Genomic DNA, 71490 nt, shown 5'->3' with positions numbered 1-71490 from the left:
CATCTCATCGAAGTGTACATTCCAACTCCGAGATGCTTACTCTAGTCCTTAGAAGGACTGCTGGAGCTTTGCATACTTGTTAGCGTCTTTCAGGATTGTCAAAACCTTTTGGTTGTATCACATACAACCTTTCCTTACGAAAACTGGTAAGGAAACTCGTTTTGACATCCATCTGCCAGATTTCATAAATGCAGCTAATGCTAAGATTCCGACGGACTTAAGCATCGCTACGGATGAGAAAATCTCATCGTAGTCAACTCCTTGAACTTGTGAAAAACTCTTCGCCACAAGTCGAGCTTCATAGACGGTGACATTACCGTCCACGTCCGTCTTCTTCTTAAAGATCCATTTATCTCAATGGCTTGCCGATCATCAGGCAAGTCCACCAAAGTCCATGCTTTGTTCTGATACATGGATCCTATCTCGGATTTCATGGCTTCTAACCATTTGTCGGAATATGGGCCCACCATCGCTTCTCCATAGCTCGTAGGTTCATTGTTGTCTAGCGACATGACCTTCAAGACAGGATTACTTACCACTCTGAAGTAGTACGCATCCTTGTCACCCTACGAGGTACGGTAGTGACTTGATCCGAAACTTCATGATCACTATCATAAGGTTCTACTTCAATTGGTGTAGGTGCCATAGGAACAACTTCATGTGCCCTGCTACATACTAGTTGAAGTGACGGTTCAATAACCTCATCAAGTCTCCACCATCCTCCCACTAAATTATTTCGAGAGAAACTTTTCCTCGAGAAAGGACCCATTTCTAGAAACAATATCTTTTGCTTCCGGATCTGAATTAGGAGGTATACCCAACTATTTTGGGTGTCCTATGAAGATGCATTTTATCCGCTTTGGGTTCGAGCTTATCAACCTGAAACTTTTCACATAAGCGTCGCAGCCCCAAACTTTTAAGAAACGACAACTTAGGTTTCTCCAAACCATAGTTCAAACGGTGGCATGTCAATGGAAGTACGTGGTGCCCTATTAAAGTGAGTGCGGTTGTCTCTAATGCCTAACCCATGAACGATAGTGGTAATTTGATAAGAGACATCATGGTACGCACCATATATATCCAATAGGGTGCAACTATGATGTTCGGACACACCATCACACTATGGTGTTCCAGGCGGTACTAATTGTGAAACAATTTCCACAATGTCTTAATTGCGTGCCAAAGCTCATAACTCAGATACTCATCTCTATGATCATATCATAGACATTTTATCCTCTTGTCATGATGACCTTCAACTTCACTATGAAATTACTTGAACCATTCAATAATTCAGACTTGTGTTTCATCAAGTAAATATACTCAGTATCTACTCAAATCATCCGTGAAGTAAGAACATAACGATATCCACTGCGTGCCTCAGCACTCATTGGACTGCACACATCAAAATGTATTACTTCCAACAAGTTGCTTTTTTGTTCCATTTTACTAAAAACGAGGCTTTCAGTCATCTTGCCCATGTGGTATGATTTCCATGTCTCAAGTGATTCAAAATCAAGTGAGTCCAAATGATCCATCTGCATGGAGTTTCTTCATGCGTACATACCAATAGACATGGTTCGCATGTCTCAAACTTTTCAAAAACGAGTGAGTCCAAAGATCCATCAACATGGAGCTTCTTCATGCGTTTTACACCAATATGACTTACATGGCAGTGCCACAAGTAGGTGGTACTATCATTACTATCTTATATCTTTTGGCATGAACATGTGTATCATTATGATCGAGATTCAATAAACCATTCATTTTAGGTGCAAGACCATTGAAGGTATTATTCAAATAAACAGAGTAACCATTATTCTCCTTAAATGAATAACCATATCACGATAGACATAATCCAATCATGTCTATGCTCAACGCAAACACCAAATAACAATTATTTAGGTTTAACACCAATCTCGATGGTAGAGGGAGCATGCGATGCTTGATCACATCAACCTTGGAAACACTTCCAACACATATCGTGAGCTCACCTTTAGCTAGTCTCCATTTATTCCGTAGCTTTTATTTCGAGTTACTAACACTTAGCAACCGAACCGGTATCTAATACCCTGGTGCTACTAGGAGTACTAGTAAAGTACACATTAACATGATGTATATCCAATATACTTTAGTCGACCTTGCCTGCCTTCTTATCTACCAAGTATCTAGAGTGGTTCTGCTTTAGTGTCCGTTCCTCTCATTACAGAAGCACTTAGTCTCGGGTTTGGGTTCAACCTTGGGTTTTCACTAGAGCAGCAACTGCTTTGCCGTTTCATGAAGCATCCCTTCTTGCCCTTGCCCTTCTTGAAACTAGTGGTTTTACTAACCATCAACAATTGATGCTCCTACTTGACTTCTACTTTCGCGGTGTCAAACATCACGAATACTGCAAGGATCATCATATCTATCCCTGATATGTTATAGTTCATCATGAAGCTCTAGCAGCTTGGTGGAAATGACTTTGGAGAAACATCACTATCTCATCTGGAAGATTAACTCCCACTCGAATCAAGTGATTGTTGTACCCAGACAATCTGAGTACAAGCTCAACGATTGAGCTTTTCTCCCTTAGTTTGCAGGCTAAGAATCTCGTCGGAGGTCTTATACCTCTTGATGTGGGCACGAGCCTGAAATCCCAATTTCAGCCCTCGAAACATCTCATATATTCTGCTACGTTTCGAAATCGGCTTTGTGGCCTCAACTCTATACCGATTAACTGAACTATCATGTAGTTATCAAAATGTGTATGTCAGATGTTCGCAACATCCACAGATGTTCGCAACATCCACAGATGACGTTCGAGGTTCAGCACACCGAGCGGTGCATTAAGAACATAAGCCTTCTACGAAGCAACAAGGACAATCCTTAGTTTACGGACCCATTCCGCATAATTGCTACTATCAACTTTCAACTAAATTTTCTCTAGGAACATATCTAAAATAGTAGAACTAAAGCGCGAGCTACGACATAATTTGCAAGAATCTTTTGACTATGTTCAGGATAATTAAGTTCATCTTATGAACTCCCACTCAGATAGACATCCCTCTAGTCATCTAAGTGATTACATGATCCGAATCAACTAGACCGTGTCCGATCATCACGTGAGACGGACTAGTCATCATCGGTGAACATCTTCATGTTGATCGTATCTACCATACGACTCATGCTCGACCTTTCGGTCTCTTGTGTTCCGAGGCCATGTCTGTACATGCTAGGCTTGTCAAGTTAACCTAAGTGTTTCGCGTGTGTAAATCTGGCTTACACCCATTGTATGTGAACGTTAGAATCTATCACACCCGATCATCACGTGGTGCTTCGAAACGACGAACTTTCGCAACGGTGCACAGTTAGGGGGAACACTTTCTTGAAATTTTAATGAGGGATCATCTTATTTACTACCGTCGTTCTAAGCAAATAAGATGTATAAACATGATAAACATCACATGCAATCAAATAGTGACATGATATGGCCAATATCATTTTGCTCCTTTTGATCTCCATCTTCGGGGCTCCATGATCATCATCATCACCGGCATGACACCATGATCTCCATCATCGTGTCTCCATGAGGTTGTCTCGCCAACTATTACTTCTACTACTACGGCTAATGGTTTAACAATAAAGTAAAGTAATTACATGGCGTTGTTCAATGACACGCAGGTCATACAATAAATAAAGACAACTCCTATGGCTCCTGCCGGTTGTCATACTCATCGACATGCAAGTCGTGATTCCTATTACAAGAACATGATCAATCTCATACATAACATATCATTCATCACATTCTTTTTGGCCATATCACATCACATAGCATACCCTGCAAAAACAAGTTAGACGTCCTCTAATTGTTGTTTGCATGTTTTACGTGGCTGCTATGGGTTTCTAGCAAGAACGTTTCTTACCTACACAAAAACCACAACGTGATATGTCAATTGCTATTTACCCTTCATAAGGACCCTTTTCATCGAATCCGATCCGACTAAAGTGGGAGAGACTGGCACCCGCTAGCCACCTTATGCAACATGTGCATCTTAGTCGGTGGAACCTGTCTCACGTAAGTGTACGTGTAAGGTCGGTCCGGGCCGCTTCATCCCACAATACCGTCGAAACAAGATTGGGCTAGTAACGGTAAGCATATTGAACAAAATCAACGCCCACAACTACTTTGTGTTCTACCTGTGCATAGAATCTACGCAATAGACCTAGCTCATGATGCCACTGTTGGGGAACGTAGCAGAAATTCAAAATTTTCCTACGAATCACCAAGATCTATCTATGGAGAAACTAGCAACAGAGAGAGGAGAGTGCATCTACATACCCTTGTAGATTGCTAAGTGGAAGCATTCAAGAGAACAGGGTTGAAGGAGTCGTACTCGTCGTGATCCAAATCACCAGAGATCCTAGTGTCGAACGGACGGCACCTCCGCGTTCAACACACGTACAGCCCGGTGACGTCTCCCATGCCTTGATCCAGCAAGGAGAGAGGGAGATGTCGGTGTCAAAACCGGCGGATCTCGGGTAGGGGGTCCCAAACTGTGCGTCTAGGTGGATGGTAACGGGAGACAAGGGACACGATGTTTTACCCAGGTTCGGTTCCTCTTGATGGAGGTAAAACCCTACGTCCTGCTTGATTGATATTGATATTGTAGATGTTTACAAGAGTGGATCTACCACGAGATCAAGGAGGCTAAACCCTAGAAGCTAGCCTATGGTATGATTGTAATGGTTGTTGTTGTGTCCTACGGACTAGAGCCATCCGGTTTATATAGACACCGGAGAGGGCTAGGGTTACATAGAGTCGGTTACAATGGTAGGAGATCTACGTATCCGTATCGACAAGCTTGCCTTCCAAGCCAAGGAAAGTCCCATCCGGACACGGGACGAAGTCTTCAATCTTGTATCTTCATAGTCTTGGAGTCCGGTCGATGATGATAGTCCGGCCGATGATAGTTCGGCTGATGATGGTAGTCCGGCTATCCGGACACCCCCTAATCCAGGACTCCCTCAGTAGCCCCTGAACCAGGCTTCAATGACGATAAGTTCGGCGCGTATATTGCTTGGCATTGCAAGGCGGGTTCCTCCTCCGAATGATAGAAGATTGTGAACACCAGGATAGTGTCCGGCTCTGCAAAATAAATTCCACATTCCACCGTTGAGAGAATAATATATACACAAGTTCAATCTGCTGACGTTTTTTGCTGCATGATGTCACGCCACTACCAAGCCATTACTTGAATCGTTTTTTACTCTACCATCTCAGTGCATTTAGCGAAGCGGTTTCCTTGGCACGTCTTGTCGAAGCAGAGATCGTGTTCCCCCTTAATCCGGGATTCTCATCAATACGGACGTGGGTAACCCAACCGCGCCATTGATGGTGATGCTTGGGGGATAAGCGAGTTTTACCAGGCCGGTGGGGGACGCGTAGACTTCGCCCTCCCATATAAGGGATAAGGATTCACCTTTTCACCTACGCCTTCTTCCTCCTTTGCTTATCCATCTCTGCGCACTCGAGCTCCAGCGCCCAAGCCCGCACATCTCGTCTCAACCTTCCCCAGTTATGTCCGGAGCGGGAGGCAAGTGGATGACCTCCTCCGTTACGGAGGAGCACATCGAAAGACTGCGCAGCGCCGGCTACCTGTCCGGCGACATCGCGCACTGGCTGCCCGACGAGGGGCAGGTCATCCCCACCCCCAGGCCCCATGAGAGGGTCGTTTTTCTTCCCCACTTCCTCCGCGGACTGGGTTTTCCACTTCACCCCTTTGTCCGGGGGCTCATGTTCTACTACGGCCTGGATTTCCATGATCTGGTGCCGAACTTCATCCTCAACATCTCGGCGTTTACCGTCGTGTGCGAGGCCTTCCTCTGCATCCAGCGGCTTGTGGCTCAAGACCTTCAATGTCAAGCCGAAGGTAGTGAAGGGAACTCAAGCGGAGTGCAGAGGCGCCATGTTGGGCAAGATGCCCAACGTCCTTTGGTTCGAAGGGGCCTTCGTGGAATCCGTCAAGGGGTGGCAATCGGGGTGGTTCTATATCACCGAGCCGTGCGACCCTAAGTGGGCGGCGGCCCCCGAGTTCAGATCTGGTATCCCCACGCAGCTCACCTCCTGGAAAGAGAAGGGCTTGCTGTGGGGTAGTTCGGAGGAGCTGACGGTACTCCAAGCTTGTATCCAGAAGCTGGTGAAGAAGCTCAGGCCGGTTAACGTGGTCCAAGTCATGCTCGTCCGCCGGATTCTCCCTTGCTAAGAGCGGGCATTCAAACTGTGGGAGTTCAATCCGGAACAGCACCAGGCGCTGAGCGGGCTCTTCGACACGACGTACGAAGGCGCCTGAAGGGTGCTGTTTAAGGGCGCCGAAGCCCCCGCATCCGCGACTGAAGATCGCGGATTTCGCCCGCAGCGCCAAGCCGACGAGGTAAGTGATTCTACCCCTTTACGGGACACTTGCTTTTCATAGTTTGACTCTATGCGGGTTTTAATTTCCCCTTTTCCTTTGACAGGACTGGATGAGGAAGGCGGAGCAGATTATCTGCCCGGCTCCCATGCCAGAAAACCCAGTAGACGCCCGTCTAGCGAGGCTGCTGGTTCCGGCACCGCACGTGGTGCCGAAAAAGAAGGCCAAGAAGGAGGCCATGGGTGCTCGAAAGAGTTCCCGCTTTCAGGTGTCCGACGACTCCGGGGCGGACTCCTCCCCCGAAAACGAGGAGGAGAAAGAGGACCTTCTCCCAGAGGAGGGAGAGAGGAAGAGGAAGGCTTCCCCAACAGGCGAGGCCGAAGGGTCCAAGAGGGGAAGGACTATTCCCCCGGACAGCTCCGCCACATCAATGTTGGCGAGGAAGAATGGCCTTCAAGGGCCAGGCCTCCGGCGAGATCGTAAGTATCTGGATTCCTGAATGATTTGTAATTTCTTTTTCTGTGTCACATAGTGTCATTCTGATGCCGCATGCTGCCTATAGTCCGGCCAATGATGATCTCCCCGCTTCATCGAGCGGGTCGTTGGCTCCGTCGGATGTAGATTCCATCCCGACTGCCTCCACCCCTCGCGACACCAAGGACGCCGAGGTGGGATCCCAAGAAGGGACCCATCAGGGGGAGGCTCCGGAGGCGCCACAAGGCAGCCTCCCGGACTTTGCGCCGGACTCCACATCAGAACCCGCAGTGGTTCCGGAGTCCGGCCGGCGGCCCCTTCGCACGAAGGGCAAGACCGTGACGCCGGCGGCTTCCGTCCAACCGGAGGCGCCGGACAATTTGTTGGAGGCGCTCCAGAGTGCTTCCATCGAGGAAGAACACCGCGCTATTATGAGTGTGGTGATTCAGAAGGTACAGCTCGCCAAGAGCGGGCTGACCGAAGCCTGCAGTAGCCTTCTATCAGGCTTTGAGTTAAGAAGTTAAAAATATGCAATGTAATACCGCATAGATAGTAGCCCCTGATGCTCGGTTCGGTGTTCGGAAAGAAAAGCCGGACTGAGGATCTGGAAAAAAAAGAAGATATACGCAGGGTTGCTAAAAAAATTATTTCAATATGGGTTGCAGGCTGTGCTGCTGACCTCTGCCGCACTGACTGCGGAGGTCGGTGCTTTGAAGCAGGAGCTCGAGCGGTCCGAGCAAGAGCTCGGCCGCGCCAAGAAGCAGCTCCAGGATAAAGAAGGTGAGTAACACCACTTTGAACTTGTACCTTACAGAAAAGGATTTAGGTTGCAACAAAAAATAACAAGGATAACATGGGTACTGCAGGGGCCACGAACGAGGTGGCGACCCTGAAGGAGGCCGTGTCTGCGGCCGAACGCAATGCGGCCGCGGAACGGGCAGAGCGAGAAAAGCAGGAGGCGCGGGTGGCGGTGGTTCAGCAAGAGCTCCAGGCTCTCATGGAAAAGCATGAGAGTTTGGAGCGTGACTCAAAGACTCGAGAGTCCGAGCTTGCCTCGGCTCTCGAAAGTGCCAAGACTGCCAAGGCCGATGCCCATAAGTCTCTTCAGGAGATTGAGTTGGTGAGCAAGATAGCGGCGGGTAAGGCATTTTTCATGCAAAGCAAGCATGTGAATGTAAATTACGTGTTACTTACCCGAAGTCGGAGCTCTCCAGGGGCGTTTGCAGATCTGCCTCGCAGCGTGTCTGATGCCGCCGCATTCTACCGAGCCGAGGAGGGGAGCTCAACGGAGAAGGTCTTCTGGTCTCAGTATGCTGAGGTCGGCCATCCGGTGCCCCCTAGCGACCAGCTGAAGCAGCTGGTCGAGCTCCACAAGGTGGCCGAGCAGGCCATGAAGGGCCTCATAGTCCGGCTGTGGCCTGGAGAGGCCATGCCTGGGAGCTACTTCGGTCTCGTGCGATGGTTGGTGGATGCGTGCCCTTGGGTGGAGGTTATCAAGCGCTCCGCCTGTATTGAAGGTGCTCGTCGGGCCCTTGCCCGCGCAAAGGTGCATTGGGGCAAGCTGGATGCGGAGAAGCTAATCACTAACGCGCCACCAGCGGGCAAGGAATATCGTACGCCCGAGATGTACTATCAGACTGTCCTGAAGGGTGCCCGCAAAATTGCGGATGACTGCCCCAGGGATGTAATTATTGAGTAAATTCGCAATGTGTTATCCTGTGCGCTGAAAGCTTTGTTCATATGCGCTAAGCAACACTTGTTAATTTAAAATATTACCTTCTGTGCGGCCGTTTATTAAATCTGAGAGATGGCAAGTCGTTGGCTTCAGCCCCCATGCCACGAGTGTTGGGGTGTTCGGGATAAACTTGAGTGCTCTTGTTCCCATTTTTGGGTCCATCTAGGGAGGCGCTCAACACAACGAACAAGGCAACCGGACTTATAGTGCTTGAACACTCTCACTTAGCCATAGAATTCTATAATTTTAAATTTCGGCGAAGCCCCTAGTATTCGGAAGACCGAATTCGGGGCGCTATCCACGCCTTCGTCGGACATTATCCGGAACTTCGCTCGAAGCGGCGTAGGTCTTTAAGGACCCGAAAGGACCTCTCGAACAGCGACCAGTCTCTCGCCCTATCATGACGGTCAGTTTTAGCTTTCTCCACTAAGGCGTTAACCCGGCTCAACCGGGGCACAATCGCAGTGGTTCTCCCAGTGCTACCTTAGCCGATAGAACGGAATGTAAGGTGTCAAACATGGGAGCCGAGCAAACCCAACTATTGACCCAAGACATGATTCAGAGCTGATTCATATAATGCTATAAGTTCGGGGTGCCGCACTTGTGAAAGTGTTCGGACTTTATCACACCATAATGCGGGGAACATAAGCCCCTGGTGTATTTGGCCGTACCAAAATGTACGGATGCAACATGTCGTAAATGAACATATATATATATATAAGGTAATGCAATTATGGGCAAAAAGTGCTGCATTTTATTCGAGAAGAGCTGCTATGAGTGCGGAATGATACAAATAGTGCGGAAAGCAAGGGATTGAATGATTTAAAGGCGTCTCCCTCTAGGGGTAGGCCGCGGAATGGTGTATTTAACAAATTTAATGCTCGTAATGGAGACCACCTGAGTGTTCGTCGCGGCCTTTGTCCCTCCCTGGCTGTTGCATCATGAGTTCGGCAGGTTCGCCGCCGGACAAAGTTCTGTATAAAAAAGAGAGAAATAAAAGATAAAAAGAGCGACACACTTGGGAGCCCCTGGTGTGGTCGAACCGCACTCTGGGTCTGTTGTGGTTGTGCCTCTCCCCCTATGCCCACGGTATCTCCAGGGCGTAATTATGTACACGGAGAGTTTGTCTTACGATTGTGCGAGGGCTGGGGTTGAGGCCGCATTGCTACGCGTGCTCGGAACGTGCCAGGTGGTCTTGGTTGATGTTGCTCCGGGCGCGTTTGGCCGTGTCCGGTCGTTTAGCGGCCGGACTCGAAAATTGCCTTAAAAAGCTGCTCTGTACTTCTGCCGCGAGAGCCGCTGTATGTTCCTCCGTTCGAAGGGAGTGTTCCGTGTTTCCATTGACCGTTATGACTCCACGAGGTCCTGGCATCTTGAGTTTAAGGTATGCATAATGCGCCACCGCATTGAAAGCGTGATAGCCACTGCGGAACGGGACTATGTCAAAGATTAACTCCTCGCTTTGGAAATTATCCGGGGATCCGAAGACCACTTCCAGTGTAACTGAGCCTGTACAACTAGCCTCGACACCTGGTATGACGCCTTTGAAGGTTGTCTTTGTAGGTTTAATCCTTGAAGGGTCTATGCCCATCTTGCACACTGTATCCTGATAAAGCAGGTTCAGGCTACTGCCGCCGTCCATTAGGACTCTTGTGAGGTGAAATCCATCGACGATTGGGTCTAAAACCAATGCGGCGAATCCGCCATGGCGGATACTGGTCGGATGGTCTCTTCGATCGAAAGTGATCAGGCAAGAGGACCATGGGTTGAATTTTGGGGCGACTGGCTCCATCGCGTATACGTCCCTTAGTGCATGCTTCCGCTCCCTCTTGGGTATATGCGTTGCGTATATCATGTTTACCGTCCGAACTTGGGGGGGGGGGGGGATCCCTTTTGTCCTCTGTTGTTCGGCGCGATTAATTTGCTTGCCTGCTTGAATACCCAACAATCTCTGTTGGTGTGGTTAGCTGGCTTTTCGGGGGTTCCATGTATTTGACAGGAGCGGTCGAGTATTCGGTCCAAATTGGACGGGCCCGGAGTGGTTCTTTTGAATGGCTTCTTCCGTTGACCGGGCTTGGAGCCTTAGAATCCGGCGTTGACTACCGTATCCTCATTGTTGTCGCCGTTAATGCGGCGTTTGTTTTTATTTCGACGCAACCTGCCATTGCGGTCCTTGGTATCCGGACTGTCAGCGTTTTTGCTGAGGTTGTTGCTGCGAGCTAGCCAGCTATCCTCTCCCGCACAGAAGCGGGTCATGAGTGACGTGAGGGCTACCATGGATTTCGGCTTTTCCTGTCCTCGGTGCCGGGCCATCCACTCGTCGCGGATGTTATGTTTGAAGGCCGCAAGGGCCTCTGCATCCGGACAGTCGACAATTTGATTTTTCTTTGTTAAGAACCGTGTCCAGAATTGCCTGGTCGATTCGTCTGGCTGCTGGATTATGTGGCTTAGGTCATCTGCGTCCGGTGGTCGCACATACGTGCCCTGGAAGTTGTCGAGGAATGCGGCTTCCAGGTCTTCCCAGCATCCAATTGACTCTGCGGGCAGGCTGTTAAGCCAATGCCGAGCTGGTCCTTTAAGCTTGAGCTGGAGAAATTTGATGGTGTGAAGATCGTCGCCGCGGGCCATATGTATATGGAGGAGATAATCCTCAATCCAAACCGCGGGGTCTGTTGTGCCATCGTAGGATTCGATATTAATGGGTTTAAACCCTTCAGGGATTTGATGATCCATTACTTCGTCAGTGAAGCATAGTGGGTGTGCGGCGCCTCTGTATTTAGCAATATCGCGACGTAGCTCGAGAGAGCGTTGTCTGCTGTGTTCGGCCCGGCCGGAGTAGTTGTATCCGGCGCGACGATATTCGTCGTGGGTCTTGGGGCGCCCACGTGATCCATAGATAGATCTAGATTGTCTTGCCTTGTCCTCCAATATATCCCGCAAGTCCGGTGTGTTCCCCTGTGGCTTCATGCTTTTTGAGCGATGTCGGGGTACGGTTTTGGTGGAGGGCTTGCATGCCTCTCTGTCGCGGCCACGAGGTGGTCGGTCTGCCGTATTGTGCGCTGGTGATGCAGGTTTGTACACTTCCTCCTCTAGTCGGGGGAGCAACTTGCGTTTTGGGTAACTTTTGGAGGGGCGTTCGAGTTCATACTCTTCGGCCGCGAGGACCTCGGTCCATCTGTCGGTCAGTAGGTCTTGATCAGCTTGAAGCTGTTGTTGCTTTTTCTTTAGGCTGTTTGCCGTGGCCATTAGCCTGCGTCTGAAACGCTCTTGTTCGACGGGATCCTCAGGCACGACGAATTCGTCGTCGTCGAGGCTTGCCTCGTCTCCGGAGGGAGGTAAGTAATTATCATCCTCGACCTCTTTGTCTGCCGCCCTCTCGTGAGGGCTTGCTTCTGCCTCCTCCTGCGCTGGATCGTGCTGGAGGGGATTGTCTTTGGCACTTTCTGGGGTGTTATTATCTCCTGTGCCGGAATCTCTATTCTTGCTGTGGCGGGATTTAGAGCGGCGCCGCTGATGTCGGCGCTTGGGCTGTTTCTTTAAGGAATCGGCCTCCGTTGCTTCTTCGCCGTCCCCATCTTTTGGGGTGTCCACCATATATATGTCGTATGACGAGGTGGTCTTCCAGTGCCCTGTAGGCACTGGTTCTTCATATTCTCCGGCATCGTCGTCCATACCGTCGATGTCTTCGGAGTCGTAGTCGAGTACGTCGGTTAGGTCGTCGACGGTGGCTACGAAGTGGGTGGTGGGTGGGCTCTGAATTTCTTCGTCGTCCGCGTCCCAACCATCCTGGCCGTAGTTCGGTCAGGGCTCTCCGGATAGCGAGAGATGCTTCAGCGAATTTAAGATATCACCGAAGGGTGAGTGCTGAAAGATGTCTGCAGCGGTGAATTCCATGATCGGCGCCCAGTCAGATTCGACCGGCAGGGGCGCAGGAGGTTCGGAGTCCGGCAGAGAGTCCGGCACCTCGAAGTCATGAGCTTTATGCGGGACAAGGTAAGTGTTTGGCTCCATCGCCGTAGAAGTTGCAGCTCCCGAGGCAGTGTCCAGCCATCCGTCCTCGATCTAAGCGATCGGCTCCGGACTATGGGTCGGAGCAGATTCATGTGCGGCCTCCAAGGTGTTGTCCGGCGGCAGAGTTAGGTCGTGCCCATCGTGACAGCGTGGCACGCTCGACTGTGGCTCAGATCCATCGAAGATCAAGTCCCCGCGGATATCGGCCGTGAAGTTTAGGCTTCCAAACCTGACCTGACGGCCAGGGGCGTAGCTTTCGATCTGCTCCAGATGGCCAAGTGAGTTGGCCTGCAGTGCGAAGTCGCCGAATACAAAGATCTGTCCGGGGAGAAAAGTCTCACCCAGGACTGCGTCATTGTCGATTGAAGAGGCCATCAAGCCTATCGGTGATGACACAGAGGAACTCTCAATGAAAGCACCAATGTCGGTGTCAAAACCGGCGGATCTCGGGTAGGGGGTCCCGAACTGTGCGTCTAGGCGGATGGTAACAGGAGACAAGGGACACGATGTTTTACCCAGGTTTGGGCCCTCTTGATGGAGGTAAAACCCTACGTCCTGCTTGATTGATATTGATATTGTAGATGTTTACAAGAGTGGATCTACCACGATATCAAGGAGGCTAAACCCTAGAAGCTAGCCTATGGTATGATTGTAATGGTTGTTGTTGTGTCCTACGGACTAGAGCCATCCGGTTTATATAGACACCAGAGAGGGCTAGGGTTACATAGAGTCGGTTACAATGGTAGGAGATCTACGTATCCGTATCGCCAAGCTTGCCTTCCACGCCAAGGAAAGTCCCATCCGGACACGGGACGAAGTCTTCAATCTTGTATCTTCATAGTCTTGGAGTCCGGTCGATGATGATAGTCCGGCCGATGATAGTTCGACTGATGATGGTAGTCCGGCTATCCGGACACCCCCTAATCCAGGACTCCCTCAGAGAGGTTGGGGAAGACTCCATCTAGCAGCAGCACAACGGCGTGGTGGTGGTGGAGGAGCGTGGCAATCCTGCAGGGCTTCGCCAAGCACCGCGGGAGAGGAGGAGAAAGAGAGGCAGGCCTGCGCCAACAGGAGAAGAACTTCGTGTGTTGGGCTGCCCCTTTGCCTCCACTATATATAGGGGGAGAGGGAGGGCTGCGCCCCCACCTAGGGTTCCCCCCCTAGGGGTGGCGGCAGCCCCAATCCCCATCTGGGGTGGCGGCCAAGGGGGGGGAGAGGGGAAACTTGCCCCCCAAGTAAGGTGGATGCGCCCCCTCCCCAAACCCTAGGTGCCTTGGGCCCTTGTGGGGGCGCACCAGCCCACCTGGGGCTGGTCCCCTCCCACACTTGGCCCATGCTGCCCTCTGGGGCCGGTGGCCCCACTTGGTGGACCTCCGGGTGTTGGAAATATGCCCTAGAGGCAATAATAAATTAGTTATTATTATTATATTTCCATGTTCGTGATAATCGTTTATTATCCATGCTATAATTGTATTGATAGGAAACTCAGATACATGTGTGGGTACATAGACAACACCATGTCCCTAGTAAGCCTCTAGTTGACTAGCTCGTTGATCAATAGATGGTTACGGTTTCCTGACCATGGACATTGGATGTCGTTGATAACGGGATCACATCATTAGGAGAATAATCTGATGGACGAGACCCAATCCTAAGCCTAGCACAAAGATCGTGTAGTTCGTATGCTAAAGCTTTTCTAATGTCAAGTATCATTTCCTTAGACCATGAGATTGTGCAACTCCCGGATACCGTAGGAATGCTTTGGGTGTACCAAACGTCACAACGTAACTGGGTGGCTATAAAGGTGCACTACGGGTATCTCCGAAAGTGTCTGTTGGGTTGGCACAAATCGAGACTGGGATTTGTCACTCCGTGTGACGGAGAGGTATCTCTGGGCCCACTCGGTAGGACATCATCATAATGTGCACAATGTGACCAAGGGGTTGACCACGGGATGATGTGTTACGGAACGAGTAAAGAGACTTGCCGGTAACGAGATTGAACAAGGTATCGGGATACCGACGATCGAATCTCGGGCAAGTACAATACCGCTAGACAAAGGGAATTGTATACGGGATTGATTGAATCCTCGACATCATGGTTCATCCGATGAGATCATCGTGGAACATGTGGGAGCCAACATGGGTATCCAGATCCTGCTGTTGGTTATTGACCGGAGAGTCATCTCGGTCATGTCTGCATGGTTCCCGAACCCGTAGGGTCTACACACTTAAGGTTCGATCACGCTAGGGTTATAGGGAATAGATATACGTGGTTACCGAATGTTGTTTACGAAGTCCGGATGAGATCTCCGGACGTCACGAGGAGTCCCGGAATGGTCCGGAGGGGAAAGATTGATATATTGGAACGACAGGGTTTTGGAGTCCGGAAAGTGTTCTGGAGGTACCGGGTGAGTAACCAGCATGACGAAAGGTTTTTTCCGGTGAGCCCCGGCAAGTGTTGGGGGGGCTTTCAATGGGCCCAAGGGCGAGGGGGCAAACCAGCCACACTAGTGGCTGTGCACCCCCCACCTATTCGCAACTGTGACATGGGGGGTTTGGAGCGCCCCACTAGGGTTCCCACCTCCTGGTTGGGGGCCAAGTCACCCAAGAAGGGGAAGATCCCCTCCCTGGCCGTGCCCCCCTAGGGGAACCCTACGGGCGTCCCCTCTCCTTTCCCCTATATATAGTGGGGGGTTTTGCGGCTGCCATTAATAGATGAAGAACCTCTCCCTCTTGACGGCAGCCTACCCCTCTCCCTCCTCGTCTTGCGGTGCTTGGCGAGCCCTGCTGGAGTGCCACGCTCCTCCTCCACCACCACGCCGTTGTGCTGCTGCTGGACAGAGTCTTCCCCAACCTCTCCCTCTCTCCTTGCTGGTTCAAGGCGTGGGAGACGTCACCGGGCTGCACGTGTGTTGAACGCGGAGGTGACATCCGTTCGGCACAAAGATCTTCGCTGATTTGGATCACGATGAGTACGACTCCCTCAACCCCGTTCTCTTGAACGCTTCCGCTTAGCGATCTACAAGGGTATGTAGATGCACTCCTCTCTCTCGTTGCTAGTCTCTCCATAGATAGATCTTGGTGACTCGTAGGAAAATTTTGAATTTTTGCTACATTCCCCAACAGTGGTATCAGAGCTAGGTCTATTGCGTAGATTCTATGCACGAGTAGAACACAAAGTAGTTGTGGGCGTTGATTTTGTTCAATATGCTTACCGTTACTAGTCCAATCTTGTTTCGACGGAATTGTGGGATGAAGCGGCCCGGACAGACCTTACATGTACACTTACATGAGACAGGTTCCACCGACTGACATGCACTTGTTGCATAAGGTGGCTAGCGGGTCCCAGTCTCTCCCACTTTAGTCGGATCGGATTCGATGAAAAGGGTCCTTATGAAGGGTAAATAGCAATTGACATATCACGTTGTGGTTTTTGCGTAGGTAAGAAACGTTCTTGCTAGAAACCCATTGCAGCCACGTAAAACATGCAAACAACAATTAGAGGACGTCTAACTTGTTTTTGCAGGGTATGCTATGTGATGTGATATAGACAAAAAGAATGTGATGAATGATATGTGATGTATGAGATTAATCATGTTCTTGTAATAGGAATCACGACTTGCATGTCGATGAGTATGACAACCAGCAGGAGCCATAGGAGTTGTCTTTATTTATTGTATGACCTGCGTGTCACTGAATAACGCCATGTAATTACTTTACTTCATTGCTAAACCGTTAGCCATAGTGGTAGAAGTAATAGTTGGCGAGACAATTTCATGAAGACACGATGATGGAGATCATGATGATGGAGATCATGGTGTCATGCCGGTGACGATGATGATCATGGAGCCCCGAAGATGGAGATCAGAAGGGGCAAAATGATATTGGCCATATCATGTCACTTTTTGACTGCATGTGATGTTTATCATGTTTTACATCTTATTTGCTTAGAACGACGGTAGTAAATAAGATGATCCCTCATTAAAATTTCAAGAAAGTGTTCCCCCTAACTGTGCACCGTTGCAAAAGTTCGTTGTTTCGAAGCACCACGTGATGATCGGGTGTGATAGATTCTAACATTCACATACAACGGGTGTAAGCCAGATTTACACACGCGAAACACTTAGGTTGACTTGACGAGCCTAGCATGTACAGACATGGCCTCGGAACACAAGAGACCGAAAGGTCGAGCATGAGTCGTATGGTAGATACGATAAACATGAAGATGTTCACCGATGATGACTAGTCCATCTCACGTGATGATCTGACACAGCCTAGTTGACTCGGATCATGTAATCACTTAGATGACTAGAGGGATGTCTATCTGAGTGGGAGTTCATAAGATGAACTTAATTATCCTGAACATAGTCAAAAGGTTTTTGCAAATTATGTCATAGCTCGCGCTTTAGTTCTACTGTTTTAGATATGTTCCTAGAGAAAATTTAGTTGAAAGTTGATAGTAGCAATTATGCGGACTGGGTCCGTAAACTGAGGATTGTCCTCGTTGCTTCGTAGAAGGCTTATGTCCTTAATGCACCGCTCGGTGTGTTGAACCTCGAACGTCGTCTGTGGATGTTGCAAACATTTGACATACATGTTTTGATAACTACGTGATAGTTCAGTCAAACGGTTTAGAGTTGAGGCACCAAAGACGATTTCGAAACGTCGCGGAACATATGAGATGTTTCGAGGGCTGAAATTGGGATTTCAGGCTCGTGCCCACGTCAAGAGGTATAAGACCTCTGACGATTTTCTTAGCCTACAAACTAAGGAATAAAAGCTCAATCCTTGAGCTTGTGCTCAGATTGTCTGAGTACAACAATCACTTGAATCGAGTGGGAGTTGATCTTCCAGATGAGATAGTGATGTTTCTCCAAAGTCATTGCCACCAAGCTGCTATAGCTTCATGATGAACTATAACATATCAGGGATAGATATGATGATCCTTGAGATATTCGCGATGTTTGACACCGCGAAAGTAGAAATCAAGAAGGAGCATCAATTGTTGATGGTTAGAGAAACCACTAGTTTCAAGAAGGGCAAGGGCAAGATGGGATACTTCATGAAACGGCAAATCACCTGCTGCTCTAGTGAAGAAACCCAAGGTTGAACCCAAACCCGAGACTAAGTGCTTCTGTAATAAAGGGAACAGCCACTAGAGTAGAATTACCCTAGATACTTGGTAGATGAGAAGGCTGGCAAGGTCGATAGAAGTATATTGGATATACATTATGTTAATGTGTACTTTACTAGTACTCCTAGTAGCACCAGGGTATTAAGATACCGGTTCGGTTGCTAAGTGTTAGTAACTCAAATAAAAGAGCTACGGAATAAACGGAGACTAGATAAAGGTGAGCTGACGATATGTGTTGGAAATGTTTCCAAGGTTGATATTATCAAGCATCGCATGCTCCCTCTACCATCGAGATTGGTGTTAAACCTAAATATTTGTTATTTGGTGTTTGCGTTGAGCATAGACATGATTGGATTATGTCTATCGCAATACGATTATTCATTTAAGGAGAATAATGGTTACTCTATTTATTTGAATAATACCTTCAATGGTCTTGCACCTAAAATGAATGGTTTATTGAATCTCGATCATAGTGATACACATGTTCATGCCAAAAGATATAAGATAGTAATCATAGTACCACCTACTTGTTGCACTGCCATGTAAGTCATATTGGTATAAAGCGCATGAAGAAGCTCCATGTTGATGGATCTTTGGACTCACTCGTTTTTGAAAAGTTTGAGACATGCGAACCATGTCTATTGGTGTATATGCATGAAGAAACTCCATGCAAATGGCCCATTTGGACTCACTTGATTTTGAATCACTTGAGACATGCAAATCATACCACATGGGCAAGATGACTGAAAGCCTCGTTTTTCAGTAAAATGGAACAAGAAAGCAACTTGTTGGAACTAATACATTTTGATGTGTGCAGTCCAATGAGTGCTGAGGCACGCAGTGGATATCGTTATGTTCTTACTTCATGGATGATTTGAGTAGATACTGAGTATATTTACTTGATGAAACACAAGTCTAAATTATTGAATGGTTCAAGTAATTTCAGAGTGAAGTTGAAGATCATCGTGACAAGTGGATAAAATGTCTATGATATGATCATAGAGATGAGTATCTGAGTTACGAGCTTTGGCACGCAATTAAGACATTGTGGAAATTGTTTCACAATTAGTACCGCCTGGAACACCATAGTGTGATGGTGTGTCCGAACATCATAGTTGCACCCTATTGGATATGGTGCGTACCATGATGTCTCTTATCGAATTACCACTATCGTTCATGGGTTAGGCATTAGAGACAACCGTATTCACTTTAAATAGGGCACCATGTAATTCCGTTGAGATGACACCATTTGAACTATGGTTTGGAGAAACCTAAGTTGTCGTTTCTTAAAAGTTTGGGGCTGCGATGCTTATGTGAAAAAGTTTCAGGTTGATAAGCTCGAACCCAAAGCGGATAAAATGCATCTTCATAGGACACCCAAAACAGTTGGGTATACCTCCTAATTCAGATCCGAAAGCAATAGGGATTGTTTCTTGAATCAGGTCCTTTCTCGAGGAAAAGTTTGTCTCGAAAAATTGAGTGGGAGGATGGAGGAGACTTGATATGGTTACTGAACCGTCACTACAACTGGTGTGTAGCAGGGCACGGGAAGTTGTTCCTGTGGCACCTACACCAATTGAAGTGGAAGTTGATGATAGTGATCATGAAACTTCGGATCAAGTCACTACCGAACCTCGTAGGTCGACAAGGATGCGTACTGCTTCGGAGTGGTACGGTAATCATGTCTTGGAGGTCATGTTGCTAGACAACAATGAACCTACGAGTTATGGAGAAGCGATGGTGGGCCCGGATTCCGACAAATGGCTAGAGGCCATAAAATCCGAGAGAGGATCCATGTATGAAAACAAAGTGTGGACTTTGGAAGAACTACTTGATGGTCGTAAGGCTGTTGGGTACAGATGGATTTTAAAAGAAAGACGGACAATGATGGTAAGTATCACCATTAAGAAAGCTCGACTTGTCGCTAAGATGTTTTCCGACAAGTTCAAGGAGTTGACTACGATGAGACTTTCTCACTCGTAGCGATGCTAAGAGTCTGTTGGAATTATATTAGCAGTTACTGCATTATTTATGAAATCTTGCAGATAGGATGTCAAAACATAGTTTCCTCGACAATTTTCTTGAGGACAGGTTGTATGTGATACAACCAGAAGGTTTTGTCAATCCTGGAAGATGCTAACAAGCATGCAAAGCTCCAGCAATCCTTCTAAGGACTAGAGTAAGCATCTCGGAGTTGGAATATACGATTTTGGGTTTATACAAAGTTTAGGAGAAACTTGTATTTCCAAAGAAGTGAGTGGGAGAACTATAGCATTTCTGATGAGTATATGTTGTTGACATATTGTTGATCAGAAATGATGTAGAATTTCTGGAAAGCAAATAGGGTTGTTTGAAAGGTGTTTTTCAATAGAAAACCTGGATTAAGCTGCTTGAACATTGAGCATCAAGATCTATGAGGATAGATCAAAAACCGCTAAATGGTACTTTCAAATGAGCACATACCTTGACATGATCTTGGAGGTATTCAAGATGGATCAGTCAAAGGAGTTCTTGCCTAAGTTGTAAGGTATGAAGTTAAGACTTAAAGCTCTACCACGGCAGAAGAGAGAGAAGGGACGAAGGTCGTCCTCTATGCTTCAGACGTAGGCTCTATAGTATGCTGTGTTGTGTACCGCACCAGAAGTGTGCCTTGCCATGAGTCAGTCAAGGGGTACAAGAATGATCCAGGAATGGATCATTGGACAGCGGTCAAAATTTTCCTTGGAGTAAATAAGGACATGTTTCTCTATTATGGAGGTGATAAAGAGTTCGGCGTAAAGGGTCACGTCGATGCAAGCTTTAACACCTATCCGAGTGACTCTGAGTAGCAAACCGGATACGTATAGTGGAGCAACCATTTGGAATAGCTCCAATTGGAGCGTGGAAGCAGCATTTACAATATGACCTAGAGATTTGCGAAGTACATACGGATCTGAATGTTACAGACCCGTTGACTAAAACCTCTCTCAAAAGCGAAACATGATCAAACCCCAGAACTCATTGGGTCTTAATCACATGATGATGTGAACTAGTTTAGTGACACTGGTAAACTCTTTGGATGTTGGTGTTGGAAATATGCCCTAGAGGCAATGATAAATTAGTTATTATTATTATATTTCCGTGTTCATGATAATCGTTTATTACCCATGCTATAATTGTATTGATAGGAAACTCAGATACATGTGTGGGTACATAAACAACACCATGTCCCTAGTAAGCCTCTAGTTGACTAGCTCGTTGATCAACAGATGGTCACGGTTTCCTGACCATGGACATTGGATGTCGTTGATAATGGGATCACATCATTAGGAGAATGATGTGATGGACAAGACCCAATCCTAAGCCTACCACAAAGATTGTAGTTCGTATGCTAAAGCTTTTCTAATGTCAAGTATCATTTCCTTAGACCATGAGATTGTGCAACTCATGGATGCCGTAGGAATGCTTTGGGTGTACCAAACGTCACAACGTAACTGGGTGGCTATAAAGGTGCACTACAGGTATCTCCGAAAGTGTCTGTTGGGTTGGCACGAATCGAGACTGGGATTTGTCACTCCGTGTAAACGGAGAGGTATCTCTGGGCCCACTCGGTAGGACATCATCATAATGTGCACAATGTGACCAAGGGGTTGATCACGGGATGATGTGTTACGGAACGAGTAAAGAGACTTGCTGGTAACGAGATTGAACAAGGTATCGGTATACCGACGATCGAATCTCGGGCAAGTACAATACCGTTAGACAAAGGGAATTGAATACGGGATCGATTGAGTCCTTGACATCGGGTTCATCCGATGAGATCATCGTGGAACATGTGGGAGCCAACATGGGTATCCAGATCCCGCTGTTGGTTATTGACCGGAGAACGTCTGGGTCATGTCTGCATGGTTCCCGAACCCGTAGGGTCTACACACTTAAGGTTCGATGACGCTATGGTTATAAAGGAAGTTTGTATGTGGTTACCGAATGTTGTTTGGAGTCCCGAATGAGATCCCAGACATCACGAGGAGTTCCGGAATGGTCCGGAGGTAAAGATTTATATATGGGAAGTCCTATTTTGGTCACCGGAAAAGTTTCGGGTTTTATCGGTAATGTACCGGGACCATCGGGAGGGTCCCGAGGGTCCACCAAGTGGGGCCACCCGCCCCGGAGGGCTGCATGGGCCAAGTGTGGGAGGGGACCAGCCCCAGGTGGGCTGGTGCGCCCCCCCCCCCCCACAAGGGCCCAAGGCGCCTAGGGTTTGGGGAGGGGGCGCCCCACCTTGCTTGGGGGGCAAGTTTCCCCCTCTCCACCCCTTGGCCGCCCCCTAGATGGGATCTAGGGCTGGCCGCCGCCCCCTAGGGGTGGAAACCTAGGTGGGGGCGCAGCCCCCTCTCCCCCTATATATAGTGGAGGCATAGGAGCAGCCCAAAACATGAGTTTCTTCTCCTATTAGCGCAGCCCTACCTCTCTTTCTCCTCATATCTCGCGGTGCTTGGCGAAGCCCTCCTGGACTACCACGCTCCTCCATCACCACCACGCCGTTGTGCTACTACTGGATGGAGTCTTCCTCAACCTCTCCCTCTCACCTTGCTGGATCAAGGCATGGGAGATGTCACCGGGTTGTACGTGTGTTGAACGCGGAGGTGCCGTCCGTTCGGCACTAGGATCTCCGGTGATTTGGATCACGACGAGTACGACTCCTTCAACCCCGTTCTCTTGAACGCTTCCGCTTAGAGATCTACAAGGGTATGTAGATTCACTCTCCTTCCCTTCGTTGCTGGTTTCTCCATAGATAGATCTTGGTGACACGTAGGAAAATTTTGAATTTCTGCTACGTTCGCCAACAGTGGCATCATGAGCTAGGTCTATTGTGTAGATTCTTTGCACGAGTAGAACACAAAGTAGTTGTGGGCGTTGATTTTGTTCAATATGCTTACCGTTACTAGTCCAATCTTGTTTCGACGGTATTGTGGGATGAAGCGGCCCGGACCGACCTTACACGTACACTTACGTGAGATAGGTTCCACCGACTGACATGCACGTGTTGCATAAGGTGGCTAGCGGGTGCCAGTCTCTCCCACTTTAGTCGGATCGGATTCGATGAAAAGGGTCCTTATGAAGGGTAAATAGCAATTGGCATATCACGTTGTGGTTTTACGTAGGTAAGAAACGTTCTTGCTAGAAACCCATAACAGCCACGTAAAACATGCAAACAACAATTAGAGGACGTCTAACTTGTTTTTGCAGGGTATGCTATGTGATGTGATATGGCCAAGAAGAATGTGATGAATGATATGTGATGTATGAGATTGATCATGTTCTTGTAATAGCAATCACGACTTGCATGTCGATGAGTATGACAACCGACAGGAGCCATAGGAGTTGTCTTTATTTATTGTATGACCTGCGTGTCATTGAACAACGCCATGTAATTACTTTACTTTATTGCTAACCGGTAGCCATAGTAGTAGAAGTAATAAGTTGGCGAGACAACTTCATGGAAACACAATGATGGAGATCATGATGATGGAGATCATGGTGTCATGCCGGTGATGATGATGATCATGGAGCCCCGAAGATGGAGATCAAAAGGAGAAATATGATACTGGCCATATCATGTTACTATTTGATTGCATGTGATGTTTATCATGTTTATGCATCTTATTTGCTTAGAACGACGGTAGTAAATAAGATGATCCCTCATTAAAATTTCAAGAAAGTGTTCCCCCTAACTGTGCACCGTTGCGAAAGTTCGTCGTTTCGAAGCACCACGTGATGATCGGGTGTGATAGATTCTTACGTTCACATACAACGGGTGTAAGCCAGATTTACACATGCGAAACACTTAGGTTGACTTGACGAGCCTAGCATGTACAGACATGGCCTCGGAACACAAGAGACTGAAAGGTCGAGCATGAGTCGTATAGTAGATACGATCAACATGAAGATGTTCACCGATGATGACTAGTCCATCTCACGTGATGATCGGACACGGCCTAGTTGACTCGGATCATGTAATCACTTAGATGACTAGAGGGATGTCTATCTGAGTGTGAGTTCATAAGATGAACTTAATTATCCTGAACATAGTCAAAAACCCTTTGCAAATTATGTCGTAAGCTCGCGCTTTAGTTCCACTGTTTAGATATGTTCCTAGAGAAAATTTAGTTGAAAGTTGATAGTAACAATTATGCAGACTGGGTCCATGAACCGAGGATTGTCCTCGTTGCTTCATAGAAGGCTTATGTCCTTAATGCACCGCTCGGTGTGCTGGACCTTGAACATAGTCTGTGGATGTTGCGAACATCTGACATACATGTTCTGATAACTACGTGATAGTTCGGTTAAATGGTTTCGAGTAGAGGCACCAAAGACGTTTTCGAAACGTCGCGGAACATATGAGATGTTTCGAGGGCTGAAATTGGGATTTCAGGCTCGTGCCCATGTCAAGAGGTATAAGACCTCCGACGATTTTCCTAGCCTACAAACTAAGGGAGAAAAGCTCAATCGTTGAGCTTGTGCTCAGATTGTCTGAGTGCAACAATCACTTGAATCGAGTGGGAGTTGATCTTCCAGATGAGATAGTGATGTTTCTCCAAAGTCATTGCCACCAAGCTGCTAGAGCTTCGTGATGAACTATAACATATCAGGGATAGATATGATGATCCTTGAGGTATTCGCGATGTTTGACACCGCGAAAGTAGAAATCAAGAAGGAGCATCAATTGTTGATGGTTGGTGAAACCACTAGTTTCAAGAAGGGCAAGGGCAAGGAGGGACACTTCATGAAACGGCAAATCAGTTGCTGCTCCAGTGAAGAAACCCAAGGTTGAACCCAAACCCGAGACTAAGTGCTTCTGTAATAAGGGGAACAGCCACTGGAGCAGAATTACCCTAGATACTTGGTAGATAAGAAAGGATGGCAAGGTCGATAGAAGTATATTGGATATACATTATGTTAATGTGTACTTTACTAGTACTCCTAGTAGCACCAGGGTATTAGATACCGGTTCGGTTGCTAAGTGTTAGTAACTTGAAATAAAAGAGCTAGAATAAACGGAGACTAGCTAAAGGTGAGCCGACGATATGTGTTGGAAGTGTTTCCAAGTTTGATGTGATCAAACATCGCACGCTCCCTCTACCATCAAGATTAGTATTAAACCTGAATAATTGTCATTTGGTGTTTGCGTTGAGCATAGACATGATTGGATTGTGTCTATCGCAATACGGTTATTCATTTAAGGAGAATAATGGTTACTCTATTTATTTGAATAATACCTTCAATGGTCTTGCACCTAAAGGAATGGTTTATTGAATCTCGATCGTAGTGATACACATTTTCATGCCAAAAGATATAAGATAGTAATGATAGTACCACTTACTTGTGGCACTGCCACGTAAGTCATATTGGGGTAAAACGCATGAAGAAGCTCCATGTTGATGGATCTTTGGACTCACTCGTTTTTGAAAAGTTTGAGACATGCGAACCATGTCTATTGGTGTATACGCATGAAGAAACTCCATGCAAATGGATCGTTTAGACTCACTTGATTTTGAATCACTTGAGATATGCAAATCATACCACATGGGCAAGATGACTGAAAAGCCTCGTTTCAGTGAGATGGAACAAGATAGCAACTTGTTGGAAGTAACACTTTTTGATGTGTGCAGTCCAACGAGTGCTGAGGCATGCAGTGAATATCGTTATGTTCTTACTTCACAGATTATTCGAGTAGATGTTGAGAATATTTACTTGATGAAACACAAGTCTGAATTATCTAATAGTTCAAGTAATTTCAGAGTGAAGTTGAAGATCATTGTGACAAGAGGATAAATTGTCTATGATATGATCATACAGATGAGTATCTGAGTTACGAGCTTTGGCACGCAATTAAGACATTGTGGAAATTGTTTCACAATTAATACCGCCTGGAACACCATAGTGTGATGGTGTGTCCGAACATCATAGTTGCACCCTATTGGATATGGTGCGTACCATGATGTCTCTTATCGAAGTACCACTATCGTTCATGGGTTAGGCATTAGAGACAACCGCACTCACTTTAATAGGGCACCATGTAATTCCGTTGAGATGACACCGTGAGAACTATGGTTTAGAGAAACCTAAGCTGTCGTTTCTTGAAAGTTTGGGGCTGCGATGCTTATGTGAAAAGTTTCATCATGATAAGCTCGAACCCAAAACGGATAAATGCATCTTCATAGGATACCCAAAATGGTTGGGTATACCTCCTAATTCAGATCCGAAAGCAATAGGGATTGTTTCTTAAATCGGGTCCTTTCTCGAGGAAAAGTTTGTCTCGAAAAGTTGAGTGGGAGGATGGTGGAGACTTGATGAGGTTATTGAACCGTCACTTCAACTAGTGTGTACCAGGGCACAGGAAGTTGTTCCTGTGGCACCTACATCGATTGAAGTGGAAGCTTATGATAGTGATCATGAATCTTCGGATCAAGTCACTACCGTACCTTGTAGGATGACAAGGATGCGTACTACTTCAGAATGTTACAGTAATCCTGTCTTGAAAGTCATGTTGCTAGACAACAATGAACCTACGAGCTGTGGAGAAGCGATGGTGGGCCCAAATTCCGACAAATGGTTAGAAGCCATGAAATCCGAGATAGGATCCATGTATCAGAACAAAGCATGGACTTTGGTGGACTTGCCCAATGATCGGCAAGCCATTGAGATAAATGGATATTTAAGAAGAAGACGGACGTGGATGGTAATGTCACCATCTATGAAGCTCGACTTGTGGCAAAGAGTTTTTCACAAGTTCAAGGAGTTGACTATGATGAGATTTTCTCATCCGTAGCGATGCTTAAAGTCCGTCGGAATCATGTTAGCACAAGCTGCATTTATGAAATCTAGCAGATGGATGTCAAAACGAGTTTCCTTACCAGTTTTCGGAAGGAAAGGTTGTATGTGATACAATCAGAAAGGTTTTGTCGATCCTAAGGATGCTAAAAGGTATGCTAGCTCCAGCGATCCTTCTAAGGACTGGAGTAAGCATCTCGGAGTTGGAATGTACGCTTTGATGAGATGATCAAAGATTTTGGGCTTATACAAAGTTTATGAGAAACTTGTATTTCCAAAGAAGTGAGTGAGAGCACTATAGAATTTCTGATGAGTATATGTTGTTCACATTTTTATGATCAGAAATGATGTAGAATTTTCTGTAAAGCATATGGGTTATTTGAAAAGTGTTTTTCAATGGAAAACTTGGATTAGGCTACTTGAACAATAAGCATCAAGATCTATAAGATAGATCAAAATGCTTAATAATACTTTCAAATGAGCACATACCTTGACATGATCTTGAAGGTGTTCAAGATGGATCAGTCAAAGAAGGAGTTATTGCCTGAGTTGTAAGGTATGAAGTTAAGAGTTAAAGCTCGACCACGGCAGAAGAGAGATAAAGGATGAAGGTTCCCTACGCTTCAGACATAGGCTCTATAGTATGTTATGCTGTGTACCGCACCGGAAGTGTGCCTTGCCATGAGTCAGTCAAGGGGTGCAAGAATGATCCAGGAACGGATCATTGGACAGCGGTCAAAATTATCCTTAGAGGAATAAGGAAATGTTTCTCGATTATGGAGGTGATAAAGAGTTCGGCGTAAAGGGTTACGTCGATGCAAGCTTTAACAGTTAAACGAATGACTCTGAGTAGCAAACCGGATACGTGTAGTGAAGCAACCATTTGGAATAGCTTCAAGTGGAGCGTGGAAGTAGCATTTACAATATGACATAGAGAATTGCGAAGTACATACGGATCTGAATGTTGCAGAATCGTTGACTAAAACCTCTCTCACAAGCAAAACATGATCAAACCCCAGAACACATTGAGACTTAATCACATGGTGATGTGAACTAGTTTAGACACTAGTAAACTCTTTCGATGTTGGTCACATGGCGATGTGACCTGTCTGTGTTAATCACATGGCGATGTGAACTAGATTATTGACTCTAGTGCAAGTGGGAGACTGTTGGAAATATGCCCTAGAGGCAATGATAAATTAGTTATTATTATTATATTTCTGTGTTCATGATAATCGTTTATTACCCATGCTATGATTGTATTGATAGGAAACTCAGATACATGTGTGGGTACATAAACAACACCATGTCCCTAGTAAGCCTCTAGTTAACTAGCTCGTTGATCAACAGATGGTCACGGTTTCCTGACTATGGACATTGGATGTCGTTGATAACGGGATCACATCATTAGGAGAATGATGTGATGGACAAGACCCAATCCTAAGCCTAGCACAAAGATCGTAGTTCGTATGCTAAAGCTTTTCTAATGTCAAGTATCATTTCCTTAGACCATGAGATTGTGCAACTCCCTGATGCCGTAGGAATGCTTTGGGTGTACCAAACATCACAACGTAACTGGGTGGCTATAAAGGTGCACTACAGGTATCTCCGAAAGTGTCTGTTGGGTTGGCACGAATCGAGACTGGGATTTGTCACTCCGTGTAAACGGAGAGGTATCTCTGGGCCCACTCGGTAGGACATCATCAAAATGTGCACAATGTGACCAAGGGGTTGATCACGGGATGATGTGTTACGGAACGAGTAAAGAGACTTGCTGGTAACGAGATTGAACAAGGTATCGGTATACCGACGATCGAATCTCGGGCAAGTACAATACCGTTAGACAAAGGGAATTGAATACGGGATCGATTGAGTCCTTGACATCGTGGTTCATCCAATGAGATCATCGTGGAACATGTGGGAGCCAACATGGGTATCCAGATCCCGCTGTTGGTTATTGACCGGAGAACGTCTAGGTCATGTCTGCATGGTTCCTGAACCCGTAGGGTCTACACACTTAAGGTTCGATGACGCTAGGGTTATAAAGGAAGTTTGTATGTGGTTACCGAATGTTGTTCGGAGTCCCGGATGAGATCCCGGACGTCACGAGGAGTTCCAGAATGGTCCGGAGGTAAAGATTTATATATTGGAAGTCCTGTTTTGGTCACCGGAAAAGTTTTGGGTTTTATCGGTAATATACCGGGACCACCGGGAGGGTCCCGGGGGTCCACCAAGTGGGGCCACAGGCCCCGGAGGGCTTCATGGGCCAAGTGTGGGAGGGGACCAGCCCCAGGTGGGCTGGTACGCCCCCCCCCCACAAGGGCCCAAGGCGCCTAGGGTTTGGGGAGGGGGCGCCCCACCTTGCTTGGGGGGCAAGTTTCCCCCTCTCCACCCCTTGGCCGCCCCCCTAGATGGGATCTAGGGCTGGCCGCCGCCCCCTAGGGGTGAAAACCTAGGTGGGGCGCAGCCCCCTCTCCCCCTATATATAGTGGAGGCATAGGAGCAGCCCAAAACATGAGTTTCTTCTCCTGTTGGCGCAGCCCTACCTCTCTTTCTCCTCATATCTCGCGGTGCTTGGCGAAGCCCTGTTGGACTACCACGCTCCTCCATCACCACCACGCTGTTGTGCTGCTGCTGGATGGAGTCTTCCTCAACCTCTCCCTCTCACCTTGCTGGATCAAGGCATGGGAGACGTCACCGGGTTGTACGTGTGTTGAACGCGGAGGTGCCGTCCGTTCGGCACTAGGATCTCCGGTGATTTGGATCACGACGAGTACGACTCCTTCAACCCCATTCTCTTGAACGCTTCCGCTTAGCGATCTACAAGGGTATGTAGATTCACTCTCCTTCCCTTCGTTGCTGGTTTCTCCATAGATAGATCTTGGTGACACGTAGGAAAATTTTGAATTTCTGCTACGTTCGCCAATAGTGGCATCATGAGCTAGGTCTATTGTGTAGATTCTTTGCACGAGTAGAACACAAAGTAGTTGTGGGCGTTGATTTTGTTCAATATGCTTACCGTTACTAGTCCAATCTTGTTTCGACGGTATTGTGGGATGAAGCGGCCCGGACCGACCTTACACGTACACTTACGTGAGATAGGTTCCACCGACTGACATGCACGTGTTGCATAAGGTGGCTAGCGGGTGCCAGTCTCTCCCACTTTAGTCGGATCGGATTCGATGAAAAGGGTCCTTATGAAGGGTAAATAGCAATTGGCATATCACGTTGTGGCTTTTGCGTAGGTAAGAAACGTTCTTGCTAGAAACCCATAGCAGCCACGTAAAACATGCAAACAACAATTAGAGGACGTCTAACTTGTTTTTGCAGGGTATGCTATGTGATGTGATATGGCCAAGAAGAATGTGATGAATGATATGTGATGTATGAGATTGATCATGTTCTTGTAATAGGAATCACGACTTGCATGTCGATGAGTATGACAACCGACAGGAGCCATAGGAGTTGTCTTTCCCTCCGGACCATACACTGCAAAAACAAGTTAGACGTCCTCTAATTGTTGTTGCATGTTTTACATGGCTGCTATGGGTTTCTAGCAAGAACGTTTCTTACCTACGCAAAAGCCACAACGTGATATGCCAATTGCTATTTACCCTTCATAAGGACCCTTTTATCGAATCCGATCCGACTAAAGTGGGAGAGACTGGCACCCGCTAGCCACCTTATGCAACAAGTGCATGTCAGTCGGTGGAACCTGTCTCACGTAAGTGTATGTGTAAGGTCGGTCCGAGCTGCTTCATCCCACAATACCGTCGAAACAAGATAGGACTAGTAACGGTAAGCATATTGAACAAAATCAATGCCCACAACAACTTGTGTTCTACTCGTGCATAGAATCTACACGATAGACCTAGCTCATGATGCCACTGTTGGGGAATGTAGCAGAAATTCAAAATTTTCTACGCGTCACCAAGATCAATCTATGGAGTAATCTAGCAACGAGGGGAAGGGAAGTGCATCTACATACCCTTGTAGATTGCTAAGCGGAAGCATTACAAGAACGCGGATGAAGGTGTCGTACTCGTAGTGATTCAGATCGCGGTTGATTCTGATCTAAGGGCCGAACAACGGCGCCTCCGCGTTCAACACACGTGCAACCCGATGACGTCTCCCGTGCCTTGATCCAGCAAGTGGAGAGGGAGAGGTTGGGGAAGACTCCGTCCAGCAGCAGCACGGCGGCGTGGTGGTGGTGGAGGAGCGTGGCACTCCAGCAGGGCTTCGCCAAGCACCGCAAGAGACGAGAAGGGAGAGGGGTAGGGCTGCGCCAAGAGGGAGATGTTCTCATGTGTATGGCAGCCCCAAACCCCCACTATATATAGGGGGAAGGGAGGGGCTGCGTCCCCACCTAGGTTTCCACCACTAGGGGTGGCTTCCAGCCCTAGATCCCATCTAGGGGGCGGCCAAGGTGGAGAGAGGGGGGCGCACCACTAGGTGGGCCTTAGGCCCATCTGAGCCTAGGGTTTCCCCCCGTCCCTTCTCTCTTCGCCTTGGGCCCTGGTAGGGGGGGCGCACCAGCCCACCTGGGGCTGGTCCCCTCCCACACTTGGCCCACGCAGCCCTCTAGGGCCAGTGGCCCCACCTAGTGGACCCCCAGGACCCTCCCGGTGGTCCCGGTACGTTACCGATAGCACCCGAAACTTTTCCGTTGACCAAAACAGGACTTTCCATATATAAATCTTTACCTCCGGACCATTCCGAAACTCCTCGTGACATCCGAGATCTCATCCAGGACTCCGAACAACATTCGGTAACCACGTATATCTATTCCCTATAACCCTAGTGTCATCGAACCTTAAGTGTGTAGACCCTACGGGTTCGGGAACCATGCAGACATGACCGAGACAACTCTCTGGCCAATAAACAACAGCGGGATCTGGATACCCATGTTGGCTCCCACATGTTCCACGATGATCTCATCAGATGAACCACGATGTCAAGGATTCAATCAATCCCGCATACAATTCCCTTTGTCTAGCGGTATAGTACTTGCCCGAGATTCGATCGTCGGTATCTGATACCTTGTTCAATCTCGTTACCGGCAAGTCTCTTTACTCGTTCCGTAACACATCATCCCACGATCAAATCCTTGATCACATTGTGCACATTATGATGATGTCTTACCGAGTGGGCCCAGAGATACCTCTCCGTCACACGGAGTGACAAATCCCAGCCTCGATTCGTGCCAACCCAACAGACACTTTCGGAGATACCCGTAGTGCACCTTTATAGCCACCCAGTTACGTTGTGATGTTTGGTACACCCAAAGCATTCCTACGCTATCCGGGAGTTGCACAATCTCATGGTCTAAGGAAAAGATACTTGACATTTAGAAAAGCTTTAGCATACGAACTACACGATCTTGTGCTAGGCTTAGGATTGGGTCTTGTCCATCACATCATTCTCCTAATGATGTGATCCAATTATCAATGACATCCAATGTCCATGGTCAGGAAACCATGACCATCTGTTGATCAACGAGCTAGTCAACTAGAGGCTCACTAGGGACATGTTGTGGTCTATGTATTCACACATGTATTGCGGTTTCTGGTCAATACAATTATAGCATGAATAATAGACAATTATCATGAACAAGGAAATACAATAATAACCATTTTATTATTGCCTCTAGGGCATATTTCCAACACTAGTGTAGCATAAAACTCTAAGTGGAAGTTCAACTTCACAGTCTCCACTAAGCACCGGTATATAAACAATGTTTTGGAACTAAATGATGAGATGTGCCAATGAGACTTTGTGGGGGATTGTTGGAATTTGCTATTAGGCCTTTGGCCCAAAGCCCAACTAAAATTCTGAAATTCTCTTGGCCCATTCATGCACACATGTGAGTGGAGTGAGTGAGGCTAAAGTTTAGTCCCACCTTATAAATTGAGAGAGAGTTGCACCTCTTTATAAGGTGAGCTCTTCTACCACTTGTATGAGCATGAGAAGAGGAGACCTACACGCACGATCCTCCTCCTCGCTCGCCTCGCCATGCCACGCCTCGTCACGACGCGCCGCGGGTTGCGGGATTGAGCCGAGGACAGAGCTATGCACGTTGTCTATATTTTTGCTGCTCAGGAAAAATTAATGAGTCATTAATTAATAATTAACGGACGCGTTAATTACTGAACCATTTCCGATTCTTTTGGATCGTGATGACTCAGACGTGGGGTTTACTCCCACGACCTACCCGGCCCGCACTATATAGTCAGGCAGACGTCTACCCTAGCCGCCGCCTCTTCGTATGGTTTCTCACCATCGTTCCAGATCATTGCACTGCCAAGCAAGTCTTCTCCATCCCTCCTTTCGGCGTGCACTGGGAGAAGGGACAGCAGGCCTCCGGAACCCCGCCTCTCTTGATCCTGTACGGGAGAGGGGCGATCAGGTTTTTGGGGAGCGCACTCATGCGACTACTGGCAGCGAATACTTCGCGAACGACGACTTCTTCCCCGACCTCTGCAACCTCATCCTCGACGACATGGGCGACAACGTCAATGCCGGCGGTGCTGCTCCCGCTGCATCGTATGTGATTCTATCTTTCCTGATCGAGATCATGGTAGGATTCATGTTTCTAGTATGTGCCCTAGATGTGATCTGTTCATCTGTTATGCTAGTTTGCATGATTAGTTCAATCCCTGCTACTGTAGTCATGATTTATCTTTTGTTTATTCAGATTAAATCTCGTAGCAATTTGCTCATATTTCCAACATGAGGAGTGTGGCTCTGGCAAGCATGATGTTAGCAAATTGGAGTGGGTTGACTTTATGTTGGTTGATGGTGGAAGAGGGCGCGGTCGTGGACGCGGCACTAGAAGAAATATTGGAAGGGGCAGAGGTTACATGGGAAGAGGGGATGGCTCTTTTGGTCCTGGGCGTGATAGAGGGGATGTAAACCCAGCCACCGAAAGGAGCAACATGACAAGCTGGCGTCAAATGCACTTTTCCACAGAGAAAATGCTGATCGAATGGAAACAGGGAAGGGAGAAGAATCTGAACATATGAATGAAGATGGCAGGAACGTTTTAGGGAAAAGAGTGGCAGTAGATTCGGCTGTTGCAGCGAGTGCGTCAACCTCAAATGCATTAGCTGTAGTTCCAGTTGTGCCTGGCAAAACACCAGGGGTGACGAAACTGGTGGGTCGTATCGAGGATGGACTTGTGGGAGCGGAGATTGAACCTATTGGAACACCGCAGAAGAATGCAAATAGGAAGAAATATAAAGGTCGGGATGGAGAGGCAGTGGACAGTTCGGATAATAGCAAAAGACTTGAATTATCGGCGTCCTCCAGTGAGGAGGATCGCCGGGCGCAATGAAAATCTTAGCCTGGAATTGTCGCGGGCTTGGGAATGCCCCGGCAATTCGTGCTTTGCTGGATGTCCAGCGAAGTTGTGACCCCGAGGTGATGTTTTTGTCGGAGACACACCGTGATACTTATCCGGCAGAATGTTTAAGGCGCAGGCTTAAGATGGACCAGAAATTGGTTTGTGTTAGTGATGGTAGAAAGGGTGGATTATTGCTCTTCTGGAAAAATTCGGTTAAAGTGCATAAGCTAGCTCTTGACCCTATGTTCATTGATGTAAGGATTAATTGAAGGAAATAATAATCTTAGTTGGCGTTTGACTGGGATGTATGGTGAGTTTAAGTGTGAGAATAAACACATAACTTGGACTCACATGAGACAATTGCATCAAAATAATAACTTGTCGTGGCTCCTTTTAGGTGACGTGAATGAAATACAATTTCTTCACGAAAAGGAGGGGGAAATCCAAGACCCATACAGTATATGCAAGCATTCCAAGAGGCTATTGATGACTGTGAACTGCATGATATTGGGTATACTGGAGAACCGTTTACATGGTTCAGAGGCAGAATAAGGGAGAGATTGGATAGAGAATTGGCAAATGATGGTTGGACTGCAATGTTTCCTAATGCTTTGATCCAGAACATGGAATATAATCATTCGGATCATAGGCACTGTGCTTAGATACAGACTACTTTGGCGTTTCGACAGGTGGACACAATGCAAAAGTGAAAAGATTTGAGGCACGGTGGTTGAGAGAAGAGACCTTTGATGCTACTGTTCGTGAGGCATGAGAGAAAGTAGAGGCAGACCCTACTGCCCACGGCATGTATGAGAAGCTAAGTAAAATGCATGAGCGATTTCATGATTGGGACCAGCGGGTCCTGAAGAAACCAAAAAAGAGGTTGAGGAGAGCTCAGAGAGAACTTGAGAAAGTAATGGTGGGGCCAATGAATGATGAGAACAAGGTGAAGAGGAAAGAACTAGCTGAGCTAATTGAGTATTTGCTTGAACTTGAGGAGATCCAGTCCAGGCAAAGGTCGCGCGCAACATGGCTCATGAGTGGGGATAGAAATACAACTTTTTTTCAGGCCTTTGCGTTTGCGAGGAGAAAAAGAAATTTCATTAAGAAACTAAAAAGTGATGGAGGCGATTGGATAGAAGGTATGGCTGAACTAAACCAACATGTGCAAAACAACTTCTCACATTTATTCACGTCTGAGGTGCAGCATACAGATCCAAGTGTGTTGGACAAAGTTCAACCGAAGGTGACAGATCAAATGAATACCTCCTTGATGGCTCCATATACGGCTGAAGATGTCAAAAAAGTCGTATTCAGTATAGGAGATTTGAAGGCTCCAGGACCTGATGGGCTTCATGCAATATTTTTCAAAAAGTATTGGCATATTCTTGGAGAGGAGATTACTCAGGAGGTATTGCTTGCTATTAATGCTCGTCATATCCCGGAAGAGTGGAACAGTACAACCATTGTTATGATTCCAAAGGTGGAGAACCCTGAGCTGGTAACTCAATTTAGACCCATCAGTTTATGTAATGTTTTATGTAAGATAATATCTAAGATGCTAGCCCTCCAGCTTAAGAGTATTCTACCTGACATAATTTCTCCCACGCAAAGTGCTTTTGTTCCTGGTAGGATGATAACAGATAACATTCTTATTGCGTATGAATGTGTGCACAAAATCAAGAATACAAGAGCTAGACGAACTGGGTTATGTGCAGTGAAGTTGGACATGCATAAGGTATATGACAGAGTCGAGTGGTCTTTCCTACATGATATGATGGTGAAGTTAGGGTTTCATGAACAATGGATTGAAATGATGATGGCATGTGTGAGTTCTGTTAAATACAGAGTAAGATTTAATTCACAGGAGACAGATGTCTTTGTTCCAGGTAGGAGTATCAGGCCGGGGATCCCCTACCCCCTACCTTTTTCTCTTATGTGCAGAGGGTCTTTCTAGTCTACTTCAGTTTGAAGAAGAAGCTGGTGGCATAGAGGGAATCAGAGTGTGCAGGAATGCACCATCAGTATCAAACCTTTTATCCGCTGATGATTCTTTGATTCTCATGAAAGCAGATGTGTTAAATGCAACTTCCTTACAGCATGTTCTAGAAGCCTATTGCCAAAGCTTGGGACAAATGGTGAGTCTGGCAAAGAGTAGCATTTTCTTCAGTCCTAACACACCTGCGGCCTCGAGGGCTGAGATCTGTCAGGAATTACATATTGATATTGAGGCCTTATCTGATAAATATCGTGGGCTTCCAGCAATGGTAGGAGCATATAGGAGTGATTGCTTTAGACACTTCTATGAAAGAATTAAGGAGAAACTTAAGGGATGGATGGAAAAACAGTTATCAATTGGAGGGAAGGAGATCTTGCTAAAATCTGTTACGCAGGCTATCCCAGTGTTTGCTATGTCTGTCTTCCGTCTACCTAAAGGCTTATGCAAAGAGATCACAGATCTAATATCACAGTTTTGGTGGGGGGATGATGAGGAACATAGAAGAATGCATTGGTATTCATGGTGGAAACTTTGTTATCCTAAATGTGAGGGTGGTATGGGGTTTTGAGATCTTTATTCTTTCAATCTGGCTATGCTCTCTAAACAGATTTGGAGATTGATAACCAACCATGATGCCTTATGTGCGAGAGTGTTGAAGGCAAAATACTTTCCAAATAATTCGTTGCTTCAAGCCACCTTAAAGAATGGAGCGTCGTTTACCTGGCAGAGCATCATGAAAGGGCTGGAAACTTTCAAATTGGGCCACATTTGGCGAATTGGTACAGGGGAGAATGTGCAAATTTGGTCTGATCCATGGATCCCAACGAGCCTGGATAGGCGAGTTGTGTCGCCGAGGGGGCAAACTCTGTTGACCAAGGTAAATGACCTCATTGGTCCAATGACGGGGAAGTGGGATGAGGAGTTAATTAGATCGATATTCAATCAAGTGGACACCACTAGAATTCTCCAAATCCCACTCAACTATGGTGCATTTGATGACTTTATAGCTTGGCACCCGGAACAGCGAGGGTATTTTCTGTGAAATCAGCTTACAGGATTAAGTGGATTCAAACTTTTCAGAGCCATGCAAACTTAATGCGTCGCTCAGGGGGTTTTACAACACCGGCAGTATGGAGATTGTTATGGAAGCAAAAAATTCCTCGTAAAATTCGGATTTTTGGATGGAGGGCATTACATGGAATAATCCCTTTAAAGTCGATACTCATTAACAGACATGTAGGAGGGAATGGAGCTTGTCCTATTTGCCACCAAGCCGCAGAAGATATCCGCCATCTAGTGTTTGAATGTGTCAATGCCAGAGAACTGTGGGAGCGACTCGGCATGACTAGCATTATTCAGGAAGCTTTGGGGGTTGGTCGATCGGGATCGGTAATCCTGGAGCACTTACTCCTTCAGCCAGAGATAAAGCTTGCGATCAAAACGAACCTATCAGTGAAGCAAGTCCTTTTGGTTGCATGCTGGTACTTGTGGTGGATACGACGTGAATTGACACATGATGGAAAGCCACCACCTGCTACGCGATGGCATACTTCGGTGTTGGCAATTGCAAATAATTTTCATGAAGCTTCTTTACCTAGATCGGGGATCAAGCAACATGGGTGGATGAAGCCAGATATTGGATTTGTGAAACTAAATGTTGATGCGGCATTCTATCCAGATGAAGGAAGAGGGGCGACCGCGGCTGTGATTAGGGATGGACAAGGTAACTTCCTTGTTGCACAATGCATCTACTTAGACTATGTTGCTGATGCAACGATGGCTGAAGCTATGGCAATGAGGGATGGGCTCATATTTGCTAAATCTTTGTGATTTCCTCGGGTGGAAGCTGAATCGGACTCACAAGTGGTGGTAAATTATTGTGACGGACAATCCATATGGTGGGATGCGGCAGCTGCAATCTTTGCGGAATGCCTGGATGTGTCTACTTCGATCAGGAAGGTCGTCTTTAAGCATTGTTCTCGAACGCTTAATAAAGCAGCGCATGTGCTTGCTCAATTTTCTTTTTGTAATAAGACTTCTGTTAGTTGGACTGCGGAGCCACCGAGCTGCCTAGTCCCGGTACTTGTGGATGATGTACTGCCTTTGATCAATTAATAAAGCAAGCTATGATGGCCTTCCCTAAAAAAAAACTCCGACACGCAAACTGGACACCGCATCCGTCTGCAAACACAAATGTGGGAGCAAGCCATTGGAAGCTAGCCGCATACTATCCGCCAGTCAAATAAATTTGAAATTCAAATCTGCCTGGTCAGAAAGCGTGCGCCAGATCTCACAACAACTTGCCCGATCAAAACCAAAAATAGGCAAGTATGATTTAGTTCTTACATGCCCGATCACAGAAAAATATCAGTCCGATAGTCCGTGTAAAAAATTCAATTTCCTACCTCGCTGGACCGGCAATTCGAGCCCGAAGCTCAATTCGTCGTCGCCACCCATGGCCGACGCCGGCTCACCCGCTTTAGGCATACGAACGAACAACATGCAGGCACCCATGCAGCTGCTCCACGCTCGGCGCACGCGTCCGTACAGGCTACGGTGACGAACACTCCAACAAAAACAACGGCGTTGGGTTGACGTCGACGATGAAGGGCAGTTGTCTGGCAATGGATGCCGGTGGCTGCCTCCCAGGAAGTTGGCGTAGTAGTAGTACTGTAATGGTCCGGCCATGGAGTCATCTGCATGGTCGACGAGGGTGGCGGGTCCCCGCAGCCTAGGCCCCAACCTTCACCACGTCCACCAGCACGCCACTGCCACAACCACCCCCTACGCCTCTGTGCGGCCTTTGCTTTGACATGGTGATTTTGCCGTGGCGCCGAGTTGATCTTCCGGGCAAACGTGATCCCCGGATCCTCCACCACCTCCGTCTTCGGCAGGGTCTCATACGTTAGCGGTGGGAAGGAATACGAGAGTGGACGAAAAAGGGCAAGGATTGAGTGGAGAGCGGCGGGATGGAAGAAGAGAGTGGAGGATTTTGCCGCGAAAACAGTGCGGCCAACTGCAAAAACGTTGGCTCCGTCATAGTTTTGGGTGGGCCTCGGTCGTCGGAGTCCTACGTGGCCCGTGTCCAAACGCCCACAAGCCCCCTAATTTAGTTCCGTTTTGCGAGAGAATTGCGGTCCCATACTGCTCCGTGGACTGATGGGGGTCGGTGTTGGATGGCTTGCGGGGTCTGAACGGGTACGAGAGATTTGAGAGTCGGCTTTGAAGATGCCCTTAGAGCATCTTCAGTAGCCCCCCTTTCCTCATTAAAATTGTGGTATTGGGGAATTGCGAAAAAAATAACTCCAATAGTTTGCTATTGGGGAGCCCAAGTAGATGAATTTTTTTTGTGAACTATTGAAGATGCTCTTCAATGAATATGAATACAATCAATTACTCCCTTCGTCTCATAATATAAGAGCGTTTTTTACAATGTCAAAAACGCTCTTATATTATGGGACGGAGGGCGTAGAAAAGTAGGCACGTAATTTATCCAAAGACATATCTTCCACTTCATTGTAGCGGTGAGAAGGATCAAAATCTCAAAAGATGGCCATGAATCATCGCTTATCGGTGTCTCTATAAAGTCCAAATACTCACTTCCACTTTTCTTTTTCCATTCCAGTATTTTCGTTTCAACGGGGACAGTATGTGAAGTGAAAAAAATCACTTCCTCTTTTCTTTTCCACTGGAAAGTGGCGTGGTTCGGAAGCCAAACCAGCCCCCAAAGCCCAAACCCATAAATACCCTCGCGTCAACCACCCGGACCCCCGTGACATCCACCGCTGGCCGCCTGGCCCTGTCGCAGCTGACGGCCACCCCAAGGGGCAAACCCGTCCATCCACCCACCCGCCCGCCGCGGGCCGGAGCCCCCTCCCTCCGGTTCGAACCGCCATGTCGCGGCTGGACGGCAACACCGACCTGGACGGCGTCGCCAGGCGCCTCAGCTTCTCCTCCGCCTCCCCGGGCCAGCTGCCGCCCCTCCCGCCCCGGACCAACCGGAGGCAGCCGGCTCTCCCGCCGATCGCGGAGGACCCAGGGGAGCAGCAGGCGTCGGCGTCGTCGACGACGCAGACGCCCCCGTCGTCGCAGGCGCCTCGCGCGACGACGCGCGGGAGGTTCACGGTCTACACGGAGGCACCGCAGTCCGCGCCCCACACGCAGGCGCCCCCCGCACCCCCCGCGGCGTCGACGTCACCGCTCGAGACGCAGCAGGCGACCCCCGCACCCCCCGCGGCGTCGACGTCGCCGCTCGAGACGCAGCAGGCGGTCGCGGCCGCGTTGGGCCGATTGGAGCAGCAACGCCAGGCCGGGCTGCAGCAGGCGTCGGTGGCGGCGCAGCAGCAGCAGGCATTCGTGGCCGCGTACGAGGGATGGGAGCGGGGGCGTCAAGCCGGGCCGCAGCAGCAGCCGTGGGCGGCGGCGTGGACGCAACTGGGGCAGGGTCGTTCACCGTGGCCGCATCAGGCGTGGGCGCAGCCGCAGCCGGAGCAGCAGCAGCAGCAGGTGAGGCTGTACACGGCGGAAGGGGAACCGGCGGGGTACGCGACCAAGTGGGAGGAGCTCCATCCGGTGTCCCAGCACCTTCTCCTGCAAATCGAGTAGGTTCCTGGCCATATCCCATCTCGTTCCCGTCTTTCTTGTCGAATTTGGTACCCGTGGTTCATCGGCTTCCGGCGCTGTGACGTTCTGGGGTTTCGGAAACATCTCGTGGTGGAGGATTCTGCAGGTATTGGGAGGGTCAGAGGAGTTACCCTCTTTGTTCAATTTGTGTATTTAATTGCGTCTCCCTTGATCGGTTTTGTGCTTTGCCTTGGGTTTAGAATGATTTGCCTCATTGCTCTCTGATCATCACCTGGTTCGTCTGTGATTTGGCAGGGACAAGATAAAGGATGAGAGGCGTGCGTGTGAGCAGTTGGAACAATGCAGGCGCCTCAGCGACCCGTCAGTCTCCAACAAGGGTTTTGAACTGGATGCTCGTCAGATTACCCAGGTTCGGTTTTATTCTGTGGGTGGTTTGTCCTTTAATTTGCAGAAAAGAGGAAGAAAGTAAATGCAGTACCATATATTATATATTAAGCACTGTCAAGTTATCTGCATTGCTCGTTTGGCTATTGCTTTGAGAGTGTCATTCTTCACGGATTGCCCGGTGCCAGCCAATATTAAGCGTCCTTGTGTATCTGAATTGACGCACGGTTGTGCTAGATAGTACTGCATTAGATGTTTATGTTTGATAATTGAGTTGTACTTTGCATACAAATCTATTGGCAGAGCCGTTCTTACTTCATTCAAAGGCTTGAAATGCTACCGTTGCAATGTTCTCCACAGGATATAGATATTTTTTCTGAGGTCAAGTAGGCACAGGGAAGTATTAGCATCAAATAGCTGGTGTGGCATGTTGTATGCATGGAGGGTACACCAGCAAGATGTCTATATGATGCAAAAGTGAAGATACATATCTTACTTGGAGAGTTATCTCTTCAGCTATGCTTTAAATTGGCGGGTTTCTGGGACTTAAACCTCAAATTGAAAAGACTCTCGGGACTACCAGGGCAACTTTTTGATATAATGCATGAACCCAACTTGCCGAAAAGCACCTTTAACTTGAACAAATGTTTTTGACAGGAGCAATTTTTTCTTCCTGTAACAGGAGATTGGGTTAATCTCCACCATCATCGACAGGGAGAAGGCTCCCATTCAGAGCTTAATGGCTGATATCAGAGAAATAATGTCGCATGTGGATTTTGCTATATGTGCATATGCAGAAGTGAGACGAAGGTTCGTCAGCGGAGGTGCTGAACTTGCATATTGTGCTGGATCTTCAAGCGCTCCTACTGATTTCAGCCGGCACTCGACAATGGCCCGAACCTTTCGTAACTGTTATGCTTCTGTATATCGGCCTTCTCTCTTTATGCAACACATTGTTGAAAGATTTGAGAAGCAGCTTGAAGAATGTTGCAAATCGATTGGAGAGCTAGAGCAGCTTGTTCAAACGAAGAATGATAAGACCCATCCAGCTTCTTTGAAATCTCTGCCAAAAGTTATGGCGAATGTGCAGGATTATCTTATCTATGTTGCTTCTAAGGTAATATACCTTTCACACAATATCCTTGTTTGGCAACTATAGTTTGATGCTTTCACAGAGAATGGAGCTTATCTGACATTTTTGTTTTGTCCAGGTGGAAAATCTTCATCAACATGCCGAAACATTAAGAACTCAATATCTTAATGATCTGCGAAACTGTGGTAACTGGAATGATCCATTTGTTGAAGCGGATAGAAAAGAGGCAGCGAAACAAGAAGCTGCTGCCAGAATAGTCCATCCAACATTGCCTGTAACTGTAAGTAAACCTTTTGTATAGCAGTTCTCACAAATAACATCTCATATAGTCAGGTTAGTAAACATTGAATTTTATGTAGCAGTTCTCAAAATTAACATATCACGTGCGTCATGTAACTTTGGTTCTCATCCTATCCTTGACTGGTCTTCCAATTTACATTTATTGTCATTCTCATGTGTAATTCACACAGAGTGGTAACACCCGAAGCAGGCGCCAGATGTGTAATTGAATCAGCTTCAGATCAGTCCTTTGTCATGTATGTCCTTTTGTCTCCATCCCTCTTCCCTCCTTTTTTGTTTTACAGCAGCTTGTGATTAACATGTTTAATGAGCAACTGTAGCGGAGTTGTCTGAATCTAGCTTCTAGGGGTAGACTTCTCTTCTAGATATGTAAAAATACCTGGTAATGATGTTGAAATCTGTAGGACTCTTGTCTTCTAAAAATCTGTAGGGCTCAATTTATAAGTAGATGGCTATGGCCACCTCAGTTTTACTTCTTTCTGTGGCAAAGCTAAAATTGCATCAGCAGTTTAGCCCATTTAAAGTTTAAAACACCGACATCGATTTCTGTAGATCAATCACCAATGAAACCTTTTTGAGTCTTCCAACAGCTCAGAATGTAATCGAACTTTTGAATTGACTGCAACCTCCGTCCTGAAAAGATTGTCTTAGATTTGTCTAGATACCTTTTCGGGACGGAGGGAGTATATTATAATCTTCTTTGACCAAAGCTGAATATTAATGTATTGACTGTGATAATCCATGTCATGTTTGAATTTGACACATAAATGATCTTATCGTGGAGCCTTGCACTTGAAGCGTTGATTAGCCGTTACGCGTTTAGGTTGTGAGCCGGGAATCGGGATACAAGATTCGTATCACAAAATAAAATGAAATTTCATGTGACTGTGAAATCTTCCATGCTATCTGATTATAAATTCCATCAGACATGGAACGTTGAAGGTGTTTTTGGTCAAACAAAATTTAGGAGTTGAAGGTGATTGCTGTCGAGGCTTCTCACTGAATGGTTTCGATTAGTACTCGGTGAACTTTTCCACACGGTAAGGACTTGGGTAAACTGTATTTGAAAAATGTCTAGGGCCACACTGTTTGCCGTCCACATGACTTTTGGCATGCATGATGCATTTGATGCTTCCGTTCTTTCTTCCCTTTTTTCCCACTTTTGCGGAATAAACTATTCTACCTTTCCGAGGTGGTATTTGCTTTTTTCTTTACTACTAGGAGCTCCAGCTTGTCAGGGTTTCCAAAGTGCTGAATTACATGCTTCTGTTGCTTTTCTTTTTTCAATTTTTGAACGGTACAGTGTCCGTTGCTTTGTTGAGAACAGCCATATAGTATGTTGCGACGGAGTCAGAGAAGGTTCTTACTCGGTTATGGCACGTTATCGTATTCCATTATCAAATTCTGGTGGTCTGCCCTCTTGCCTTGCCATTTCCTCATTCGTTGTATATGCAGTAATATTGCCTTGTTGGCCAGCGGGAACGTAAGCGCTGACGGCAGTTCATATGTCATACACCGCAAGGATAATCGGGACTTTTAGCTGTTTGACATTTTGCTACTTGACTAGTATTTCAGTATGTGGTCGTGTGTGAACCAGAGCCATACTTGTCATTGACCCAACCTTGCCCAACGACCATCTCTGAATTTTTCTACAGTATTAATAATAACTAACCAGCCTACAGCGCCATCACGACGGGTGGATTTCAGTCTGAATTTATCTAGTACTACTATATATCTGTTGTTCAATTTGTCTATTGCAAACCCTGGTGGCGTGTTGTGGCTCAAGACGGGTGGGTGGATCTAACAACTGTGTTGCTTGAATCGGCCTTGTAGGTTGTTGCTCGTGGGCGGCAATGGATGGCGTGCGTGATCGGTGACCTCGACTGCGACCGGGGAAGGAAGCTGCGGAGAAGCAACCAGTTGGGAACGAACGAGCGGTCAACTTTAGCTTGCTTGGCCTGGCTTTTAGGAGGAGGGGAGGAGACGGTGGCACTTGGTGTATTCTAGTGCGAATATGTGCGCTTCAGGTCGTTGTCCCAGTTGAGATGTGGCACGATTCAGTCGGGTCGTACTGGTTCCCTCCCGGCTAGTGGCTGCTGCGACAGGAGGCATCCCGATTTGCTACGTTCTTTGATTCCCAGCCTGGGATTCTCTGTTTTTCCTTTTGGCATCTATACCTAGTTTTTTTTGGGGGGGGGGGGGGGGGTTAGAAATTCTTCATCCAAATTACGAATCAGTACAAAGTAGTTGACTCTTACAAGCACACTGAAACGCAAACACAAAGGACCATGAACACCTAGAGTACCTTAAGACAACCATAACACAAGAAGATCTCCGGAGCCCTGTGTCATCATCCCTGAATCTTGAGAGAAGACCCCTGCAGCAGAAGAATCTGCAACCAGTCGCAAAAAGGTCATCATCTTCAACCACGGTATAATTGCCGCCACACTGCTCCCTCCTTTCTTGACACCATCGCTGAGAGGGCATGGACATCAATCCAACACACCTGCAACAGTCGTCGCCATTTTTGGCTTTGAGTACCGCGAAAAGGGTCCCTTCCGAAAGGAAGAGAACTCGAGTCATCCGACCGGTCCAGCACCGCGGCCGGGCCATCTGCCCGGACAAAGCAGGATCTCCCACCAGCATCAGCGCAGAGGAAGGAGAAGAACAACAGCAACAAATCATACCAATAAGGAAGAAGAAAAGTCTTCGTCTCCCTGCATCCATCGCCCATCTGAGGATCCAAACGGCCAGTGCCAATGGACCTCCAACCACCATAGCCCGCGACCTCGACAAGATCCGGGGATCCCCAACACCGCTGGCTCCTAGACGAAGGCAAAAGCCTCGCCTGGCCGTGAACGAAGCCCGGAGAAACTTATTCCAACGCGACACCACCGCAACGGCCTCGGCAGCGTCTCCCTCAACCCTAACCCTACCACACGCCCACCTAAAGAACAGACCCGGGGTTCCCCCTCCCTCCCGCCACCGGAGCGGCCGACGGAGAGAGAGGGAACCGGCGAACCATGTGCACAGGTGTGTTAGTGGATCGTAGATGTGATTACTATGATCAGATGGGTAGATAGGGATAAAAGTTGCGCAGAAACTGTACAGGAGTTGACGGGGAGCAGCAAACTCCCTCAAAATATTGCTTACGATGTGTGGATATAACAGTTACAGAAGAAAAAAAAGTGGATATAACAATTCGGTTACCATCTGTTTTTGCGCCTCGTTTGAATTGATCATGGGTTGTGAAAACTGTATTCTCCGTGTCACTCGTGCCGGAAAATTCGATTTATTGTTTTTCGTCTCTTCAGCACAGTGACTGTAAAAAAAACTTTGTGAAGAGAGAAATAATCAGAAGAGTCACAATCGCACGTGGAGTAACAACCAAATACAACACGGGTAAAAACGAGATGGCCCAAATAACAGGAGATTCACCGCTTCTTTTCAAAATATTTTCGAAACTTATCCGGCCATCGCACTCCGGCCAAGTTGGGGCCAGGGCCAACCGCAATCGGAAAAAGATCTCCAAAATCCTGGCGGCCCGCACGCTGCCACGCATCCCAACAGAGCATAAAGAAGCCGCCGCTCACCCTCCCTCCACCTTCCATCTCCCACTTCTCCGCCCCCCTCGCCCCCTCCGCCGTTGACCTCGTCGGCCACCGCCGCCGACGAGGCCTCCTATCGCCCAAGACCTATCCCCTAGGCACCGGCCCCTTCATCAATCTGAAGGCCCCCTCCTCGCCCCGGCGAGCCGTGTCAGCATCCGACTCCGCCGATCCTTCCGAACCCTAGATCCCCTGGGCACCCGATCGCGCGCCCCTTCCGGAGGGGCGCCGTCCCGATCGCCCCGGAGGAAATGCTCCGCCGCGCCCCGTGAGATCCGGCCGCCAAGACTCGACCTTTTCGGCCCGCGAGGCGGCGTGACGCCGCGCGATGGCGATCCGCATGACCGTCTCCTACTCCGGCTACGTGGCGCAGAGCCTAGCCTCCACCTTCGGCCTGCGCTGCACCACCGCCGCCGCCGCCGGCTCCGGGGCCGCGCCCGGCGCCGGCTGCCGCGTCCTCCAGGACGCGCTCTCCCGCCCCTTCTGCCTCTTCGCCTCCTCGCGCCGCGTCGAGCAGCACAATGACGCCGAGGACCACAACCACCCCAAGCCCAAGCCCAGGCCCAAGCCTCTCCCACCCGCCGCCGCCGGGAGCAGCAGCCCCACCAAGGCTCTCCCCGCAGCCGCCGGAGGCAGGCAGCTGACCAAACTCGTCCCCGCCGATGGGGGCAGCTACTCGCTGTTCGTCTCGCCGTCTGGTTCGACGAAGGCGGATGACCCGCCGGCATCGCTGGCGGTGGGTTTGCTGTCGGTGCTGGCATCTGGGGTCGGCTCAGGCCCTGGCATCGCCGGCGTGTCCTCGCTGTCGGCGTCGCCGTCGATATCGTCCGGGCTGAACCCCGCCACGCTGCTCCCGTTCTTGCAGGCCACAAAGTGGCTTCCTTGTAGTGATATCATCACCGGTGCGTCGTCCCGCAGGTCGGTACGCCCTGCCGATGTGTCGACCGCACCATCCACACATGTGCCTTCGCGTCGCGCTTCGCCTTCGTCTGTGCCCTCCCCTGCGGTGGCTGCCCCTTCGAAGGCGGGCATGATGGCCTTGCTTGGTAGCAGCGGTGCCGCGGCTGCCCCCGCCAAGATGGGCGTCAAGGCATTGTTTGGAAGCAGCGGTGCGGTGGCTGCCCCTTCCAAGGTGGGCAGCGTAGTAGCGCCGTTAGTTGGTAGTAGTGCAGTTGCTTCTGGTGCTGCTGGGGTGGTGAGGCAGAGCAGTGCTGCTCTTGGTGGTGCTGCTGGCGTGGTGAGGCAGAGCAGCGCTGCTCTTGGTGCTGCTGCAGGGGCGAGCAAGAGAACTAGCTGGCTGTCAAGGTGGGTGAACTCCTGCTCGGATGATGCAAAGACCGTCCTTGCTGCTGTGACTGTACCGCTGCTCCATAAATCCTCCCTAGCGGAGCCGAGGTCCATCCCTTCGAAGTCGATGTATCCAACATTTGATGTTGGTGACCGGATTCTAGCCGAGAGGGTACAGTTAACTCCCAGTCTTCCATGAGTAGCAGTTTCCTGTGATCTGTGTCTGCTGATGGTGCATACTTGCAATTTGCAGGTTTCATATATTTTCCGGGAGCCTCAAGTTTTGGACATTGTGATCTTCCGTGCACCTCTGGTCCTTCAGGTATGATGATTCAGCTTGTCTTCTTACTTATCTCTGATTCATGATGATGAAATATGTTATAATTTGGACTTATTTACTGCAGGCATTGGGCTACAGCTCAAGTGATGTGTTCATCAAGAGAGTTGTGGCAAAGGGCGGGGACATCGTTGAAGTAAGCTTTTATCCGAAGGGTAGTGGCTTCTATTTGTTTTCATTCCCCCTCTTATTTCTTTTTGTTGTTGGCATGAGTTATAATCATTTGTATCCTCCTTATCTCAATAGGTGACTGATGGTCAATTATTAGTTAACGGAGTCGTCCAGGATGAGGACTTTGTGCTCGAGCCACCTGATTATGAAATGGACCCAGTGGTACGCCATCTTTGCTTCCTGCATCGTACTAATGATCAAATGTTGTAGCTTACAAAATCACAAATTTGATGATACCAACTTTCTATCATTAAACTGTTGAACCTCATATGTAATGAAGGTATAATGTGCTGACATATTTGTTGCTTAAAATGTTAAATTAGTTGTGTTTTTAAGTTGATATAATGTGACATGGAACTCACTGGTCCACTGGTAAATTGGTGGTCCATAAGAGCTTACATGACTTGATCATAAAGCAAGTAGCTCCATTTTCTGAAATGAGTTTACGCTGGAGTATACATATTGATCAGTTGTTATTTGCTTTTTCCAGAGTGTGCCTGAAGGCTACGTGTTTGTGCTAGGTGACAACAGAAACAACAGCTTCGATTCCCATAACTGGTATGCCAAACCTCTGTGGAGGATACCTGCTTGATGTCTTGAGACTAATTTCCAGGACATGTAGCTCATGTGCTATGTTTGTCATTACAGGGGACCGCTACCCGTGAAGAACATTCTTGGGAGATCTGTGCTTCGATACTGGCCACCGTCGAAAATAACAGATACAATCTACGACCACATTGACCATGATGTGGTTCATGGCATGGCAGGCATCTCCTGAGATGCACGGTTGGTTCGGCAATGCTAAACCAACCCATTTTTTTGGCAGAGAATCACTGATGACCTCTGCTGCATTTTTTTTCTCCTCTAGCTATTTATTTGATTGATGTCGCCTTGCACGTAATGCCTGGCTGACTCTCAGTTTTCCCCCTGCCCTACCAGCAGATGCTTGTTTAGAGGCAACAATTCTTGTACTGTAACCAAAGGTCTGGCTCGCCTGTTGAATGAGCATCCATGGCAGCGCATGGAAATTTTGTTATGTTTGGCACAAGGAGAGTTGGTTGATCTGTTTCAGATCATAATGTATAAGAAGCAGAAAGCATGCCATATTGTTCATCCTGTTCCTTGTAGAGTTTTGGTTTACCATCTGAATCCGACATGTTTGTTTGACAAAGGAAACCATGGCCAATTTTTATTTTTATTTTCGAAACGGCCAATTTTGAAACGTGTCTTATCACAGGCGATGTTCTGGCCTTCGATGTTGTTGATTGTGATACGTAGTTGTGGCATTTTTGTAATAATTGTGAGTTGTTGGTAAGAAATGATATGTAGTGACTTTTCAGCTTTTAGTATGTTGGCCGCATGGGCGAGATGTTTGTTTAGCAGTACACTTGACAGCAAACTGAGCGAGTACAAAATATGTGCTTGCCTGTTGTTGATTTTGATCTTGCATTCAAAGAAACTTATCTTTGTTTGAGCAAGTATGTGAAGGATTCTTGTAGCTGTCAATTATTTGAAAGAAATATGGGCAAAATATGTGCTTCTGTGCTGTTGATTTTGATCTTGTATTCAAAGAATCTTTTATCTTTTGAGCAAGTATACAAAGGATTATGGTAGCTGTCAATTGTTCAAAGAAATATGAACACCTGAGCTTATGATCCTTGCTAAAAGATCTATGAGATCGCGTGCTTCTGTCAAAACATTGAACTAGCAGAGATCAAAAGAAAGACTCAAGCTTGTATCCATTAGCCGTTGTTTCTTCTAAGACAGCCCTCCCTTTTTCTTTGCGGTGTCACTTGTCTAATTTTCTGTGTGCGTGATGGGAGTGATGAATGTTCTTTTTTTCTCAAGAGAGTGATGAATGTTCTTCCTTGCCACATTAGAAACAAAATCAAGTGTTATCAATGTTTCAATACTGACCAGTTCAAAAAAATAAAATTGTTTCAATATTGACAAATACTCCCTCCGTCCCAAAATTCTTGTCTTAGATTTGTCTAGATACGGATGTGTCAAATCATATTTTTGTATTAGATACATCCGTATCTAGATAAATCTAAGACAAGAAATTTGGGACAGAGGGAGTACTCCACATCATCACCACATTGCATTATGAAGTGGTAGTTGTTTCGATACTGACAAATAGATATATCTACAACTTCAGGTAATAAGCTCAAATCAACCACCCCACTGTGGTCTGGAGAAAAGGCAGCAACGTAGTCAAGAACAGTAGTACAAAATTTCAACATTGCATTACAGACAAACCACATTTGCAGGTACACTTCCGGCCCCGACAATTATACACGGAATTGATGTATATGTGCAATTTCCTATCAGCCCCTATCGCTATCAGAAGTAAATAAACAAGAAGAAACCGTTACCACTTTACATCCAGTGACAACGGATCAGGCGGCAGGACCAACGACGTGAAGTCTGCGAAGGAGACGTTCGAAGTCAGGCTGCTCCACGAAGTAGCGTCCGCTATGTGTAAAGATTTCCTCACCTTCTTCACCGATATAGCCTTGAGCCTTCCCTCTTCCTCCACCCTAGCGATGACGTCAAGTGTGATTCGCTGGACCACAGGCAAGGTTTTCCACTCTGGAACATCGTCCCAGATGTCGTCCTCTTCAGTAATGTCCCTCTCGAGCTCCAAACGGAATTTTACCAGGGTCATTGACGTCACTCTAGCTTCGAAGAAGTTCATTGTTCTGTTGAACCCATTCCTCTCGCTGAACCAAGTCTTGAGGAGTTTTTCAAGCCTCGGCAGCCTTGGACTAATTGAGCAGAACGCACATGCTGAGATCAACCGGTCTGACATGTCGTTCACTTCAGACTGGTCTGATAGTAGCTCGATGGCGTCATCAGAAGTCAACAAGGGCTTCATGTGCCCCCCAGAGACATTGGTTTCATGTGCAACTATTGTAACCGATGATCCAGCAACACGCATGTGAAGTAACGGAGCACAGGTTGAGTGGCTGAGGGGCAATATTTGACTTAGGTCCTTGTTAGTAGCCACCAAGCTTCCATTTGCTAAGAGACCTATACTGTGAGGATGGGAAAAGAACACTCTCTGTGCACCAGTAATCTTTAATGCAACACCAGCAGCAACAAGTACCCTCTTCAACCCTGTATACGTGGCATTCAACTGCATATGAGGTGCACCATAAGATTTTGCAGCACTTGATTGATGAAACAAATATTGCATTAAACAAACAGGAGAGTAAAAGATGGTACCAACATATTTAGTCATGACCAGCTTACAAGAAATGCCAAGCACAGTATGTGGCATGTCTACTTTTTACTTGGTGACTGTTATAGGCATAACTGACACACAGCAAACAAAAATACCCAAGAGCAGTTTCTCTCAGTTCTCCAGCATGCAACAATCAAAGATATATGCCGACTTCACTGCTATACATTATAATCTATAATTAACTACAAAAGCAAAACTGCATATGTCTGATTATCCTATTTGTGTCCATTCCTTTTCCACCCAGAAAAACCCCTTGCCCAGGCATGCTAGAACAAAATGTTTGTATCACGTCTTTGATATTTTGGAGTTAAGCTAAATTCAAAATCAAACATTCAGTAAGTTATAATCAAGTCAAACTACATGTAAGTAGAAGCCACTGAAAAGAAGAATCCAATGTATTGGTATCTCACATATTGGGCACTGATTTGCCACCCCTAGTAAAGGCATTTCCACATGTGTGTTAATGTACTTAAATGGATAAACATAGCAAATTTAATGCACATAGCAAGTCACACACTGGATAATTCTATCTTCTTCCATTATTACTATTCAACAGTTGAGTAATGCTTAGGTGGCAGTGGCACTGTGCAATCAGGGTCAGAACAAAAAGTGGAACCACACTGTAGGCTTTGATGTACAATTTTGTTGCAAATCTAGGAGAAGATTGTTCCAATTGACACAATGTACACACAACGAAAATTAAACCAGATATATCTGCACTAAATAGTGTCCAGACGACGCTGCAACAACCACAATCAATTCGAAGTCACAATCAAAACTAAAAGGGGGTAAGCAGCAGCTAGATCATTCACCAATTAGAGTAATTAGCTTCATCTTAAAGGTGACACAACTTCAATTCCGTACCGATACCACCGCTAGCATAGCAAGCAAGCAAGCAAGCAAGCAACAGGAAGCAAAAATCTGAAGCAACAGCAAAGCTAAAAGTCAAACCGCGGCACTCACCGACGGCAACTGGAGCTCCGCGAGGCCCCCGCCTGCGCCGTCGGAGACGAACACCTCGAGCGGCCCGACGAGGTCGAGGTCCCTGACGCCGGAGCCGAACGCCAGCGCGCCGTCGCCGGCGACGAAGTCGACCCCGTCGGGCCCGAGCACCTCCTCGACCGCGGGCGCCTCGGGGCGGCTCCAGTCGACGAAGCCGTCGGAGGCCCGCGCGAGCGCGGGCGCGGCGCCCCCCGCGCGGGCGCGGAACTCGTAGCGCTGCACGGCCCCGACGAGCGCGCCCCCGGCGTCGAGCGGCCAGACCCGCACCTCGGCGTCGGGGTCCCAGCCGTACTTGTCGGCGACGGCGTCGACGACGTCGTCGAAGAAGGTGGGATCCGGGGCGGGCGCCGGCTCGCGGCCCGCGAAGGCGTAGGCGTGCGCCGAGGCGTTGGAGGTGGCCGGGAGCGGGGAGAGCGAGGCGGCGCGGGCGGGGGCGGGGGATGGGAGGAGCGGCGCGAGGAGCAGGAGGAGGAGGAGAGGGAGGGGGAGGGGCGTGGCCATGGTGGCGGAGGGGAGGGATCTAGAAGCTTCTAGAAGGGATTGATTGGGGTTTGGCCGGCGAGAGGTAGGTGGGAGGAGGGGGGGGGGGGGACGGTTCTGGAGATATTATTATGGCGCTCGTGGGGGTGGGGGTGGTTAGAGGCTTAATGGGAGACTGACTCGTGGGACCCGAGTACTGGATTAGTGGTGGGCAGGTGGCTTTCTGCGTGCGCGTTTGCTTGCGACCACATAAGAGCATCTCCAATAGATGGTCCAAATGTAAAAATAACTAACTTTTGAACCGTCTGGGACAAAAAACGCTGCTCCAACAGACGATCTATATGCAAAAAAAATTGGATCGCGGCCTTCTCGTGATGTAAAATGCAACACTTCGCGATGCAAATATACATCACGAGATGCATCTGGTCCAAAACTAGCCGCCGCCCGCGAACGCCCAACCGCCACTTCATTTCCGTTCCCGCCCGCCCGCGACCCTCCCGGCCGCCGCCGCCCCCCGCCGTCCGGCGCCGCCATGGCCGATGCCAACGAAACCCGCCGCCTTCTCCGCCGTCGCCGCAGCCGGTGGGCTGACCCATGTGGTTGCCGCCGCTGCCATCCCGCCCGCATCCGCGGCCATGCCGCCGCCCGCCCACCGCCGCCTGGATTGGCGCCGCCCCGGCCGGTGGCCACCACGCAAGCGACGAAGCCGGCGAAGGGACGAGGAGGCAGTGGCAAACGGCCGGCCAACTGCAGCCGCAACCCGGCCGACAATTCTACGCGGCCGGTGAAGCTCTCAAAGGCGGCCGTGGCGGCTCGGGGCGACGAGTCGCAGACGGTGCGGCCGGCGGCCTCCTCCAGCAGCCACACATCCTTTCCTCCACCTCCCCCGCCGCCACCGCCGGCCGTGGAGGAAGATGTGGCCACGCCGACGGCCACCGCCTCCAACACGTTCGACGGAATGTCGTAAAGGTATAAATTTTGCGGTTGTGCTTTTGTTTGTGCTCTCTTTTGTTGTTTTAAATGTTTGTATCCTTGATTGTTTGTGCATGCAATTGTAGTGTTGATGATGAAGCTTTCATGCGCGCAAAAAATGTGGCAAATGATGATTACATATATGAGTCACAAGAATATGAAACCCAATATGATGATGACAATCTTGATGTGGATGATGAGGGCTTCTTCAATGTCAAGGGAAGAAGTGGCAATTATACCACCGCGGAGGATGTGTTGATATGCACCGCTTGGAAGAAAATTTCTCAAGATGCAAGCGTTGGAAGCGACCAAACGGCGAGCACCTATTGGAAACGCATCAAGGAGTACTTCGATGAGCGCAACACAGGTGGTATCTTCCATTCGAGCGACTATCTACGCCAATGTTGGTCCACCATCAACGCCGAATGCTCAAAGTGGGCCGGTTGCTTGTCAAATGTTGCTCGCATGAACCCAAGTGGTTGCGGTGATAGTGATTTGGTAAATATTTCCTCTTCGTTCGTGCTTTGTGAAATATTTCCTCTTTGTTCACTATATTGATGATGATATGTTTTTTGTAGAAAATGATTGCACAAGGATTGTTTCGGGAGAGGAACATGAAAGGCGAGAAGAAGAAAAGAAAAGGAAAAGCTTTCACTTTTCATCATTGCTACAAAGAGCTCAAGGATGTGGAGAAGTGGAAAACTAGACAGACTTTTGAATCGTCGAAGAAGAAGAGTGTGTTGGTTGAGGATGAAGAAGATGTCGCCACTGAGGAGACGAGCCCCACTCCTCACTCCGCGACAAAATCTTATAGGCCCGATGGAACCAAGAAAGTGAAGGGAACAAAGGCCGGAGACAATCATCTCAAGGAAGGATTTGATGCCATTGTCATGGCGAGGAAAGAGTACGCCGAAGAGAAAAGAATCATGAAGCTCAAGGAAATAGAGGAGAGGAGTGAGGCCGAGCGGCGAAGGGCGGCGGTCGAGGAGAAGAGGGCGGTAGCCGAGGAGGGGTTGGCCGTGGTCGAGGAGAGGAAGGTGGAACTAGAGGAGAAGAAGGCCGCAGACGATGAGAGGAAGATGGTTGAGGAGAGGACACTCAAGTTAATGTTTATGGACACATCAACTCTTGATGCCAAGGCAAAGGTGTTGGAAATATGCCCTAGAGGTAATAATAAAATGGTTATTATTGTATTTCCTTGTTCATGATAATTGTCTATTGTTCATGCTATAATTGTATTAACTGGAAACCGCAATACATGTGTGAATACATAGACCATAATATGTCCCTAGCGAGCCTCTAGTTGACTAGCTCGTTGATCAATAGATGGTTATGGTTTCCTGACCATGGACATTAGATGTCATTGATAACGGGATCACATCATTAGGAGAATGATGTGATGGACAAGACCCAATCCTAAGCATAGCATAAGATCGTGTAGTTCGTTTGCTAAGAGCTTTTCTAATATCAAGTATCATTTCCTTAGACCATGAGATTGTGCAACTCCCGGATACTGTAGGAATGCTTTGGGTGTACCAAACGTCACAACGTCACAACGTAAAGGTGCACTACAGGTATCTCCGAAAGTGTGTGTTGGGTTGGCACAAATCGAGACTGGGATTTGTCACTCTGTATGACGGAGAGGTATCTCTGGGCCCACTCGGTAAAGCATCATCATAATGAGCTCAATGTGACTAAGTAGTTAGTCACGGGTTCATGCATTACAAAACGAGTAAAGTGACTTGCCGATAACGAGATTGAACGAGGTATTGGGATACCGACGATCGAATCTCGGGCAAGTAACATACCGATTGGCAAAGGAAATTGTATACGAGATTGATTGAATCCCCGAAATCGTGGTTCATCCGATGAGATCATCGTGGAACATGTGGGAGTCAACATGGGTATCCAGATCCTGCTATTGGTTATTGGCCGGAGAGTTGTCTCGGTCATGTCTGCATGGTTCCCGAACCCGTAGGGTCTACACACTTAAGGTTCAGTGACGCTAGAGTTGTTATGGGAAATAGTATGTGGTTACCGAAGGTTGTTCGGAGTCCCAGATGAGATCCAGGATGTCACGAGGAGTTACGGAATGGTCCAGAGGTGAAGATTTATATATGGAAAGTCCAGTTTCAGTCGCCGGAATGGTTTCGGGGGTTATCGGTATTGTACCGGGACCACCGAAAGGTGTCCGGGGGTCCACCGGGTGGGGCCACCTGTCCCCGAGGACTTGATGGGCTGAACATGGGAGGGAACCAGCCCCTAGTGGGCTGGTGCGCCCCTCCCCAAGGGCCCAAGGCGCCTAAGGTTGGAAACCCTAGGGGAGGGGGGCGCCTCCACCTTGCTTGGGGGGCAAGCCTCCCCTCCTGCCCCCCCCCCCACTCTAGATGGGATCTAGAGGGGCCGGGCCCCTCTCCCCTTCACCCTATAAATAGAGGGGGGTGGGAGGGCTGTAAAACCCTTGCTTTTGGCGCAGCCCCTCCCTCCTCCAACTCTTTCTCCTCCTCCGTAGTGCTTGGCGAAGCTCTGCAGGAATATCACGAGCTCCACCACCATGCCGTCGTGCTGTCAGAGTTCTCCCTCAACTTCTCCTCTCCCCTTGTTGGATCAAGAAGGAGGAGACATCCCCGGGATGTACGTGTGTTGAACACGGAGGCGCCGTCCGTTCGGTGCTAGATCGGATCTTCCGCGATTTGAATCGCCGCGAGTACGACTCCATCAACCGCGTTCTTGTAACGCTTCCGCTTAGAGATCTTCAAGGGTATGAATATGCACTCCCTCTCTCTCTCTTGTTGCTAGAATCTCCATAGATTGATCTTGGTGATGCGTAGAAAATTTTGAATTTCTGCTACGTCCCCCAACAGTGGTACTAGAGCTAGGTCTATTGCATAGATTCTATGCACGAGTAGAACACAAGTTGTTGTGGGCTTTGATTTTGTTCAATATGCATACCTTACTAGTCCTATCTTGTTTCGACGGTATTGTGGGATGAAGCGGCCCGGACCGACCTTACACGTACACTTACGTGAGACAGGTTACACCGACTGACATGCACTTGTTGCATAAGGTGGCTAGCGGGTGCCAGTCTCTCCCACTTTAGTCGGATCGGATTCGATGAAAAGGGTCCTTATGAAGGGTAAATGGCAATTGGCATATCACGTTGTGGTTTTGGCGTAGGTAAGAAACCTTCTTGCTAGAAACCTATAGCAGCCACGTAAAAACTTGCAACAACAATTAGAGGACGTCTAACTTGTTTTTGCAGCATATGCCGCGTGATGTGATATGGCCAAGAAGGATGTGATGAATGAAATATATGTGATGTATGAGATTCATCATGTTCTTGTAATAGGAATCACGACTTGCATGTCGATGAGTATGACAACCGACAGGAGCCATAGGAGTTGTCTTAATTTATTGTATGACCTACGTGTCATTGAATAACCCCATGTAATTACTTTACTGTATTGCTAAACCATTAGCCATAGTAGTAGAAGTAATAGTTGGCGAGACGACTTCATGAAGACACGATGATGGAGATCATGGTGTCATGCCGATGACGATGATGATCATGGTGCCCCGAAGATGGAGATCAAAAGGAGCAAAATGATATTGGCCATATCATGTCACTATTTGATTGCATGTGATGTTTATCATGTTTTTGCATCTTATTTGCTTAACGACGGTAGTAAATTAGATGATCCCTCATAATAATTTCAAGAAAGTGTTTCCCCTAACTGTGTGCCGTTGCGAAAGTTCGTTATTTCGAAGCACCACATGATGATCGGGTGTGATAGATTCTAACGTTCACGTACAATGGGTGTAAGCCAGATTTACACATGCAAAACACTTAGGTTGACTTGACGAGCCTAGCATGTACAGACATGGCCTCGGAACACAAGAGACCGAAAGGTCGAACATGAGTCGTATAGAAGATACGATTAACATGAAGATGTTCACCAATGATGACTAGTCCGTCTCACGTGATGATCGGACACGGCCTAGTTGACTCGGATCATGTATCACTTAGATGACTAGAGGGATGTCTATCTAAGTGGGAGTTCATTAAATAATCAGATGAACTTAATTATCATGAACATAGTCAAAAGGTCTTTGCAAATTATGTCATAACTTGCGCTTTAGTTCTACTGTTTTAGATATGTTCCTAGAGAAAATTTAGTTGAAAGTTGATAGTAGCAATTATGTGGACTAGGTCCGTAAACTGAGGATTGTCCTCATTGCTACCCAGAAGGCTTATGTCATTAATGCACCGCTCGGTGTGCTGAACCTCGAACATCGTCTGTGGATGTTACGAACATCTGACATACACGTTTTGATGACTACGTGATAGTTCAGTAATGTTAAACGATTTAGAATTGAGGCGCCGAAGACGATTTTGAAATGTTGCGGAACATATGAGATGTCCAAAGGGCTGAAATTGGGATTTCAGGCTCGTGCCCACGTCAGGAGGTATGAGACCCCCGACAAGTTTCTTAACCTGCAAACTAAGGGAGAAAAGCTCAATCATTGAGCATGTGCTCTGATTGTCTGAGTACTACAATCACTTAAATCGAGTGGGAGTTGATCTTCCAGATGAGATAGTGATGGTTCTCCATAGTCACTGCCACAAAGCTATTAGAGCTTCATGATGAACTATAACATATCAGGGATAGACATGCTGATCCTTGAGCAATTCGTGATGTTTGACACCGCAAAAGTAGAAATCAAGAAGGAGCATCAATTGTTGATGGTTAGTGAAATGATACGTCTCCAACGTATCTATAATTTTTAATTGTTCCATGCTATTATATTACCCCTTTTGGATGTTTATGGGCTTTATTTTACACATTTATATCATTTTTGGGACTAACCTACTAACCGAAGGCCCAACCCGTATTGCTGTTTTTTTTGCCTATTTCAGTATTTCAAAGAAACGGAATATCAAACGGAGTACAAACGTAATAAAACCTTCGGGAGCATGATTTTTGGAACGAACGTGATCCAGAGGACTTGGAGTGCAACTCAAGAAGCAGCCGAGGCGGCCACGAGATAGGAGGGCGCGCGCCCTGTCTCGTGGGCCCCTCGGGCGGCCACCGATGTACTTCTTCCTCCTATATATCCCTACATACCCCAAAAACATCCAAGAGGCACCCGAAACACAATTTCCACCACCGTAACCTTCTGTATCCGCTCCCATCTTGGAGCCGTCGCCGATGTTCTGCCGGAGGGGGAATCGACCATGGAGGGCTTCTACATCAACATCCTTGCCCCTCCAATGAGTTGTGAGTAGTTTACCATAGACCTACAGGTCCATAGTTATTAGCTAGATGGCTTCTTCTCTCTTTTTGGATCTCAATACAATGTTCTCCCCCTCTCTTGTGGAGACCTATTCGATGTAATCTCTTTTTGCGGTGTGTTTGTCGAGATCCGATGAATTGTGGGTTTATGATCAGATTTATATATGGATAATAATTGAATCTTCTCTGAATTCTTTTATATGATTGAGTTATCTTTGCAAGTCTCTTCGAATTATCGGTTTGGTTTGGCCTACTAGATTGATCTTTCTTGCCATGGGAGAAGTGCTTAGCTTTGGGTTCAATCTTGCGGTGTTCTTACCCAGTGACAGGAAGGGTTGCAAGACACGTATTGTATTGTTGCCATCGAGGATAAAAAGATGGGGTTTATATCATATTGCTTGAGTTTATCCCTCTACATCATGTCATCTTGCTTAATGCGTTACTCTGTTCTTATGAACTTAATACTCTAGATGCAGGCATGAGTCGGTCGATGTGTGGAGTAATAGTAGTAGATGCAGGCAGGAGTCGGTCTACTTGTTATGGACATGATGCCTATATACATGATAATGCCTAGATAATCTCATAATTATTCACTTTTCTATCAATTGCTTGACAGTAATTTGTTCACCCACCGTAATACTTATGCTATCTTGAGAGAAGCCTCTAGTGAAACCTATGGCCCCCGGGTCTATCTCTTATCATATTTGCTTCCAATCTACTTTTATTTGCATCTTTATTTTTCTGCATCTATATTATAAAATACCAAAAATATATTTATCTTATCATACTATCTCTATGAGATCTCACTTTCGCAAGTGGTCGTGAAGGGATTGACAACCCCTTTGTCGCGTTGGTTGCGAGTTCTTTGTTTGTTTGTGTAGGTTTGTGGGACTTGTTGAGAAGCCTCCTACTGGATTGATACCTTGGTTGTCAAAAACTGAGGGAAATACTTACGCTACTATTGCTGCATCACCCTCTCCTCTTCGAGGAAAACCAACGCAAGCTCAAGACGTAGCAAGAAGGATTTCTGGCGCTGTTGCCGGGGAGGTCTTCGCTCAAGTCAAGACATACCAAGTACCCATCACAAACTCATCTTCCTCGCATTTACATTATTGCCATTTGCCTCTCGTTTTCCTCTCCCCCACTTCACCTTTGCCGTTTTATTCGCCCTCTATTTCCCAATCTCCTCTCTTTTCCATTCACCTTTTCCTTCCCCTCTTTTTCGCTCGTTTTCTCTTCCTAGCTTTTTGTTTGTCGTTATGTCTGAAATTGGGGAGATTATCGTCGATATGGACAATAATGATAACATGGAAAATTCCGAAGCTCCGGCTGAAGAACCCCCTATTTTGCATACTAAAAAAGTTCAAAACGGTAGTGGTAACATTATTAGAAAAGGTGTTATTTAGGATTTCTTTACTTGTGCCGGTGCTTTACCTTCCATGGGCGGTTCTATTCTTCATAAAACTAGTAGTCTTGCGGATGCTATCGCTATGCTTGTAGTTGAACTTGAAAGACAATTTATGCATATGCATCCTTGCATACAAAGAATCTTCCTAGAATTTTCCAATATTGAGCATTCTTCTGTTAAGCGCGCTGTTACTATATTTTTGGCTCATGAGTTTAGATTTATAATAAGAGAGGCCAAAGAAATCTTTTCGCACTATAGGGTGGACGCCGGTCGTCCTCCCATAGAGGCGGTCCTCTTTGATCAAGAGGAAATTAGGCGTTTTCAATCTTTGGACTATGTTGCTTTCAATGAAAACCTTAGAAAAAAGGTTCCTACCAATGTCTTGATTGATAGAATTACTGAACTTAATAAAGATTTTTCTCTTTGAAATAATGAGCTAGGATACTCTCTTGAGTATAGGCTCACGAAATTTTGCCAAAAGAATGCTTTTAGTGATGAAGTAGTTGTGCATTATGAAGGGCCAAGGGAGGAACTCGTTCCTCCTGAGATTGATCTTGGGGACTTTTGTCCTACTAAATTTAGCCCTTTTGATTACTTTTGCTTGCCTCAAAGGAAACTTGCTGCCGAACGTAGAGAATATGAGATGAGTTTTCAAGATCTATATTATTATTATGGCACCACTTAGATCTATCTTCGCTTTTATGCCTAGCTAGGGGCGTTAAACGATAGCGCTAGTTGGGAGGCAACCCAATTTTTCTTTGTGTTCTTTGTTTTTTCTCCTGTTTAGTAATAAATTTTTCTTCTACTTTCTGTTTAGATGTGTTTTTATCTTTTAGTTAGTGTTTGTGCCAAGTAGAACCTATAGGATAAATTATGATGTTAGTTGATTTGATTCTGCTGAAAAACAGAAACTTTGCGCTCACGATAAAAAATTCAATAAATCAGACAAACGAGATTTTGTATTGATTCTTTTTGCTTCTGATCAATAAACAAAATTTCCAGTACTTCCTATTTTTGTAGGATTTTTAGAGTTCCATAAGTTTGCATTAGTTACAGATTGCTACAGACTGTTTTGTTTTTGACAGATTCTGTTTTTCGTGTGTTGTTTGCTTATTTCAATGCATCTATGGCTAGTAAAATAGTTTATAAACCATAGAGAAGTTGGAATACAGTAGGTTTAAAACCAAAATAAATAAAGAATGAGTTCATTACAGTACCTTATGTGGTGGTTTTGTTTTCTTTCACTAACGGAGCTTATAAGATTTCCTGTTGAGTTTTGTGTTGTGAAGTTTTCAAGTTTTGGGTAAAGTTTTTATGGACTATGGAATAAAGGGTGGCAAGAGCCTAAGCTTGGGTATGCCCAAGGTACCCCAAGATATTCAAGGATAGCCAAAATCCTAAGGTTGGGGATACCCCGGGAAGGCATCCCCTCTTTCGTCTTCGTTCATTGGTAACTTTACTTGGAGCTATATTTTTATTCGCCACATGATATGTGTTTTGCTTGGAGCGTCGTGTATTATATTAGTCTTTTCTTTTTAGTTTAACACAATCATCCTTGCTGTACACACCTTTTTGGAGAAGCCTATTTGATTAGAATTTGCTAGAATACTCTATGTGCTTCACTTATATCTTTTGAGCTTGATAATTTTTGCTCTAGTACTTCACTTATATATTTTAGAGCACGGTGGTGTATTAATTTTGGAAAAACTGCTAGTCTCTCATGCTTCACTTATATTATTCTAAGAGTCTTTTAGAACAGCACGGTATTTGCTTTGGTTACAAATTTGGTCCTAGAATGATGAGCATCCAAGTTGGGTATAATAAAAACTATCATAGAAATTGAATTGGATGATATGATCAATTTGTTGCTTGATAATTGTTTTGAGATATAAAGGTAGTAATGTTAGGGTCATGCTAGTGGATAGTTATAAAATTGAGAAATACTTTTGTTGAAGTTGGCAAGTCCCGTAGCATGCACGTATGGTAAAAGTTGTATGACAAATTTGTTGCATGAGGTGCTCTTTATATTGTCTTCCTTATGAGTGGCAGTCGGGGATGAGCGATGGTCTTTTCCTACCAATCTATCCCTCTTGGGGCATGCGTAGTAGTACTTTGCTTCGAGGGCTAAGTAGACTTTTGCAATAAGTATATGAGTTCTTTATGACTAATGTGAGTCCATGGATATACGCACACTCATCCTTCCACTTTGCTAGCTTTTCTTATTACCACGCAACTCTCGCCGGTATTGAACCCATTATTTACGTTCCTCAAAACAGCCACCATACCTACCTATTATGGCATTTCCATATCCATTCCGAGATATATTGCCATGCAACTTTCCACCGTTCTGTTTATTATGACACATTTCATCATTGTCATATTGCTCTTTGCATGATCATGTAGTTGACATCGTATTTGTGGCAAGGCCACCTTCATAATTTTCATACATGTCGCTCTTGATTCATTGCATATCCCGGTACACCGCCGGAGGCATTCATATAGAGTCATATCTTGTTCTAGCTTTGAGTTGTAATTCTTGAGTTGTAAATCCATAAAAGTGTGATGATCTTCATTATTAGAGCATTGTCCCAGTGAGGAAAGGATGATGAAGACTATCCCCCACAAGTCGGGATGGGACTTCGGACTTTATAAAAATAAAAGAGCCCAAAGAAGCCCACCAAAAAGAAAAAAAATGAAAAAAATGAGAAAGAAGAAAGAAAAAAAGAAAAAAATGAGAGAAAAAGAGAGAAGGGACAATTGCTACCATCTCTTTTTCCACACTTGTGCTTCAAAAAAATAGCAAAATGATCTTCATGATAGAGAGTCTCATATGTTGTCACTTTCATATACTAGTGGGAATTTTTCATTATAGAATTTGGCTTGTATATTCCAATGATGTGCTTCCTCAAAATGCCCTAGGTCTTCGTGAGCAAGCAAGTTGGATGCACACCTAGTTTCTTTTTGTTGAGCTTTCGTATATTTATAGCTCCAGTGCATCCATTGCATGGCAATCCCTACTCACTCACATTGATATCTATTGATGGGCATCTCCATAGCCCGTTGATATGCCTAGTCGATGTGAGATTATCTTCTCCCTTTTTTTCCTTACAACCACCACCATTTACCACCATAGTGCTATATCCATGGCTTGCGCTCATGTATTGCGTAAGAGTTGAAAAAGCTGAAGCGCGTTAAAAAGTATGAAACAATTGTTCGGCTCGTCATCGGGGTTGTACATGATGGGAGTATTTTGTGTAATAAAAATGAAGCATGGCCTAACTATATGATTTTGTAGGGATAAGTTTTCTTTGGCTATGCTATTTTGATAGGACATGATTATTTGTTAGTATGCTTTGAAGCATTATTACATTTATGTTTTATAAGCTTTTATTATGAATCATTTGGATCTGAACATTCATGCCACATTAAAGAAAATTACATTGAGAATTATGCTAGGTAGCATTCCACATCAAAAATTTCTTTTTTATCATTTACCTACTCGAGGACGAGCAGGAATTAAGCTTGGGGATGCTTGATACGTCTCCAACGTATCTATAATATTTTATTGTTCCATGCTATTATATTACCCCTTTTGGATGTTTATGGGCTTTATTTTACACATTTATATCATTTTTGGGACTAACCTACTAACCGGAGGCCCAGCCCGTATTGCTGTGTTTTGCCTATTTTAGTATTTCGAAGAAAATGAATATCAAATGGAGTCCAAACGGAATGAAACCTTCAGGAGCATGATTTTTGGAACGAACATGATCTAGAGGACTTGGAGTGCAAGTCAAGAAGCAGCCAAGGCGGCTACGAGAGAGGAGGCCCCCCCCTGTAGGGCGCGCCCCCTGTCTCGTGGGCCCCTCGGGCGGCCACCGACGTACTTCTTCCTCCTATATATACCTACGTACCCCGAAAACATCCAAGAGGCACCCGAAACACAATTTCCACCACTGTAACCTTCTGTATCCGCGAGATCCCATCTTGGAGCCGTCGCCGGCGTCCTGCCGGAGGGGGAATCGACCACGGAGGGCTTCTACATCAACATCCTTGCCCCTCCGATGAGTTGTGAGTAGTTTACCACAGGCCTACGTGTCCATAGTTATTATCTAGATGGCTTCTTCTCTCTTTTTGGATCTCAATACAATGTTCTCCCCCTCTCTTGTGGAGATCTATTCGATGTAATCTCTTTTTGCGGTGCGTTTGTCGAGATCCGATGAATTGTGGGTTTATGATCAGATTTATATATGGATAATAATTGAATCTTCTCTGAATTCTTTTATATGATTGAGTTATCTTTGCAAGTCTCTTCGAATTATCGGCTTGGTTTGGCCTAGTAGATTGATCTTTCTTGCCATGGGAGAAGTGCTTAGCTTTGGGTTCAATCTTGCGGTGTTCTTACCTAGTGACAGAAAGGGTTGCAAGACACGTATTGTATTGTTGCCATCGAGGATAAAAAGACGGGGTTTATATCATATTGCTTGAGTTTATCCCTCTACATCATGCCATCTTGCTTAATGCGTTACTCTGTTTTTATGAACTTAATACTCTAGATGCAGGCAGGAGTTGGTCGATGTGTGGAGTAATAGTAGTAGATGCAGGCAGGAGTCGGTCTACTTGTTATGGACGTGATGCCTATATACATGATCATGCCTAGATAATCTCATAATTATTCGCTTTTATATTAATTGCTTGACAGTAATTTGTTCACCCACCGTAATACTTATGCTATCTTGAGAGAAGCCTCTAGTGAAACCTATGGCCCCCGGGTCTATCTCTTATCATATTTGCTTCCAATCTACTTTTATTTGCATCTTTATTTTTCTGCATCTATATTATAAAATACCAAAAATATATTTATCTTATCATACTATCTCTATAAGATCTCACTTTCGCAAGTGGCTGCTACGTCTTGAGCTAGCGTTGGTTTTCCCCGAAGAGGAGAGGGTGATGCATCAAAGTGTAGCGTAAGTATTTCCCTCAGTTTTGAGAACCAAGGTATCAATCCAGTAGGAGGCTCCTCAAAAGTCCCATGCACCTACACAAACAAACTGAGAACTCGCAACCAACGCAATAAAGGGGTTGTCAATCCCTTCACGGTCACTTACGAAAGTGAGATCTGATAGAGAAATTATGATAAGATAAATATATATTTGGTATTTTATAATATAGATGCAGCAAATAAAGATGCAAATAAAAGTAGATTGAAAGCAAATATGATAAGAGATAGACCCGGGGGCCATAGGTTTCACTAGAGGCTTCTCTCGAGATAGCATAAGTATTACGGTGGGTGAACAAATTACTGTCGAGCAATTGATAGAAAAGCGAATAATTATGACTTTATCTAGGCATGATCATGTATATAGGCATCACGTCCATAACAAGTAGACCGACTCCTGCCTGCATCTACTACTATTACTCCACACATCGACCGACTCCTGCCTGCATCTAGAGTATTAAGTTCATAAGAACAGAGCAACGCATTAAGCAAGATGACATGATGTAGAGGTATAAACTCATGCAATATGATATAAACCCTATCTTGTTATCCTCGATGGAAACAATACAATACGTGTCTTGCAACCCTTTCTGTCACTGGGTAAGATCACCACAAGATTGAACCCAAAGCTAAACACTTCTCCCATGGCAAGAAAGATCAATCTAGTAGGCCAAACCAAATTGATAATTTGAAGAGACTTGTAAAGATAACTCAATCATACATAAAAGAATTCAGAGAAGATTTCAATATTATTCATAGATAAACTTGATCATAAACCCACAGTTCATCGGATCTAGACAAACACATCGCAAAAAGAGATTACATCGAATAGATCTCCACAAGAGAGGGGGAGAACATTGTATTGAGATCCAAAAAGAGAGAAGAAGCCATCTAGCTAATAACTATGGACCCGTAGGTCTGTGGTAAACTACTCACTACTCATCGGAGAGGCTATGGTGTTGATGTAGAAGCCCTCCGTGATTGATTCCCCCTCCGGCAGAGTGCCAGCAAAGGCTCCAAGATGGGATCTCGCGGATACAGAAGGTTACAGTGGTGGAAATTGTGTTTCGTGGTGCTCCTGGATGTTTTCGGGGTCGGTGGACATATATAGGAGGAAGAAGTACGTCGGTGGACGCCCGAGGGGCCCACGAGACAGGGGGGCGTGCCCTACAGGGGGGCGCGCCCTCCTATCTCGTGGGGCCCTCAGAGCTTTCTTGACTTGCACTCCATGCTCTCCGGATCAGATTTGTTCCAAAAATAACGCTCCCGAAGGTTTCATTCCGTTTGGACTCCGTTTGATATTCCTTTTCTTCAAATACTAAAATAGGCAAAAAAAAACAGCAATATGGGCTGGGCCTCCGGTTAGTAGGTTAGTCCCCAAAATGATATAAATGTGTAGAATAAAGCCCATAAACATCCAAAAGGGGTAATATAATAGCATGGAACAATCAAAAATTATAGATACGTTGGAGACGTATCAAGCATCCCCAAGCTTAATTCCTGCTCGTCCTCGAGTAGGTAAATGATAAAAAGAGAATTTTTGATGTGGAATGCTACCTAGCATAATTCATAATGTAATTTTCTTTCATTGTGGCATGAATGTTCAGATCCAAATAATACAAAATAAAAGTTCATAAAGACATAAGAAATAGTAATACTTCAAGCATACTAATCAAGGTAATCATGTCTTCTCAAAATAACATGGCTAAAGAAAGTTATCCCTACAAAATCATATAGTCTGGCTATTGCTCTATCTTCATCACACAAAGTATTTAATCATGCACAACCCCGATGACGAGCCAAGCAATTGTTTCATACTTTAATAATTTCAAACTCTTTCAACTTTCACACAATACATGAGCGTGAGCCATGGACATAGCACTATATGTGGAATAGAATGGTGGTTGTGGAGAAGACAAAAAGGAGAAGATAGTCTCACATCAACCAGGCGTATCAACGGACTATGGAGATGCCCATTAATAGATATCAATGTGAGTGAGTAGGGATTTCCATGCAACGGATGCACTAGAGCTATAAATATATGAAAGCTCAACAAAAGAAACTAAGTGGGTGTGCATCCAACTCGCTTGCTCACGAAGACCTAGGGCACTTTTGAGGAGGCCCATCATTGGAATATACAAGCCAAGTTCTATAATGAAAAATTTCCACTAGTATATGAAAGTGACAACATATGAGACTCTCTATCATGAAGATCATGGTGCTATTTTGAAGCACAAGTGTGGAGAAGAGATAGTAGCATTGTCCCTTCTCTCTTTTTCTTTCATTTTATTTTCTTTTTCTTTTTCTCTTCTTTTTTTTCTTTGGCCTTTTTTTTCTTTTCTTTTTGGCCTTTCTCTTTTTTTCTTTTTTTTCTTTTTGTAAAGTAAGTCTCATCCCGACTTGTGGGGGAATCATTGCCTTCATCATCCTTTCCTCATGAGGACAATGCTCTAATAATGAAGATCATTACACTTTTATGGATTTACAACTCAAAGCTAGAACAAAATATGACTCTATATGAATGCCTCCGGCGGTGTACCGGGATATGCAATGACTCAAGAGCGACATGTATGAAAATTATGAAGATGGCCTTGCCACAAATACGATGTCAACTATATGATCATGCAAAGAGCAATATGACAAAAGTAATGTGTGTCATATGAACGGAATGGTGGAAAGTTGCATGGCAATATATCTCGGAATGGCTATGGAAATGCCATAATAGGTAGGTATGGTGGCTGTTTTGAGGAAGGAGTATGGTGGGTATATGGTACCGGCAAAAATTGCGCGGCACAAGAGAGGCTAGCAATGGTGGAAGGGTGAAAGGGTGCGTATAATCCATGGACTCAACATTAATCAAAAGAACTCATATACTTGTTGCAAAAATTTAGAAGTCATCAAAAATCAAAGCACTACGCGCATGCTCCTAGGGGGATAGATTGGTAGGAAAAGACCATCGCCCGTCCCCGACTGCCACTCATAAGGAAGACAATTAATAAATAAAATTGTGCTCCAACTTCATCACAAAGCGGTTCACCATACGTGCATGCTACGGGAATCACAAACTTCAACACAAGCATTCTTCATAATCACCCAACTAGCATGACTTTAATATTACTACCTCCATATCTCAAAACAATTATCAAGTATCAAGTTGATCATAGCATCCAATTCACTTCCTATGATAGTTTTTATTATACCCAACTTGGATGCTCATCATTCTAGGACCAACTTTGTAACAAAAGCAAATACCATGCTGTTCTAAAAGACTCTCAAAATGATATAAGTGAAGCATGATGTAAGGGCATATTTATCCCCAAGATGTTTTGGTGATTGATGACAATGCTTCTGCGGACTAATCGTGTGCGTTAAGTTCTTTCAGAGATTCATCCATTGGCACGAGACGATTACCTCCCCTCGGTGTTTTATTCAAGACGGTGTAGCTCCTTCGTTTCGTTGTTGGTGGACTAGTTTCGTAGGAGTCACCGTACTATCAAGAGGGGATCCGCTTTGCTAAGGTTAGGGTGGAATCAACACGTACACATCCACTTCACACCCGATGTTTTCCATCCGCTTCATTGGAGCTGCCTTTCCCTGGTGTTTGCTCTGTCCTGCCCCAGCGGTAGTACCGCGGTCCACAGTGGTAGTACCGCCGAAGCACCCAAGCGGTAGTACCGCTCTCCGAGCAGTAGTACCAGTTGTGGGCTTCGGCCGTAGTACCGCAGTGGTTCCGGGCTACTGCTGCCTCGATTCGAGACTGGCATTTTTCGTGTCGGGTTTTACGGTACTAAGTGCGGTAGTAGTGGCGGTAGTACCGCTCCGAGCGGTAGTACCGATCCTACTCCCACAGTAGTACCGCTCTGGGGCCAGGACCCTGACCTCCCAGTCAGTGCGGCAGTACCGCTGGGTAAGAGCGGTAGTACCACCCTGCCCAAGCGGTAGTACCGCTCTGTGCGGGGCTGTTCAGTGGGGTAACGGTTGGATTGGTTCCCCCTCTATATAAAGATGTCTTCTTCCCCAAAGTTGACCTACCTCTTTCCCCCAAAGCTCCATTGTTGCTCCAAGCTCCATTTTCGCCCGATCTCTCTCCCTAGCCAATCAAACTTGTTGATTTGCTCGGGATTGGTTGAGAAGGCCCAGATCTACACTTCCACCAAGAGAAATTTGATTCCCCCTACTTATCCCTAGCGGATCTTGTTACTCTTAGGTGTTGAGCGCCCTAGACGGTTGTGGTCACCTCGAAGCCATACTCCATTGTGGTGAAGCTTCGTGGTGTTGTTGGGAGCCTCCAAGTGTTGTGGAGATAGCCCCAATCTTGTTTGTAAAGGTTCGGTCGCCGCCTTCAAGGGCACCAATAGTGGAATCACGACATCTCGCATTGTGTGAGGGCGTGAGGAGATTACGGTGGCCCTAGTGGCTTCTTGGGGAGCATTGTGCCTCCACACCACTCTAACGGAGACGTACTTCCCTTTAAAAGGAAGGAACTTCGGTAACACATCCTCGTCTCCACCGGCTCCACTCTTGGTTATCTTGTGCCTTTACTTTTGCAAGCTTACTTGTGTTGTATCTATTGCTTGCTTGTGTGCTAGTTGTCTTTGCATCATATAGGTTGTCCACGTAGTTGCACATCTAGACAACCTATTTTGTTGCAAGGTTTAAATTGTTAAAGAAAAGTCTAAAAATTGTTAGTTGCCTATTCACCCCCCTCTAGTCAACCATATCGATCCTTTCAATTGGTATCATAGCCTCGTCTCTTTATTAAGGACTTTGTCGTCCGAAGAGTATGGTTGACACCCACAACGGTGCGGAGGAGCACTCCGGTGTGAATCCCATCTCGTCTTCGGCTGAAGGGGGAACCTCGGTCTCACGTGAGGAATACAATGTGGCTTTAGACACATTGAAAACCTCCATGACGGCCGAGGTTAAAAGCATGTTTTCTAAATTCCTAGACGGACTTAAACTGTCTACCTCGCCGATGAAAGTGGGTGATCCCACTAACAAGGTGACGGATGCTACCTCCGACAAGGGGGAAGCTAACAGTGAAAAGAGTCCTTCTACTAGTGGTAGAAATGGCACCGGCATCTTTGCCCATGTGGAACCCCCAGTGTATAGAGGACCGATCCCCTCTACTCATTTGAATCATGCCGGTCCTCCTCCTAAATATGTGAAAAATGAAGATTTTGATTCTTGGGTTTATCGCTTCAAGCGTCATTTAAAACATGTGAATACTAACCTTTGGAGAATCATTGAAGAAGGTTTCTATCCTCATGACCCAAGCAACTTCACCCCTCGAGAAGACGTGGACAATCAATTCAATGAGAGTGCTCTCTTCATCATCCAAGATGCAATCCTTCCCGAAGATCTCCCTCATCTTCGACCTCATGTCATGGCTAAAGAAGCATGGAAATGTGTCGAGTCTCTCTATCGAGGAAGTGCTAGCATTCAACGCTCCAACTATGAAGTGGTGCAAGATGAAGCCGATGAGTTTGCAATGAAAGAAGATGAAGAACCTCGTGAGCTCTTTCGAAGAGTGACCAAACTCGCGGTCGCACTCCGAGATCATGGGAGCAAGGACACGGATGACAATTGGATCAAGCGCAAGTTCCTCAAGGCCATGATGCCCTACAACAAGGCCATGTCCTCCGTCATTCGTCAAAGACCGGACTTCCACTCCATGACCTCAGGTGAAGTGTTGGATGAGTTTGTTGCAATGAGCATCTTGGACAAGACCGCCGACAATGCGGTGCTCCGTTCTCAAAGGGCAAAGAAGCCCAATCTTGCCTTGAAGGCCAAGGTTAGTGTGGAATAAGAAGAAGAAGAGGAAGATGATGAGAGCAACACCGAAGACACGAAGTATGATTATCATGAGCACATGGCTCTTGCCTCAAGACAATTTTGGAGTAAGAAGAATACAAGACCCAACTTCAACAAGAACAACTCAAGTGGCCTCAAGGGCAAGCAACGAGTTAGAACTTGTTTCAACTGTGGCAATGTGAGCCATTTCGTTGCGGATTGTCCTTACGAGAAGCGGGAAGACAATGGTGGCAAGTTCATCTGAAAAGACAAAGCCAAGTCCTTCCCCAACAAGAACAACTTCACCAAGAAGACTCTTACTCGCGGGTTGGTGGTTCAAGAACAATACCGTGAGGATGACGATGATGATGAAGATAGTGAAACAATGGACATGGCATCCGTTGCCATTGTCACAACTCCCCGGGTGTCTCTCTTCGATTCACCTAACGAGAACATCACCGCCAAGTGCCTCATGGCTAAGGCCACCAACAAGGTAACCCCCAACATCAAAACCACCATTATTCCTAACCCTCCTTCAACGGATGACTTTGATAATGGTAAGGGGTCTAATGAGGAGGTAAATGAATTTGAGTCCTTCATGAGTAAGCTCAAGGGCAAATCCAAGAAG

The 71490-nt window shown here is 46.5% G+C and overlaps 3 protein-coding genes across 4 annotated transcripts; 2 read left to right on the top strand and 1 right to left on the bottom strand.

Moving 5' to 3' along the window:
* The first annotated feature begins 39685 nt into the window (after nt 1-39685).
* Nucleotides 39686-44418, top strand: LOC123113427 (nuclear pore complex protein NUP58). The gene is made up of 6 exons (XM_044534654.1): nt 39686-40501; nt 40779-40893; nt 41551-41985; nt 42080-42241; nt 42432-42497; nt 44095-44418. Exons 1-5 carry the CDS (start codon nt 39795-39797, stop codon nt 42468-42470), a joined length of 1458 nt encoding a protein of 485 aa, XP_044390589.1. The 5' UTR covers nt 39686-39794; the 3' UTR covers nt 42471-42497; nt 44095-44418.
* Nucleotides 44419-45824: 1406 nt separating this feature from the next.
* LOC123113426 (probable thylakoidal processing peptidase 2, chloroplastic) lies at nt 45825-48777 on the top strand. 2 transcript variants are annotated; one of them, XR_006456019.1, is made up of 6 exons: nt 45825-47328; nt 47410-47478; nt 47561-47648; nt 47740-47826; nt 48155-48222; nt 48313-48777. XR_006456019.1 is itself a non-coding variant. In XM_044534653.1 (6 exons), exons 1-6 carry the CDS (start codon nt 46198-46200, stop codon nt 48440-48442), a joined length of 1554 nt encoding a protein of 517 aa, XP_044390588.1. In that variant the 5' UTR covers nt 45832-46197; the 3' UTR covers nt 48443-48777. The 2 variants fall into 2 exon arrangements, 1 of the variants encoding a protein (XP_044390588.1); XM_044534653.1 differs by having other exon boundaries at nt 45832-47328; nt 47561-47629.
* Nucleotides 48778-49807: 1030 nt separating this feature from the next.
* LOC123113425 (uncharacterized) lies at nt 49808-52477 on the bottom strand. The gene is made up of 2 exons (XM_044534652.1): nt 51875-52477; nt 49808-50803 (listed from the first exon to the last, which is right to left on the bottom strand). The coding sequence occupies exons 1-2, from the start codon at nt 52412-52414 to the stop codon at nt 50036-50038; spliced, it is 1308 nt and encodes a 435-aa protein (XP_044390587.1). The 5' UTR covers nt 52415-52477; the 3' UTR covers nt 49808-50035.
* Nucleotides 52478-71490: the final 19013 nt, after the last annotated feature.

The sequence above is a fragment of the Triticum aestivum genome, chromosome 5B (genome assembly GCF_018294505.1).
Source record: "Triticum aestivum cultivar Chinese Spring chromosome 5B, IWGSC CS RefSeq v2.1, whole genome shotgun sequence".
Taxonomy (NCBI): domain Eukaryota; kingdom Viridiplantae; phylum Streptophyta; class Magnoliopsida; order Poales; family Poaceae; genus Triticum; species Triticum aestivum.
This window is presented reverse-complemented; position numbering and strand designations above follow the sequence as displayed.

What these genes read in the sequence shown, in the direction of transcription:
- LOC123113427 (XM_044534654.1), top strand. Translation starts at nt 39,795, where the DNA reads ATGTCGCGGCTGGACGGCAACACCGACCTGGACGGCGTCGCCAGGCGC. An exon ending in CACCTTCTCCTGCAAATCGA is followed by an intron (nt 40,502 to 40,778) that starts GTAGGTTCCTGG and finishes GTGATTTGGCAG; the next exon opens with GGACAAGATAAAGGATGAGA. An exon ending in ATCCAACATTGCCTGTAACT is followed by an intron (nt 42,242 to 42,431) that starts GTAAGTAAACCT and finishes TAATTCACACAG; the next exon opens with AGTGGTAACACCCGAAGCAG.
- LOC123113426 (XM_044534653.1), top strand. Translation starts at nt 46,198, where the DNA reads ATGGCGATCCGCATGACCGTCTCCTACTCCGGCTACGTGGCGCAGAGC. An exon ending in GTGCACCTCTGGTCCTTCAG is followed by an intron (nt 47,479 to 47,560) that starts GTATGATGATTC and finishes TATTTACTGCAG; the next exon opens with GCATTGGGCTACAGCTCAAG. An exon ending in AGGGCGGGGACATCGTTGAA is followed by an intron (nt 47,630 to 47,739) that starts GTAAGCTTTTAT and finishes TTATCTCAATAG; the next exon opens with GTGACTGATGGTCAATTATT.
- LOC123113425 (XM_044534652.1), bottom strand. Translation starts at nt 52,414, where the DNA reads ATGGCCACGCCCCTCCCCCTCCCTCTCCTCCTCCTCCTGCTCCTCGCG. An exon ending in CGGAGCTCCAGTTGCCGTCG is followed by an intron (nt 50,804 to 51,874) that starts GTGAGTGCCGCG and finishes CCTCATATGCAG; the next exon opens with TTGAATGCCACGTATACAGG.